Genomic DNA, 72,089 nt, shown 5'->3' on the forward strand with positions numbered 1-72,089 from the left:
CTATATAAAACATATTATTCATTTAATTTAAACTCCAGTTAGGCAGTTCATCTATTTACTATATTTTCAATTTACCTATTACTTTCCCTGTAAACCCATCTTTTGGGGAATTGTCAATATCCCAATTCAAAAGATCCCCAAAAATGATCTACAAAGACTCAAAAGCTTTAGGGAAATCTAAAGAAATTGCAGGATAGACCTGCAATTTCTGTTTACTATACCATATATGTTTCATTTAATCTTTGCTTCAGTTTTATAAAACCATACAATTTAATTGCAATCATATCAGAAATTAATCTGTGTGGTTACTGTATCTTTAGGTCAAATTCTATATTGAAATTGGTTAATATTATCTTAATTTTAGCCTGTAAATAATCAAGATTTTAAATGTTTTTCTTAATTTATTAATAATTATACACAGTTATATTTAAAATTAATCATATAATTTATCAGAATATATTTATTTTTAATTATAATTACCTCTTTGTTTTCTAGAATCATACTGAGCTTTTAACATAGCTAAAAAATATATTTAATAATATTAGTAAATATTTCAATTTAAAACATAAGAAAGTTAGTACAGTAAATATTTACCTATAGCTTCTTCTTTGGTTATAACATCTGTTCTATAATTAACAAGATTTATCATTAAAGCTTCTATTGAATCATTTAAAATTTACATTTTATAAAGCAAGAAATTTTTATCCAGATAATACTTTAAGTATTCAATTACTTTATAGACAAATATTAGTAATTTTGCATAAATTTAATGATTTTGAATATAATCATTAAGAGGATATTTCTTCCATCTTTATCATGGGTACTATCAAGCCCACAATGGGGTGGCCGGAGAATAATGATGAGGAATAGGGCCTGACAGACCAAAATCTTTTAAGTTTTCTGACATGGACTCAAATCTAGGTAAATTAATTAAATAATCTTCAAGTTGTTAAATAAAATTATACAGTGAATATATTGACAACAACAGAAGAACATCATTAAAACATTGTAAAATAATATTTAATAATTTAAATGCATTTAATGAGGTCTATTTGGAAGATAACATCTGCATGGCTGCATCACTTATTGCAGCAACCTGGCACACTCACAGAAATAAACTGTGATATGTTGACTCACGGTTGACCATGTGGTCAGCCGTTTTAAGTGCTTGCTGTACATGGGTTGGGTATGGGTTGTCGTCAAAGTTTCCACCAAATGTGAGGTGCATGGTATTATCTGTGTTTTACAAGCTGAAGAACATAATCAGGTTAGCTTCACTGAAGGATAAGTGTTGCTAACAGATTTTATGGAACCTTGGATTACCATTAATTCACAGGTGTACTGTGAAATACTAAAAAAACTGATGGGTAATTCAGAATAAGAGGTGAGGCATGTTGTCCTCAGGCATGCTTCTTGTCTGTAATAATGCACACGCACACAGGCATTGCTCAATAGTTTTAATGGGAGTTGTTTGATCACTGTATCTATAGCCCTGACCTTGCACCGAATGATTTTCATTTGTTCCCAAAAATATAGATGTTGTTGGGGACACAGCACTTTGAATCCAATGTGGAACTGATGCATGGCATTTGTGGATGGATGAACTCCCAGGTGGCAAATTTCTTTGATGAAGGAATACAGAAAATGCCGTATTACAATAAATGCCTAATTCTTGGAGAACTTATGTTGAGAATGTATGTATTGTAATTAGTATTGGGTGCCATAAAATTTATTCTCAATTTTATTGATATTCTTTTGAATAATTAGTTGGAAATTTCATATTGTTTTATGCCCATCATTATTAAGAAATAAAAAAAATCTTAACCTCTGACAATAGAGCTTTTGTTCCAGGCCCCCAGATTTCTTTTACAACTCAAATGACCCTTCTCAGAATAGTCTGGAGACTCCTGCAATAGGTATTCACAAGACATAAACAACACACAAAGACTATAAGTTGTCAGATAATGTTCACTGCAAAACTGAAGACATGCATGCCCACCATCACGGAGAGTGCAGCAAGTAGAACCAAATTTTTAGTATGATAAATTTTGTGACCACCAATGCAAAAAACATAAATCCACAAACATAGATCTTGTGAATTTGCAGATGTGGCTGTAATTTACGTAATATTTGTACGTATAAATGTTATAATAAACAAATAGTAACATATATACATATTCAATACTTTTATTTTGAAATAATTGATTATTGAAATGTCTTATGCATAAATTTAAAATTATATAATTAAATTAACCTCTACTAAACTTTAAAAAAAAACCTCTTACATGTATCTGAAATCAATTGTAGAGACAAGTTTTTCTGGTTCCTGTATTTTTAACATAAATCATAAGGAAAATGAAAAAAATTATCAAAATTTATGAGTTAGATTTTTACCATATCAACTAATAATTTCCATAATGGTTTCTCCTCTATTTTAGCCCATAAATCCCATATAGCATTCACTATAGCTGCAGTAGCTAGATGAATAACACCCTTTTCTGGTCCTATCTATGCAAAATATAACAGCATATACATATTTTAAAATTTATAATTTTAATATATTTTTAAAAGAATTATTTTATTTAATTAATAATGATATATAAATCTATTTATATAATATTTACCATTCTTCATTTTTGAAGTGATGAAATTAAAATGATTGTTTTCTAGGAAGCCAAATTATGAATCTATTTAACATTTTAGATAAAGGATTGTATTTCATAACCACTATATAAGAATGTGTTATATACTACATAAGTTCTGTTACCTATATCTCTTTTTGTAAGAGACTATATCTTATATACTGAAAAGCATTATTACTAGTGTTGCAATAAAAATGGTGGGGGCCTTATTATACACTATTTGCTATTGCATATCATCACCACTGGAGTGTTTTCCACAACAGTGCTAAAACTTAATATTAGGAAAATAGAGGCACTAGAGATGTGGCTATGGAGAAGAATAGTAGAAGTCAGATGGACAATAAGGTGAAGTCCTAAGAGTTGGCGAAAGAAAAACATTAGAAACAATAAAAAGGCAAAAAGCTAATTGGATAGGACACATAATATGAGAGGAAGATAGGAATGATAGAAGAAATGGTTGCAGGTGGAAAGAAATGAGGGAGGAGGAGAATTAAAATAGTGGATGACTTAAGAGGGTAGTTATAAGGAGCTAAAGACAAGATGGCAAGATAAAGTAGCATGGAAAGAGAGATGGTGCTCCCTAGACCTACTATAACTAGCAGAAAACTACAGAAGATTTCAGATCTAGCCTATCAGCAGCCTACCATATGCTTTGGACCAACTTATACAGAGGGAATAGGCCTGAACCAGAATTTTGAACTGAAAATATTGAAGTCAACTTGTACACTGGAATTTACAATATGTCATTATAATACAAATTAAGCAGAGTTTATGAAGCAATTAAGCTGTCTTGTATCTCAAACTAAAATATGTAATTATATTATTATTTTCTATAATTTAGATTTTCTTTTTCATTGTTTTGTTTCTTTTGATTTTGTTCATTTTAACTATACATAATATATGTAGAAGTGATTTTTCAAACATATTAAGTATTGAACTGATGATTTCTTATTTTAAATATTTAATTAAAGATATTTGTTATTTATTTATTTATTAAAGATATTACTACTTTATCTTTACCAATACATAATGTTAAATATGAATTGATGTAGCACATTTTATTAAAATAATATGTAAGTGCATTGTGTTTTGAACAGATTTTTTTTTTATCACAGAAAATCGTTGCATTCTGAAAAATTTTTACCATTTAGGAAGGTTTCCATTTTATTAAGGTTCTGTTTTGGACAGGTTTTACTGTTTATAAAATTGCATCCAAATTAAAAAATAAACTAGCAATGAGTTTCTCAACTTTCCTGGCATCATTTAAAATTTTGGTGTAGCCATCTGTTATCATATTTTATTAAAAATCTTTTTATATTTTTAACTATTATAAAATGGCAAAAAGCTTAATTTTAAGGGTAGGGATGAGTTTTATAAAAAAACTGTAATTGCTAATAACGAATAAAATTGTCATCAAATTTGACCTACTGGAGATACACACGATCCCCATTATCTTCCTATCCTCTCGACCTTTTAGATTAACATTTTAGATAAAGGATTGTATTTAACCACCAAAATTTAATAGAATCAATCTTCCTAATAAACAAATCGCCCTGCAAAATTTCAGAAAATTTCAACAAAAAGCATGCTTCAAACAGAATGAACAAAATCATGACGCACACACTAACATTCATACATACAGAAATTACCTGTAAATTTTTTTGCATTTCTTGACTTTTCAAGGCATTCTCAGCCCAAAAGTGTAAAAATCTTTTTACACTTTACACTTTTTACACAAGGGGGGGTCATTTTTCGCTGGATTTCCGATAAGAGTTGGGAAAATAATATTACTGAATACAGAATATATACAATAAAATGCTTAATAGTTTACACAAGCAGATGTCTAAAAATACTCTACACCATATCAATCGAAGAATCCCACATGCCCAAAGAACTAATCGAGAACAATAAAGAATCAACTGACCCAAAATGTGTTCCTGGAGTATACTGAATCCTATCATCAACCACTGCTTCAACAAAGAATTAGAATATGTCGAAGCCATGGTAGATGCCATTAGTACCAGGATAATAGAGTCTCAGTTAACAATAAGAAAAGGTGATTTGCAACAGTTCTATTAGTATACACAGTAAAATGATGTGGCAATTGACTTCCAAAGGAAACAAATGCGGAAGAAGGTACACAGCACAGACCTTCCAAGAAATAGATAGCAGCTTGAGATCTACAGATCTGCTCTAGAGAGCAAGGAAATGAATTATAAAGACACTTGTTCAATTTTGTGTACATGGAAAATGTGCTATGAATTAGTATAAACACTTGTAAATATGACTTCTCTGATTGACGTCATTATCAATTTTTAATATATGTTGACAGATAACACAAATTTATATTGTATTATAAACTGTATATGTCTTAATATAAACCACATTGAGACTTTTTACCCAATAGCATCATAGTTAAAAATATTTTGAATGGAATTCCAAATTGTTGTTTGAATTTGTTGGTTTGTAGAATGTACAGGTACCTGATGAAGGTCATTCAAAACTATCAAAAACATTAACAATTTTGTATTAATTTTAATATATTTCTAGAATTTATAAGGTTATGGTGATAGCAATTGATGTACCATGGTATACCAATTGAGAACCATTGTTCTGTGTGAAAAATAAAAGAATCTAAAGTTTTCTAATAAAAGTGAGGCAGAACAATTTACAATTACTGTTAAAATTATTCAATAATAGATAACATTTTATGAAGTTTCAATAAACAAATCAATTTATAATCCTTTAGGCTGCGTACACACTAGGCGTTTTTAAACGAGCGTTTTAAAGAACCAAGAGTTCTATATAGGCGTACACACTCAAATGCGTGCTTTTGGCCAAGTGCGCGTTAAACGCATGTCTATAGATTTTTGTTAAAACGCGCGTTTTGCAGGCGCTTTGAGATATATGTGCTGCCATGTTACTGTACATTCGATCGCGCATTTTGCGGGCGTCAGCCTAGCGCTTTGAGATATATGTGCTGCCATGTTACTGTACATTCGATCGCGCGTTTTGTGGGTGTCAGCCGAGTGTTTTGAGATATATGTGGTGAAATGGAGAACGATCATTTCGATACTGATCTATTTATTGATGAAATCTAAAAGAGACCAACCGTCGTCAAAGGGTTTTATAGATATTTTAAAAGAATTAAAAATTGGGGTTCATTTTGTCTTAGTTTTGGATACAACGTCGCAAACATTCCATGTGTCACTCTATCTCGTAATATTGGGTGCACCCAAAATTCTCTTTGCCTCTGCCATCGTCTTTTATAGCAACGATGGAGGAGGCACACACAAGCAATTACTTTCATGTCCATTTCCAAACTGAGCCAGTGCTAATGCCGAGCTAACGTGCATTTAAAAACACCTAGTGTGTACGCAGCCTTCATGTTACTTTCAGAAAAAATGATATAAATTTTAAAAAATTACACGATATGACGAACATAGTTTTCTTACCCATCTCATCTGACTTTCACTAGTAATTTCTCTCCAGAATCCAGCAAAATTTGAAAATATATGATTCAAATTTCTTCCAACAACAATTGGAGTTAAGGCATTAATACAGCATGCAACTATTTGACAAACATTTTTGAATATCTAAAATTTGCAACTAACAAATCTATGAAACATATATAAAATACACACCTACTTCTGTAGCTTTACCCAAAGTAAAAGTAAAGCCATGTCCTTCTAATTTTGTATCTGTACTCAATATCACATAGGCACAAGAATAGTCTGGATCTTTATGCTAAAATAACATAATGGTAGTGTCATTTAAAATTACAAATGGTGTGTTATTATTGTATTACATAAACTTACCATTGCATCACTTCCATCTGAGGAAAGAGATGTGGGAAATCTTACATCTTTGACTTTAAGACTTTCTATTACACTTGCCATTTTGGTTATTTTATTAAAACTCCTAGCTGGAATTTAAGACAGTTAACCAGATTAGATTACTGTTTAATTTTAAGTCAAACTATCAAGGTCAAATTTTCAATGATAATTAATTTGATAAGTTATCTTACTATATAAAATTGTAAGAAAAACGCTACAGAGATAATTATCAGCAAGATATGTTGCAATTTTCTAGAGTTTGTTCCATTTATATATACTAAATTAACTTTTAATTCGTCATTTTCGTTATGTTTTGGATGGCTGCAAGTAGATTTTTAAAGAACTTTCACGTTCTACACCATTGCATTATTAAATTTAATTGGCTACGCCAGTATTTAAGACATTTAAATACTCAATGAGAATCAAATACAGTATTCGAATTTACACGTGTTTACTTCTACTACAGCGTCCTCTTTCGGGTATAATTAGGAGCCAAAAGTTAATAGAAATTAATTCAGAATTAAAAAACGAAATAATCCCAACTTAAAAATTGTAAATAAAATTAAAAAATTAGTTTGATATAAAAAATAAATTATATATATTTTAACTTCCTGAACACACGAGTAAATTAATCGCACGTCAAGCGTCTTAACGTGGTCACATTGTTCGCCGACGTTGCAACACGTGTCCTTGTAATAAACCGTTAATTTTTGACTACTTTCGCGTGTTTACCGACAGTTTACGTTCTACTTCAGAGTATTTATTTCTTATTAAAAAGGCAAACAGTTCCTCCTTTTCTGGAATGAATAAAAGAGAAAAGACGATAATTTTGTTAGAGCTGGCGAGAATATACGAAGTTCATGCTGGGTTAAAACTTTGCGAAATAAACGGGCTAAACAATCATGCTTCCACTTTTCCTAGTAAAAAATAAAACATACAAACCTGTGTCAATCTTAATTTTGATACATACTAAAGTTTCTGTTTGATTAGTTAACAGCAAATTATTTCTTCAGCTATAGTTACACCCAATACAGGCAACTTAAACAGAAATGCTCCACAGTATCCACAATAAATTATAGAGCTGTTCTCCACAGTGGCAGTCACATCACTGTTTGAGATAGAATATAAAGCTGTGTAGTTAATCTAAAAGGTCAACTTATTGCCAATAGCATGCTCTAGCATTCTGCAATATTCTAGTCTCTAAACAAGGACAGCTTCAATCCTTTCTTCAAGACTGCATACATTCTCTATTCAAAATGTTATCCAGAAACATCTGATATAAAAAGATTTGCATAACTATTCCAAAAATGCATCTTAATGCATAATTAGATTAAGATTATTAAAACTACATTCTAATTTCGACTATATTGTGTTTATTATGAGAATTCCTTAAATTACAGAGACTATATGTTTAACCTACTGTTTGTTATATAAATTTCAGTACTGCCATTAAGAATTGTCAATATTTACTTCCTCAACAACTTTTGTTTTAAAATAACTTTCAATCTAATTTTACAAACAATATATTGAAGTATTATCATAAAATCTCACATCAATCAACAACAAAAATTATTTTATTTTCTTAAAAAAGAATAAAATATTTCCTTAAACAATGTTAAAAAGTAATTTTTTTAAACAAATATTTAATTTGAAAATAACTTAAATCTATTTCTTATTCTTAATTTTTCCCAAAATACGAAAAATTCTTTTTTTCAATTGTCTTTGATTTTGTTGTTGTTTTGCTTCTAATTTTCTTTTTTCTTTCTTGTGTGCCTTTACTCTTAACCACATATTAATTCTCTCTCTTTTTATCTTCTCATTATGAACAGCAGACATTGTTTTCATTAAATTAGCAACTTCCCTTTCATGTGGTTCCAATATAACTGCCACTCTCTTACTTTGTATGCTTGGAGTTTTCTTTGTGGGTTCCAGTTTAGGTTTATCTCTGTATGGTAATTCTTTCTGTAAGTCACGAGGAATAGTTAAAGGAGCAAAATATCTCTTTTTCCTTTCGACAGGAGTGTAGAGAGAATCTTGAGAAACTTTTGCATGAAGACCTCTTTCGTAACGTAACTGTCCAACTGTCCTCATTCCTTGCCATTTGGCTTTTTGTTCGGGTGGTAGTAATAACGATGTCACAACTGCATAAAATTTCGGAATTGTAACAGTATACCATGTACGTAAAAATACAATATCACTTAACAATATTTTATCTTCAAATGATGCACGAAAGCCACCTTCTGGTGAACGAATGGCTTTTTTAATTTGTCCACGTATCCCGCTGACTGTTCTAATTGCTGCACCTTCAAATTTTGCTACCTCCAAAGTACTATGAAACATGTCTTTGATAAATGCTGTTTTTCGATATATTTTAAACGGATATCCACAAAGTTTCAACTTTTTCACTATTTCTACTGATTTATCCAATCCTAACACAACACCAGTAGCAGCTATTCGGAAACCTGGTTTAATATCACAAACTGACTGGACGGCAATAAGACCAGTATTTTGGGGTGTTATTGGACCCCAGAATGAAGCAAAACAATGAAGATGCTGAGGAGTGTATTTCAATAACCTATACCTTGCATTATGATCCTGAATGGAGTAAAGTGGCATAACTTGAAATCTGCGCCAACCTAATGATATGATTAGAGGATCACGAGTCTTCAAAATTTTTGAATACCAACGATGCTTCTTTAAACGAACTTGTACATATCCCATAGAATCTTCTCCTTTTAATAATCCTCCTATAATTACTGGATAAGTTGGATCAAAATGAGTGACAAATTCACAGGGCATGTTATCTAATTCTATTCTGATGTACATTCCTGGTCGATAACCTTCATACTGTACTCTCAGATTGTCAGTCATGTTATCGAATTCAGTTTTGTTCAATTTTGCTTGCTGATCCAATTCTTCTTTGAGAGTATCATAATACGATTTTCCATCTTTGTTATCATATTCTGAGTCAAATAATTCTTTCAATTTGCGTTTCCTTTCCATTCGTTTTTCTTCTGGTGTTTTTGTTTCCTTTTTATCTTCATTCTCTTCTTCACCTTCACTATCATCACTTTCATCTTTTTTATTATTGTCGGTATCTTCCATTTCAAGATCTTCAAAATCACCAAACAATTCATCATCTTTCTCAGATGATGCAATCATATCATCCTCTGATCCCAGTTTACCAACACTAAAACAATCTTTAATGAAATCACTTACACTTTCATCTTGCCAATCTCGCATTACTGGAATTTGAAATTTCGAACAATCACTACCATTTAAAAATGATTTCATTTTATCATTTTTCACTTCTTTCAAAATATCATCATAATCATCATCATCATCATCATCTCCATCACCATCATCTTGGTAGAGATCATTTTCATAAACAAGTTTATGCAGATTTCTAGTATCTTTCTGGCGTTCATAAAATGTATCAGCTGCTTTCTGGACCAGATTTTCCTTCCATTTCAAGCATCCCTCCTCTTCATCATCATCATCGTCATCATCTTCAAAAGTTACTTTTTTCTGTTTTGATCTAACATCATTGTTTTGTATATCATCTTTATCCCATTGTAGATCATCATCACTGTCAGCAAAAGCATATTTTTCAGAAGTGTTCTTATTGATAACCACATCACCTATTGATTTCTCTTTCATAAATGATTCATTCTCAGATTCATCTTCGGAATCGTCACCATCATCATTTGTCTGAATTTCTGTATGTTCTTCATTTATTTTGTTATCTGTTTCTCTATTATTTTCAGTTGATTCTGTATTTTTGCAATTAGACTCTTCATTAAGAAAATCATCCATTTCTTCTTCTGTTAATGGTTTAGTATTGCTAAATAAACTGAATTCACTGGCAGCCATTTTACTGTCTATAGAATGTTCAGTGTCAACTAATATTTTTACTAAATCTTGAGATGGTTGTTGTGATTTTATTTGTGTATGGGAATGACTTCCACCTAGTTCAATATAAACAGCATCTTTATCATAAACTATTCCACCAATTCCTGATAACGGAGCATATATTAAACGTTCCTTCTCATTTAAAGATCGACGTTTTTCTTTATCGGGTAGAGGACAAGGATCAGGCAATAAACTTACTTCTTTAATTAAGTAATCACCACAACCTGGAATATGTACTTGACTCTTATTTCTTAAAGGTGCTCCTCTGGTATATCCATACAGGCAAACACGGCGGTCTACAACAGGATTTTTTCGAACAACATCCAAATTAGTCAAATCTTCCATTCTATCGACAAGAACGTACGGATGAGATGTCTGCCACTGCAGCGGTCTAAATTTCATAACAGAGATAAATCTTCCCAAATTATGAACTTCAGTTTTCAAGTATTCTTCTCGAATCATACCCGACAAATAAAACAGTTTTGCACCTTGATAGATTTCGGTCCAAAACCTGTGTTTCATTTGTTTCTTTGTTTTTCTTAATGCTTTTGCATTCTTGAAAACATCTAAATGCGTCAGTACACCCATAATTCTTGGAAAACCATGAACTTGGCATATGTTAAGGAATTCGAAAGTTTCCATTTCAAATCCAAAACTTGCATCCACAAGCAATAATGCCAAATCTGCAATTTTAGCAATGTCAATCATGTTATTGATATCATTATTACATTCAATCAATGTCAATCTTCTTTTCTTTCCTGATACTACCGTTACAGGGCCTCTGATGTTTGTTAAAGTTTGACGAGTGAAATTCTTTACTAAACATTTCATAAGTGTAGTTTTACCAACTTTTGGTGGACCAACGATAGCAACTATAATTGGAGGTGGTTCCAAAGGTGTTCGATCGACTAGTGGTATATGATGTTTTTTCTCCTGAATATCCATTTTTCTTCTAAATTTCCTTGCTGCTTTATCAACAGACTGAATGGCAAAAGCTTTGGGATTTCGTTGCTGTGCAGTCATGTCTTGAACGTGGGGATTCTTTGCTTTTTTCTTTTCAGCTTTCCTCCCACTATGTGCCACACGATGTGGCTTGTTTTCTTGCTTCGTCTCCGACATTCTTAAGATCTGTATCCTTCTTCTTTACGAATAACAACTAATATTAAGCTATACTCACGTTTTAGCACACGTGGTCGGCCATTACGGTCGTCGGTAAACACGCCCTCTAACGGATGTAAACGGCGATTTTAATATTAAAAAAAATTGTTTTATTTCACATAAATAAAACAAACAATTATTAAATAATAAACAAATTATTAATAAATACAAAATGTATTTTATCATTAATTTATTAAGAGTTAAAATTAAAGAGTAGTTTTTAAAGTACCGACCTACGGGCACATAAAAGGCTTATATTTTAGCAGGTTTGTTATGGGTTCGGCTAAGCCCACAATGCACCGGTCGGGTAGGGTGGTGGGAAACGGTGTTTGACATATTCTGACTGGCCACCCCCGAAAAATTTCTGCAGATTTTCCACCCGTCCGCATTCTATTCCCCTCAGAGCAGTTGGCTGCCATATTTACCAATGTTTTCCAATATTTCTATTTTATTAGTTTATTGCTTCATTGTTTCCCGAGAATAGTAAACGTGGAATTGCTTCTCATTTTTTGAACATATTGACGCTAATGCTCCGTGTAATAAAACGTATATGAATGGTGTTACGCGGCCTCCGAAAGGTTGAAAACCATTGGATTAAATAAACGATATATATATATCCATTAAAATTTGATATGAAAAACTATATAANATATATTTTAGATGATGGAAACTATACTAAAATTAAATAGGAAAAAAAGGATAACTGCATACATAAAAAATAAACTTTCATTACTGAATTATTTAGTCTTTAATTAATAATATTAAGTAAATATAAGATATGACATTATAGAAAAAGATTTGTTAAATATAATTTTAAGCTGAGATTATAAATTGACATAATACACCTAATTCAATTTCAGACATTTCAGATTCAATTTTTCAATAGTTTCTTGGAGAAAACACAAAATTTAAATGAATTAAAGATGTGTCTAGTAGATTTTCATGAAATTAATCTACCTAATAAAACATAAATCATGAATATGAGAAGAAAATAAAGATCAAATCAAAGCTTTTCATTTAACCAGAAGACAACTTGAGGGCACTTCATATTACTGTTATCAATAACATTAATCTAGAGTCATAATGCTTATTGATACTCAAAATAATTAAGAAACTCCAAAATACATAAAAAGAAAACAATAAATGCTTTAATGGAATAAAGTATTTTAATATTTTTTCCTTTATTGATATTCTCCAAATGCAGCAGCAAACTCCTGCTTTTATGACTTAACTGACTTCTAGAAAAGTGTATATTTAAATTTATGGAACAGAATGTAGAAGATATTGGTTCTAGTCCCATAAATACAACTCTAATTATACAATATCACATTGAGATGATCAGCAAAACAAAACAATATTGCATTTCATAAAGTATAATAGAAAATTTAATCAGTTGTAAAAGTGGAGAGTCATAAAATTAGTAGTAGTAGTAGTAGTATAGCTCGATCTAATCTGGCAATCATTTAGCTTTAATATAACTATCGGGCTTAGAAATGTCTATATTTTTATAAAGCAAATAATTGTAAAGTGGAGATTTACTGTTTATATTATTACCTAAACCATGTTTTCAATTTACTATTAAAAAAATTATTACACAAAGTTACATTCATTCATGCTAAATATTAATAATAATGAAATGCTATTAAATTCTTACCAAAGTATTATTTGGTCCAATCAAATTTCTCATAACAGTTAATCGTCTTTTGTCATCCTTTACATCCACACCTACTTTAACTTTGAATCTATTAATACAAGAAAAAGTCTTCATTTAAATATTTAGAAAATTTCAATGTAACATTTAAGCTTTGTTAAATACCCACTTTTTACTTTTACATTAATTATAATACTGTTTTTAATTTAAAAACAAATTCTTGCTTATGTGAGATCAAGTGGTGAGATCCTGCTCGTTTATCAGGATAGTTTTTACTAAAGTGAGTAGGTGGAGAGAACGGTAAGATCTCTACTTCTAAACCATCAGGGCTCTGAAATCAGTCCTAAATAGGGCACTAACAGACTCAAATTAGTCCAACCGATTAGTTTAATTTAATCCAAGTGGTAATGTACTTTGTGGGTAAGGTGATGGAATTAGACCAAAATATTATTTTTCTATTACCTCTATATCAGTAGATTTCTGTTATCATTGAAATGGGCTGATCAGACTTCAAAGGTTATATGGAGGACTTTTGAATTTGGGCATATCGAAGGACGAGAAAACTGAGAGAACCTTAAGAGGTAACTAGAAAGAACTGGCGAGAACACATGAGAACAAACAAATCATGAAAATTTAGTGTTCTCAACTTTCATAGTCCGAATCACCTCCAATGAAGAGTTACTAAGACCCCATGAGATGGGAACCAGGGTTAAGTCACACCACATGATGTGTCAACAAATTTTAAGATAATTAGTGTCATCGAAGGAAATTGATCTAATCTCAGCCAAATAGAAAAGAAAGTTCCTTTTCCTTCATTAACTAAATTCGAAAGTAAAACAGAATTTAATGACTATTCTGAACAAACAAATTCTCAACATCTTTAAATAATAAAAACAAAATTAAGTAAATCATGGAAAAACATTTTAGATGGCCTCCAGGTTCTCACACTTAGATTTCAAAACAAGAAAATGGTATACAGATAGTCTCTGACTTTTGGTTATAATGCACAATGCCTAANAATATATTTATCCCTAATTCCTTCCATAATCCTATATTTTGTCCACCGCAGTCACTAACAACAGCAACAACAGTATATCCTGCATCAAAAAGTTTTGAAATAACAGTAAATAAAAGTTGTTTTTTCATTTTAACATCAAAATCCATGTAAACTGGTTGTTTCCATGATGCAAATAGTCCTCTTGCCATCATCACTAAAACTTGATTATTGGGTCCAATAACTTTATCCCTCACTTTATCATATTCATATATATGCTTTACCTGAAATATCAGTAAAATGTTAAAACAGAAAATTAAAATAATTATTGAATTATGTGGTTTTATTAATATGAGTACAGTACAGTATATACAGTATTTACCTGCATCTCATCAAACTGAAGAACCTTTCAATAATGATATAACAAAATCTTTCTTTTTTTCATTTTTTCATGTTCTTTTTGAATGATGACAGTTTTACTTTTCCAAAATTTCAGATTTCTCTGGATTGCTTGCATTCTTATCTCAATATGTCTAATCTTCATATTTAAAATAGAATTTTCATGTTTTAATTTAAAATTAAGATCTTCTAAAGTTTTACAATTGTTACATTTGTTAAGAGATTCTTCTCCTTTATCCTGTTTATTTACATCTAAAAGTTTTTCTATCAGGTTTTTTCTATTTCTTTTTAATACACGATTCTTTCTTTCATTTGACTGCTTAGTATTTTTATTTTCTATTTTTCCTAAATTTACTGTTGGTAGTGAAGTTTTCTTTAGTTTAGGTCTTGCCAATAAACCTAATAATTCAGCTTTTAAATTTCTCTCAAAAGCATTTTCTGTGAAATGATCAGAGCAAACATGACAAGAATCAGGATTAATTTTGTCTTTTCTTTCACAGTTATGGATCCATTTTCTTCTTATTATTGGATCTTTAAGAAATCTAAAATAACTGACTTTCATGTCTAATGACTTTGTTTTACAATGGCTGTTATCAGAATTTGCAACAGCACACGTTGCTCCTGGCATCTAAAAATAATAAAATTTTGATATTTGCGTAAATATGCATATTTTAAAAAGTTATATTAATTAATAATAAACAATATTTTTTTACATCGTAGGTTATTTTAAAAGTGTTACCATCCTGTTACGGGCCAGCTTATTATTTGTAGTCGTCATTTCATCGAGCAGATACTATTTTTATACATGCAGAAAACTATTCTTAGTATTTTAAAGTATTTTATTAATGAATATATTTTATCCGTAACCATATTCTGTAATTTCTACAGAACGAAGAGTAAAGACTACAACAAAATATCAAACTGTTCTAGAAACACTTTTGTTAGTTCCGAACAATTTTTATCGATATAATTATCAACATAATTATGTTTAATAATAGTAATAACTATAGATATATTTACCTTCGAAGATTATCAGTGTAAAAACGCTCGACAAATTAAAAAAATAGTTAAATTCCAAAATTTCCTTACCTCGCTTACAGTAGCGAAGCAGTCGCTAGGCCACGGTTCGACTACGGATGACGTATATCCGGAATCTGGCAGGAAATGGCTAAATCGGCTGTATGAGGCAACCTTAGAAATCTAAGACCTTGGGCCGGCGAAGCCCACAACGGACCGGTCGAGTATGGTGGAGAGAAATGGTGTTTGACATATCCTGACGGCCAATCCTCGAAAAAATTCTGCGGATATTCCACTCGTCCGCATTCTATTCCCCTCAGAGCAGTTGGCTGCCATATTTACCAATGTTTTCCAATATTTCTATTTTATTAGTTTATTGCTTCATTGTTTCCCGAGAATAGTAAACACGGAATTGCTCCTCATTTTTTGAACATATTGATGCTATGATCCGTATAATAAAATGTATATGAATGGTGTTACGTAGCCCCCGAAAGGTTGAGAACCACTGGATTAAATAAACGATATATACATATCCATTAAAATTTGATATGAAAAACTATATAAATATCAAAGTAATGTATGCTGTATATTTTTATATTTATATATTTAAAAGTTAACAAAACCAGATCAAGCAAGTTTAGGCTAATGAATTTTATCTAATTGTATTTTGCGGATTCCGTCGTTGTTCGTAGGAGATCGCGCCCACCAGTGGCCAAGATTTATATATTTAAAAGTTAACAAAACCAGATCAAGCAAGTTTAGGTTAATGAATTTTATCTCATTGTATTTTGCGGATTCCGTCGTTGTTCGTAGGAGATCGCCCACCAGTGGCCAAGAGGTTTTCGTACCCTGAACACTGGGAGTTCGATCGTGGGTTCGCGCCTCGCTCGGACAGGTTGGCCAAGTGGTGTTTCCCGGGGTTTCTCCGCGTCCATAACGCCCAAAATAGCGGCCAGTTTCCCTTAAAAAACCTCCCGGATGGCATCCCCCCTAGGCAGATCGCCCAAGTGATGTGTTGTCATAACTAAACGAACAAATAAACAATCCTAGGGAATCGACGATTCGTTAACACTCAGAAGATATTTTCGGAAATATCACCACCTTTTGTAATTGATTTCCTCTCAGTTACTACGCTAAGCCGAAATTTTTGGAACGGAGAGGGTGAACATCAAAACAAAGTTTTTCTATTTGTAAAACCTTGTTTCGCAAAGTTTTTAAATCCAAGATTACTAGGACAAGCTATAAAAAATACTGTCTAATGACAAATTATGAATCAAATTACCTGCAAATTCAACACTTCAATTGTATACCAGCACAAACTCAATTAATCTCTTTCCAATTACTACCTGATACAAATTCTCACCGGGTTTAGAAACCTCAGATCCTACCGGTTTTATTTGTTCTTCTATTTCCCACATCATAACAGATATCATCGAATTGGAAGAAAATTGATCTCTGCTTCAGTAACTGCACTTCAGGAGTTTTTGTCTTACCTTTTGGATTTTCAGCTTCTCACTAACAGATTTTGCCTGGGATACATTAGATCTCATTTTTTACTAAAAATTTATCTAATGAAATGTGCTTTTGCCTACGTTTCACAATGTTATAGAAGTGAGACATAGCATTGTTATTTAAAAAGGTCAATGACACGGCTTGCTACTGCCTTATCAGGATGATACTCTTCAACAAAACTCTGCACTTTACATCATTTTGCACACATTTCTTTAATAAGAGCATTAAGCACATCCTCCTTTCCCTCAGAAGTTTAGGGAGTTGACTATATGTGCTTCTCTTATCTGCGCCAGCTGGCTCTTGCCGAGTAGCTTGTTCGGAAACCAAGTTATCGCATGTAAACGGAGAAAATATGGCGTTCATAATTTTGTTCGTAAACAGGGGCGTTCGTAACCCGAGGTTTGACTGTATATATATATTTATTACTTTATTTTTCATATTTTTACTCATATTTTATTCTTATTTCTTAAATTTTAAACAAGAATTATTGAGACTCCGAAGAGGTTTTCCGCGTAGCAGCGTTTTTATCCGCATCATTTAAATATGTTGTAACATTATCAATGGTCTGAATGAAGTAATCAGATAAATTATTTGGTATTGGTACGAAACAAAGCAACAGAAAAACCATCTGAAATAAAAATAAATAAAATTTAATAACTTTAAAACAAATCATTATGGATTACTTTGAGAATCCAATAATAATGAATGTATCTGGAGAAAAAAGAGATGCGCTCCAGAAAATAAAGCCATCCAAAAATTGTCCAAAACATCAACATTCTTTTCGATTCTTCTATATTTTCCTGTTCTATCGATTTTACTCTACAAAGTATAACAAGACGATAAGTGGATAAATATAAAGAAGACTTTTAACTGATACACGAAGACAACGACAATAAATTTAAATATCGGTTAAATGAATTAGAATCAGTAATATGAAGCATTGGAGGAGATAGACCATAATTAAAATATTTTTTGATTTTATATCCAATAAAGGAAATGGCGTTGATTTTACCTCTCTGAGAGATTCACGAGACTCTACCAATGGCCGAATGGATAAAACCACGGAACACTGGTAGATAACATTTGACCGATGGATTGGCCACGTAGAGTTTTTTTCACGTGTATAACACTTAAGTATAGGTCAGTTTCTCATAGAAAGTCTTCTCGGAATTCATTCCCTTTTGGCAGATCACCCAGGTATTGCGTTGAATTCCTTACCTTTACAATCCTGAAGGATTCAAATTCACGTTCGTGTCTACCCAAAAAATTCAAAGGATGGTTTAACCTATATGTGTCATGTTGTCCCTATTGTGGCACTATAAATCGAATTTATAATGAAAAAGTAATATAATTTTTTAGCGTTTGCAGAATTAAGAGTTAAGTATAATTTTCACATTACCCGAAGATATTAAGCCTAAGCCTTTTTGTCCGTCACGAGGCTTATAATAAAGATGATCTAATTTGGTCAAAAAAAAGGCCGACAACCAATTTTTGGAAATTTAGGAAACGATTTGGTTTTAGACCCCGGGCGGAAGGCTGGGCTCGACCATCTGGTCTTCTGCGCTTATAGTCATAATACGTTAAAACAATCAATTAAAAATTAAAAGAAAAAAAACAATTGTTATGTATAAATTATAGTATAGTATTTATGACTTATTATGAATACATAAAATGAATAAAAATCATATTTACGAAGAATAAATCGGATAGATGATTGCAGAAAAATTACAGACAAATTCTGCTCCGTCTCCAATGATCAAATAAACTCCAAGAAAGAGAACAAAAACTAAAAAAATATTTAAAAAATAAATATTAAATAACATACTTATTTAATTAATAATTAAATTTTTTCATATCATTTATTGTACGTCTAATTATAAGAAACACACAATGTATGAGATTTATTTTAAAAATATATTTTTTGAAGTTTTTCTATCTTATATGAAAAAAAAACCTATATTACATTCCAAACACTCTGCCAAATTCAATACAGAGTGGCTGAATAGTAAGAAATATAATATTTAGCAACTCAAACTCGAACACGAATCCTCCAGCTGCAAGTACTATAATCGCTTCGACCATTCAGCCATCAAGTGTATATTCAATTCAATACTGTACTTTGTTTTTATATCGTTTATAAATTAGTTTAGTTTGGAAATATTTATAAATTCATATCATTATAGATACACCTAAATTGATATTGATTATATATTATAAAAAAACTACCTAAGAAAACTTGTTCTCTTTTCAATCCAAATGTATGGCCTAATTTATCGAGAAGTCTTGCATTTGCATTATTTAATCGTAATTTTTTGTACACTACATTAAACACATTTCTAATTAATTGAAACATTGTTCATTCCATTAATTTTGAATATTCATTCGATTACAATTCAAATTATTCAGAATGTTTTTTTTTTCATGGTTAGTTTAGACAAATTAAAAACATTATCTAAATATTTATAAATTAGTCCTATTGCGAAGCATTTATTTTAAATATTGATTTATTAAAGATTTTGAAATTTATAAATTATAGAAATTTAAAAACATAATTTCACTCTTTAGACAAGAGGGAGTTATAAATATGCCCTCTTGTGGTGATGAGAGAAATCAAATTTTTAAATTGAATTTAAAAAAAAATGAAGAAATTACATTTAGTGAAGCTTAAAATAATATTTTTAATATTAAAATATTGTATCTTTGTTTTCTTTTTTATTTGTATTTTTAGGAAAATATTAAAAAAAGCGGGATAGGTAAACTTAAAAATACGGCAGTGTCACCAATGACGGCCGGATGGCCGAGTGGTCAAGGTGGCAGCCCACCGCTCTGGGGGACACGGGATCGAATTCGGACGAGTCAAGGAATTCCCAGGAATTTTTCGGGGGTTGGTCCGTTCGGATAGTTCAGGCACCGCTCTTCACCACCAGGTCGGCCTGGCCGAATCCATAATGGGCTTGCTATAAGAGACCCTTTTAGTGCCCACAGGGCTGAAAGGTATAAAAAAAAAGCCAAGTATATTCAGACCGGATGGCCGAGCGGTCAAGGTGGCCAGCTGTAGGCTGCCACCTTGACCGCTTTTTCGACCTGTCCGGTTTCGATCCCGTTTCCGGGGTTGAATCCGGACAGGTCGAAAAATCCTCAGGAATTTTTGGGAGGTGATTAGGTATGTCGGATATGTTGGCCCCCGAGCTTTACCACCGGCCGCCCCATTGTGAGCTTTGCCTAACCCATAATGGGCTTGCCAAAAGAGGCCTTGTTAGTGCCTACGGGATGAAAAGAGAATATTATTACATAATAATATGATAACATCTTTGTAAAGAGCAAACATCGTATAAAAATAGAAGCCGCATATAATTAAAAATGATATTACATTAAAGATGACAGATGCTATCAATTGGCCTAATTAAATTTTATTTTACTAAAGAGAATTCTATAAGTATAATAACCAAAACATAGCAAAATAAATAGGTATGCGGGTATTTAACTCAAAAATTTTTTGAAATTTCTCCTGCACCGCAGGAACTATGATGGCCATTTTCTTCATACCCGTATGAAATAACGCCTATAATTGATGTGGCCGAATGGTAATTTATGGGGCATACATATCGTTTAACTTATCCAAAAAAAAAATTTCGAAATCGACCAAGATTTGAATGAGAGTGTCCCAGACCAACAGTTTACTTTTTGATCTGATGATACGTTCCGGAAATATTAAGTTACAAATTTCTGAAATTTCTCTATAATTTTCTGTAGGGAGTTTATTAGAAACATTTTTGCATATTGAAATTCATTGTGAAATTTCTTGAAAATTTCTTGAAAATTTCAATTCATTGAAAATTTCACAATGAATTGAAATTCATTTCAATTCATTGTGAAATTTTCCGATGAAACATTCATGTTTATAGTTTACAATGAAATTTGTAACCCTGACAAAGAACTCCGTCCGACGTGAATTTTCTGCACTTTATAAATGCCCAAATAATTTGTGTAATAACTATTGTATCACCTACCATTGTATTATGACTCCAAAGTTGAACCTTATTTATTCCTTTCCTAATTAGAAAGACTTAGGTTCTATTAAATATTAAGTGAAGTGACAAGTGTTATACAGTTTTTGAAATCGGAAGTCAAGAGGGTTCTATCGGTGTGTAGGTTTTTGAAATTGGATACTTCGTTGAAAAGTTATGACGTCTGGAAAGATATTCGAACTTAGCGATAAATTTCTAATTATGTCGGCAGACAGACTGACGGGCTTCACGGTGTTTGAATTATATCTGTGCTGTAAGTACATTTGCCAATTTTTGGAATTGTAGGAGTAACAGTTTTGAAGATTTCAACAACTTTCGGTAAAAATTCGACAAGTCATTGTGGGCTTCCTGCTAGTTATTTCCGAAAAATATTCGGTTGTTTATGAGAGGACATTAACTATTAACTTTGTGCTAAATTTCATCTCGATACACCTTATAGTTTTTGAATTATGGCCGTTCCATCAAATTTTCCTAACCTTCAAAATGTGTTCTATGGCGTAGCCATAGAAACGGTCATTGACTTTACTCTTATGAAGTAGCTGGAAACTTGGGTGAGTAGCGATTTTATCACTTATAATCGAAATAACAAGGAAGAAGGCAATGGCAAACCACTTCCTCAACTCTTGCCAAGAAAACTACATGGACAAGGAATTTCATAATAGAGATATAGTGTTGGAGGATGAGACCTTCGGGTTCGAAAGCACTCTAACTTCTACTGGGGACGAACAAGGAACTTCACTGACTAAGATTGAACATAATGGCATGATTAAGTCAAAGCTGAAAGGGAGTTTAATCATTGATGCAGTCAAACACGAAAAGAAAGTTCCAAGTTTCTTCAAACAACACATATTTGCAACATGGAATGTGAGAAGCATGTATGCTGGAAAACTAGACATAATTAAAAGTGAAATGACAAGAATAGGGATAGAAGTGTTAGGAGTCAGTGAGCTTAAATGGATAGGAATGGGACACTTTGATTCAAATGACTTTAGGATCTTCTATTCTGGACATGATAACTTAAGAAAAAATGGAGTGGCTCTAATTGTAAAAAAGAATTTAGTAAATTTTATTTTGGGTTATAAACCAGTTAGTGACAGAATCATAGTCTTGAGGATGCAGGGAAAACCAGTCAATCTGTCAATCATTCAAGTTTATGCTCCTACTACAGAAGCGACAGAAGAAGAAATTGAAGGGTTTTATGAAAAGCTTCAAGAAACAGTTAATAATTTACCAAAAAAAGATGCACTCTTTATTCTTGGTGACTGGAATGCAAAAGTAGGAAAAGAAGAGACTCCAGGACATGTTGGAAGATATGGTCTTGGGAAAAGAAATGATGCTGGGATACGACTAGTGGAATTCTGCATTTCAAATAACCTCTTTATTGCAAATACATATTTCCAATTACATAAACGAAGACTATATACATGGACATCACCAGATGGAAATTATAAAAATCAGATTGATTATATAATAGGTAGCAAGAGATGGAGGAATGCAATCAAATCAGCATGTACCAGACCGGGTGCTGACTGTGGGACTGATCATGAACTCCTTATATCAAAAATATCATTCCATTTGAAAGCTAAGAAAAAAGGAAGGGAAATAATGGGATGTTATGCTACAGATATCACCCCATCTTACATCTCAGAAATAAAAGAAGGTCTCAAAACAATTAATACATCAGGAAAGGAACCTGATGAAGTATGGGAGTCTTTAAAAAACACTATTAAACATACTGCTGATAAATGCATAGGAAAGAAGAAGAAGGAAAATAAGAAATCGCCTTGGCTGTCACACAAATCTTTAGAAATTGCAAACACTCGGAGACAAATGAAAATTATAGGAGATCGTCAAACAATTAAAAAATTAACTGCAGAGTTCCAAAGACAGGCTAGGAAGGATAAAGAAGAATATTTTAATAATAAATGCAAAGAAATTGAATTAAATAATGCGAAAGGACGTACAAGGGATCTCTTCAAAACAATTAAAGAGGTCGTTGGAAAATTTACCCCTAGGCTTGGTATTTTAAAGAACACACATGGAAAAGATCTAATGGAAGAAAGTGAAATAAAGAGAAGATGGAAAGAATATACAGAACAGCTTTATAAAGCAGATAATAATATAGAAGAAATAATTGAAGGAAGACATTTTACTTTGGAACCATCAATTTTGAAGGAAGAAGTGGAATGGGCAATCAACCAAATTTCAATTGGGAAAGCAGCAGGAACTGACGGAATTCCAGTGGAACTGCTCAAAGCAGCTGGAGAGGAAGGAATTAGAATACTAACAAAGCTATGCCAACAAATATGGGAAAAGAAGGTTTGGCCAAAGGAGTGGAAGCAATCCATTTTTATACCAATCCCAAAAAATGGCAATGCAAGAGAATGTTCCAACTATAGAACAATCGCACTAATTCCCCATGCAAGTAAGATTCTGTTAAAAATAATACAGAAGAGAATTGAGCCATATTTAGAAAGAGAATTGCCACTGGAACAGGCTGGATTTAGAAAGGGAAGAGGAACTCGCGATCAAATTAGCAACATCAGATGGATTCTAGAAAAGGCAAAAGAGTACCAGAAGGACGCCTTCTTTTGTTTTATAGACTATAGTAAAGCCTTCGATTGTGTGGATCACTCCAAGTTATGGAAAGTACTCAGGAGCATGGGAATTCCTGAACACCTTATATCTTTATTGATGAGTCTTTACAATGAACAAGAAGCAAAAGTAAGAACTCTATACGGAGAAACTGAATGCTTTAAAATTGAGAAAGGGGTGCGACAAGGCTGCATTTTGTCTCCATATCTGTTTAACTTATATACTGAATATATCATGAGAATGGTTACTACAAATGAAGAGTCCATTGGTATCAAGATTGGAGGCGAAACTATTAATAATATAAGATATGCAGATGATACCACCCTTTTGACAGAAAGCAAAGCAGATTTAGAAAAAATTATCATAAGGGTAAAAGAAGAAAGTGCTAAATTTGGTTTGAAGCTAAATGTAAAGAAAACTAAAGTAATGTCAACTAAAGAGTTAAAAGATTTCATTGTGGATGGTGAAAGAATTGAAGTGGTAGAAAGTTACATACTTTTGGGCTCAAAGATAGAAAGGAATGGAAGTTGTGAAGGAGAAATCAGGAGGAGAATTAATCTTGGCAGAACAGCCATGGCAAATCTCACCAAGATAATGAAAGATAAAGACATTTCCATTCATACTAAGAAAAGAATTGTAGAAGCAATGGTTTTCCCTGTAACATTATATGGCTGTGAAAGCTGGACTCTAAGGAAAAAGGAAAGAAAAATGATAGATGCATTCGAATTATGGGTATGGAGAAGATTACTTAGAGTTCCATGGACAGAAAAGAAAACAAATATCTCAATTTTAGAAAAAATTAAGCCAAGCTTCTCCTTAGAGTCAAGAATCTTAAAACAAAAATTGACCTACTTTGGACATGTGATGCGTAAAGAAGTTTCCCTAGAGAAGACTATTATGCTGGGAAAAGTGGAAGGTAGAAGGAAGAGGGGAAGGCAACGGATAAGATGGATAGAAGAAATAGAAAAAGTCACAGAAATGAAGCTGGATGAGCTACGAGAGACAACAAGGGAAAGATCAAGATGGAGAAGACTTGTCCATGAAGTCACCAGGAGTCGATGACGACTCGATGGAACTTAACAACAACAGGTTCTATTGTATCCACTATTTTAAACGTGGTAAAAAACATAATTTTGTAATCCATTTTTGCAAAGTCCTACTTTTCCAGATTATATCAGATAAAGGTAAACATTTTATGCAATACTATGTTGAGTAGAATATATTTTAATATAAAATAAAGAAACGTTAATAATTGTATTGTTTGCAATTATTTTACAGGTTACTTCCACACCGAGTTTGGAGACAGTTCCGAGAACCGTTCCGTCGGATCAGTTTCAACTGTTCTAGTTCCAGAAGTGGAACTGAATTTCCCATCTTGATATCTTAATAAAGTCAATTTATAAAGACATCACCATTTCCCAGTAAGAAACAGTAAATAAAATTTTTATTTTATTATATAGTAGTATTTATGTATTTTATTTATTGCTTTCATGTTTAAATTATGTAAGGCATGTGTTATTGAATCCCAATAACACAATCAAATGCCTTATATAATATAATTACTTAAAAATCAGAAATTCCTATTCTAATAACGAAACTTGAAATTAAGTCTCAAATTTGAAGTGTATCTTGCACGAGATTAAAAAGTATAAGGATAAAACATAATTAATATTTTTTTATACTTTCATACACTGTATTGCTTATTCTCTCCTCTGTTTAATTACCAAATTCATTTGGTATTGTAGAGAAAGGGAAAATTTAACGCTTCTATCAGAATTTTTAGTATTTTTTTTATTGAACGAATTTTTGTTAGTATTCCTTTGCCCATTACTGTATGTGAATTACGAATAAGTTGCTGAAATTTCTTTCATAACTGCTGCATGATTATTGGGCTTCAATTTTCAATTTGAAGACTTAGGCCTACAAATTCTCACTGGCATCTGCCGGTATATTTTCTGTCCTTCTTTAACCTGCAGAACGCAGTTAGATTGATGAATATCGAGACCTGAAATGGAAAAGTAAGAAACAGCGGGCCTAATTAACTGTATACAAACTTCCGGACATTGTACCGAAAGTAACGCTATTTCAATTCAAAACTAAAGAAGTTAGATAAATGTCCGGCATAAGTCAATTGTTAACAGAAAAAGTATGATTTACAGGGGCATGACACTATTAAAATCGAAAACATATATTTCAAATTAAATAAATTAAAAATATGATTAAAAGTTGCAGGCATTGTGAAGATGTCACAATAAATAATTGCTAGTTACATTTAAGTTCACTCCACTTTAAACATAGATCTTTTCAACAATATTCTGAAAATATATTTAGAAAATTATTTTTAAAAAGTCACTGAAATATTTGTTAGATGATAGAAAGTTCTATTAAAACAAGCATCAAATAGTTTGGTTGTGTTCTTTATTAACCGTGTTATTACATAATATAATATAATTAAAAATATTGAGTACAAAAATAAAATTAGGTAGTTAAACTATAGTGATAATTAAAATACAGCATAACGTTATTTATTGCTGCAAAAAGATTATATGTTTATTAGCATAACATTTTAACGTACAGCCATGGTTTTATTTTATATATTATTCTAGAAAAAGTAATTAAAATAACTCTATAAATCCATAATTTGGCTACATGTGGATAAGAATGATCCACCTACTCACTTATCCTCCTCACTATTACCAGGTTTCATTTGAAAAATCACAAATGAAAAACAAACTGTCCTCAATGAAAGACACTATGGATACGTTTTAATACAAAAATAATCTTTAACTTCAAAATTCCTTTCAAATTGTGCCCAAAAGAAGCCAAATTCTCGTTTTTCTTGTTACCGTATTTATCCATAACACTCGCATAAAGTATCCCGTTACGTGAATCTTTCACATTACGTATATTAAATGTATTAGTAAACGGAAATATATTATATCTACATCATACATAAATTTATTTGTATAATTAATTAATACATCATACGTAAAAATAACTTTATATACACTAATTACAATAAAAATTACCGCATCATGAAGTTGTCCGTAGATGTGTGTGTAACAATGATATAAGTTAGTGATTTAAAATGAAAGCAAAATGATCATTTACTACAGAAAAAATTACAAATGAAAGGCGGTTCTAGTACTCTATTGGGCCACCTCTAACGTGAATAAACGATGTGATACTGGCGGGCGTGGAGGCATACAGGTGATGTATGTTGTCCTACGGCATTTCAGTTCACATTTGCTGCAAGTGGTCCTCTAGTTCGGACAAACTCATAGGCAGTCGAACTTGGTGTCCCAAGTAATCCCAGACAAGTTCGACCAGTGGCAAATCAGACCGAGTAGACAATGAAATGTTGCAATTTAGCGGAGGCAGCCATGTGACACCCTTGCCGCGTGTGGTCGAGCATTGTCCTGTTGGAAAATGGCTCTTGGGAGCCCTGCCATGAAAGGCAACACATGTGGCTGCAGGATGTCTTTAACATAAAGGTGTATATGATGGCACCCCAGATTATCATACCAGCTGTGGAGACGCTGTGCCACTAAAAAGCGTAGACAGATTGAAGCGTTCACTACGGAACCTTCAGACAAAATCGCCGCCGCTGTCAGTGACTAAACTGAGTCTGGATTTGTCGCTGTAGACGACCCGGCTCCATTCCATTGTGGTCCAATCCTGTCGGTCCAATTGCGGTCTAATCCCATTGCGGTCCAATCTCCAAACGGAGGCAACAGTAGGTAACCTCGATGGCAGCACACCTAATGGCTGCTGCAATACCAAATGTTCCTCAACCTGGTGCCTCTAAATGGTACGGACAGATGGCTATAACGCTATAACTCTAACCATTTCTATATCTGTTTGAGACTTATCTGCATGCCGGATTTTCAGCGTTGCGACAACTCCTTCTTGGTGCGCTGAATTTAATGGCAATGAGTGAATTGTTGTTAAAAATGATAACGATTTTATATGATTTTTGGATAGATTCCTAAAAGCATTCCAATTATATTTTTCTTTAGCTGAAATATTTCTGATTTTCTTCAAAATATTCTTGAAATTTAATTATATTTTCGTTACATTCGGTAAGATCGAGAGGAGGTAATTGTCCACCATATTCTACTGGAAGATGCTGGGGAGAGATGAATTTGTGCAGAGATTCTATTCCAGAACTGTGAAAATGCAACTGAAAATATTTGATTTACATTAGTATAGTGACATTTCAATTTTTTTCATTAGAATACTAGAAAGGAATGAAAGCTGCTTTGCGATTTATAACACTAATGTAGAAATCGTGTATTGTTTAAAACATTAAAAAGAAATTCAAATCAAGCACTGAGCAGTAGCACTGAATCTTATTATGTTTGAGATCCTTGCGTACTATTTCGAAAGTATTCAAATTTGAATTATTCAAGCCCTAGTAGCCCAATTTTGACTTCGTATATAGTTACTAGGGGCCTCCTGCCTCTACGCTTTTCATATCTAGTCTCAACTTTTGTGATATTCAACTATTATATGATAGTAAAAGATTGAATTTGACACAATCGGGGATTGCAGGCTAAATTATTAGTAATCTCGCGAGGAACCAACTAATGAAAATTTGTACAAAATTATTTAAGAAGTAAACTAGATTTGAGACTTTCAATTTTTTTAATTTAACTTTTTACTCGTCTGTTTAATCATTTAATACTAATTTACTTCTCATTTTTATAAGCATTTTTTGGTATTTTGTTTCAGAGGGCATTGTATTGTAAAATCTTAACAATAGATTTTATTATGAGATACAGAAGATGTATTCTAGCATTTGCAATTTTTTTCGTCCATGGATTTACTGACCACTTGCACTCATTATTTATAATGATGATCAAAAGTTCATTGAGGGCCAAATATCAATGTAATATAGGCTATATTTCGGCTGTAGTTTAGATTTTCTTCCTCAATATATTTAATTTCATTTTATTTAATTATCAGTTATAAATACCAATTCCCCGAAGTTTCACACAGGCTAATTTAGTAATTTTTTTGTATACTGCAGAAAGTATGTATTATTTGTAATAACTAAATAATAAATAAAATGCTAAATATTACTAATACATAAATATAAACTCACTCTTTTCTTCATTTTATAGGGAAGAAATAGCCGAAATGCTGTATAAAAGGCATATACAAAAGTTCCAATATTTATGACATGAATTGCTTTATAACTAATCGGAGTGGATTGCTGTGTTAAATTAAATACATACTTTAAATTATATTGAGTCATAAAATATATTAAATAATTAAAATTTACGCTGAAATTACTAATCTTAATATAACTTTAAAAATATTACTATTATTAGTGTAGTAATTTACTATATAATATATAATCTAAATAAAGCTTACAAAAACAATGGAAACTATGCAGTATAATGTAGTTGGTGTTAATTGCAAAACATGTCTCCAATATAATGTTTTGGCATCCAGAATTATCACAATTCCGTTGACTTGAATTATATGTCCCGTTATTGCCATATCTATAAACATCATGAAGCATTTTACGACTTCACTGACGTGTACTTTCGAAGGGTCCCAGCAAGCTAAATAAAGCAGAAATATAAATTAATTTTCCAATTATTCACCATTAAAATAGTATAATAAAAACAGAAAATATAAATAAGTTTAGGTTAGATCTCTCAACAGAAAGATCAATCTTAACATCTTTGCTTGAACAGAAACATGTAGACAAAATTTCCTTACATTCTCATCATAATTCGTAATTAAATTAATTTAAATATTTTTAGTTTTCATCATAAATGTTCTGTTTAAGTACTGAATGATTTGATCAAACAACGGTATTTTCATATATAAACTTTTAATTATAAATGTTTTTTTATATGGAGATAAGGATACATAAAGTATATTCATGTCGCTCTATACAGGATACGAATGAATTTTTTTAAGTTTTCAGCGTTAAATATATGATTATAAAACCGTATTAAATTTAGGACGTGGCTATTTATATATACCGATTGTATGTTCTTATATTCCAACCAGATACTGACTGTATGAGCTATTATTACAATTAATATTTTGATAATAACAACACAGTTATAAATATAGTTTTATTTATTAAAGTTCAGTTACAATGTTGTTTAATAAAGTAATCAATAAAATATGAAGTCTCATTAAATCATTGAAATATCAGTAATGAAATTTAAAGTAGATTAGTAGATATACCAATAAAGTAAAATAAATATAGTAGGACCTCGATTATCCGGACCTCCATTATCCGGATTTTCTATTATCCGGATTGTTCAAAATAAACAAAAATTTTACGAATTTGCTGATTTGCACTTGGCAAATTACGACACTGTTTATGTACGTGATGGAATGCATAAATTTTTTTGTTTCAACAGCGTCTCACCTAGCACAGTGGTCGTAAACTCTTAAATATATTTTGCGTCGTAATAAAAATATAACTTGACATACGTATTTATAAATAATTTATATTCAAATTACATCATTTCTATGACCAAGGGCGGCGTAAGGCATGGACGACGTGGGCCACCGCCTATGCCTCGCGGTCCGAAGGGCCTCGCGCCTCGAAGGTTTATGCATTACTTAAAAGCCGCGAACGCGACGAAAAAATTTTACTCGTCATAAAACGATAAATAGTTTGTCAAATTTTTATTCATAAAAATGCAGTTTCAACTGCTTTTTATTTTATAAAATCCGTCTTCTTGCGCCACCAGAGGGTCTTTTAAACAGTAGGTAGTCTGTTAGCGTTGGTCAGTAGTAGTCCAAATTCAATACAAACGTTTGTTTCTTCAAAATTTGATCATGATTTAAGTACAGTATTTATTTTTAATATTACCGATATGTCATCGAAAAGAAAACATGTTGTATTATCATTAAAAGACAAATTAAAGTATTTGTTTCGATTATCCGAACACTTCCTTATCCGGACTACCTTCATCCCCAATTCCTCCGGATAAACGAGGTTCTATTGCATATTACTTTTTATTCTGTATTTTAATTTTTTTTTATTTTTTTGTAAAAAGTGGTCTGCTTAGTCTTTCTCTTCGGACGTCCTTTGGATTTAATTTTAGTTTTGAATTTTAAGTTTTTATTTGATTGATTTGAACAAGGCTCGTTATTAGACTGAATTTCTTCTTCAGGTTCCTCTGGTTTAATTGTACTAAGCTCACTACTCTCGTGTTCAAAAAGAGGTATTCTATTTCTTGCATTGCTTTCTACTACTTTTAATTCCTCTACATATTTATTGAAAGTTTGCGTTCCATAATTAGACAAAATATCTGCAATATTTTTAGTTATCGCCAATGCTGTATTAAATTTTTCCCTATCTGATAATATTTTGTTGGAACAATTAAAATCCATGCTTCTGCCTATGTATTATAAAATTTTGATATTTTGCTATCAAGGTTTTCCTCAATGCCATTATTTTTAATTTACATTTCGATGATTGAATTCTCATTTCTCGATAATCGATATCATAATTAAAATATCAATAATCGAAATTTAGGATATCCTAAATTATAAATTACATTAAAACTGTCATCTTCACGTTAGGGCTTTAAAAGGGTTAAATAGCCAATTGCGTACACATACTATATGTATAGCCACTTTGTTAAATTTATGTGTAAAAATATTGGATACTATGTATAACGTCACAATACGGGCTGCAATTTTAAATCGTATTTTTAATTTATTTCATTTAAAATATACGCTTCCACCTCAAATGCCTTGCCCTGTACATAATACTTTCCATTTAACAATAGAGTCGTGCCGGTCATCTATTAACTAAGTTTAGGGGAAAAGTTTTAAATTGAATAATGCGACTTCCATTTTGAATCGGAAGTAAATGTATTGGGTAAAAGTAAATGAAGCCTATTGCTCCGAGGTTTTCTACTCATTGTCTTACATTTCATTTATTTAACACTGGTCTCAAAATTAAGAAATTACAGACAGACAGAAGACAATGGAAATTTATAAGCCAATAATTATCTCAAATTCCAACCCAAAATGTCTATGAATGAATCATTAACTCAGTCTAATGAGCTAAACGACATTAATATAACTCATTGAACGCGTGTCCTCCCGTCTGTCCGCGTAACGGTATGCAAAAACGGGCACTAGAGGCGCCCTAGCGATGATTTTAAATTAACAACAAATTATTTTTTTTTGTAATACGAATTTATTATTGATATGAATTTATTATTTATAACACGGAATGGTATAAATAATTATTATATGCCTTCATTAACCTTGCGCCACACGTTTACAACATCCCGGGACTCACAAGTTAGTGAACGTCGCGCATTGACTCACGGGAAATTTGTTGAAAAAATGGCGGATACATTTAAAATCGAGGTTTACAACCGAAGATTAATTTATTTAACTATTTTAAAGTTTTATAGAATGTTTAATAGATAGAAATATAGATCCGTATGACGCGATTGGGACTTTAACAGAGCTGTAGAGCATATTGGTAGGAACAAAAAAAGTCAAAGGAATCGTGCCTCATGGGAATTCGTAAAGAATGCCCACTAGAAGGCCTCCCGGACTACTAGTATTTTATAATTTAATGATATTTTATGATAATTATTTCACTTAAGCTAATCACTATATCTACATCGAACATTTTTTGATAAGGCATAAAGACTAAATACTAATAATATTGTCCAGTCAATTACTGTAGAGACGTACTTTGTTCTCTAGTGATAATGTTATAAGTTATAAATTGAGTAAACATTATACAAACACGTCAGAACTTTGTTTATATAATTTATTTTTGTAAATTTAAATGCAATGTAGATTCGTATCAATTCTACGTAAATAAGTTTGACATTTATTCAAACTTTAATTAATAAAATATTATCATTCTTCAAGCGAAAACATTTATATAATTAGAAACGACTTGTCTTCTATGGATTTAAAATTGATTCGACTAGTGTCTGTCCGAATATCGAGGCTGAACCGATTTCTTTTAAACTTTGTAGTATGTATATTCAGTATAATATTTATCATTTCCTCGGATACCTCAGCTAGTAATTTAATAATTAAGTACTTACGGCATCGACCGATTCCCAAAATGCTGCCATCTTGATCCGTGTGAGGGAGATAACCAACTATTTTCATGTCAAGATATTTTTTCACGGCAGCAGGATTAAATTTATCGAATATATTCGGATATTTTTTTCTCGTAGAGTAATAATTTTTTAATAATTTAATTGCTCTTTCTTTATCGAATTTTCTGGCTCTAAGGAAGCTCAAGAGAAACATATCGTCTAAACGACAATTTATATTCTGCTCTGTAATAATACGAAAAAACTAATTAATTGTTAGTTAATTAATATTTATATATGTTATACGATAAATTAGTATAGGATGTTTCAGTATACGTAATTAAAATTCTCCTTCAAGAACGGTCATTTTCAATGTACTGTACTGAACAAATATATTGCTTAAGTCAGTGGTTCTCAACCATTTTGTTGATGTAGCCCATTAGTTGTTTCTCAAGTACCCCATATATTTTTGTATGTAAATTTTATAATTACTGCGTTAAATGTATAACTGAGCGCTATAAAAGAACTCTAACTAACTAACTAACTGTAACTAAAAGTGAATTACTTATTTTAAGTAAATAATAATAAATTTAATCAGGTACATACATTGATTTATTATTATTTGACAAGTATATTATATAAAATCACAAAAGTCATTTCAATACATGCATAAATTACATTTCCTAAAAATAAATAATTATAATTAACGATAAAGAAAATTTAAATTATTCTACAATAATTTCTAACAAAATTTAATGGGATATTTGTTGCGATAAATCTTCAGCAATTTTTTCAAAATTTGGTTCCCACGTTGTTAAATAGAGATTATAATTGTGTACTGACCTTGAAAGTAATGGCTGCGAATTTATAACGTGCAGAACAATACATGAATCTTTCAATTTTTGTAACAAATGTAACGTCTAAATTTGCTAAATATCAAGTAATGCGCGCATGCAGTGACACGCATTGCATGGTGGGGGTACGATCCAAGCCTCGTTATTCTTAATACCAGTAATCCAGTAAAAACATGAAAAGCCCCCAATCTTATTGAGCAATAATTATAGAATAAAAAAAATTTTTTTTTTCTATTCTAAAATTAATGCTCGGTTAAACCGTAATTTTACTAGACTACAGGTTCACTCGGCACTAATGGCACAAATAGACAGGTAAATCAAGTGGATAAACAAGTTGTTTAGACTGTTAAAAGGGAAATCGATGTTCACACTGGGATATTTTAAAGCTTTTGTTTCTTGATTTTGTGTTAATAATTTACAGCAAATTGATTAACATACGCCATTTTATAATGAAAGTTAGATGTACTCCTTAGATTTACGATCGTACCCGTAGGGGTACATGTACAGTACCTCCCCCCGGTTGAGAACCACTAATCTAAGTCTTTATGTTAATTTTTTAAGGTATAATCAAATCTGATGCACTTCAAATCTATTTTCTAATAGAAATACTTTTTTCTTAATTTCTTATGTTACATAAAAAATTATAACTCTAGATTAACCTGGCTAATTAAATGTATAATTATTATATAATTTGGCGTTATCATTTATTCAATTACATAATACGGTCTAACCTGTAAACAAAGGCCACTGACAGCAACATAAAGAATAATCGTTTTCGGGAGGTTATTTTGTGTTCCTTGCAGAAAGAAACGTCCCTGAAAAAATGGCCGCCGTTTACAGGTGGTCGTTATTAGAGGTTTGATTGCATGTATATATTTAATTAGCCAAATTACAGCTCGATGAATCCGGTGTTATTATTTGTTTTTCTTTTAGTTTAGGTTTAGTTTACTCCATAATTAGACTATTCAAGATAAATATGAATTTTTCCTTACCGATTACCATTCTCTTGAAAATTTCAAATTCCCTTTTATTCCATGTTAAATAATCTTTACTTTCTTTATTGCTGCAATCTTTTACGAATAAATCTACATTCATCTCTATAAAATCATAACAAAATATATTTTTATAGCGTTTATTTGTTATTTATCCGCGTAAAGTAATAAAATAAAATCTATATTTCATCAAGTGAAACTAAATACTTAAATACATGTAATTGCATTTATTTAAGTATTTTTACAGTGATATATTTATTTTAAAATAAAAATCAATTTTAAAAAGTTAAACCTCGATATAGCGACATTCTAAATAGTGAAACCCACGTAAAGCGCCGAGAATTTCCATAGTATTGATAAATATAGAAAGAACCTTGTACCCTGCGTTAGTGCACTGACTTTTTTTGCCGTTAGTAAAGTTGTGTGTTTGACCACCCCAACTGTTATTTTTGTCAAATGAAGAATGTAAGTAAAAATTCATAAAGTTTTACTCATTTATTTGATAAAGGCATGTATTATACATATGATACATATGAGGGCGTGTTACTTTGCTATCGAATCTTAGGCAGCGTAAGAGGAAAGAAAGCGTTGTAATGACGTTGTCAATTTGAATACCTCTACAACTATGCCTTCGGCATTCCACAAATCATCAAGGTTCATCCTATTAATGTGATAAATGTCAGCTAAAAAGTAGTAATACAAGAAACGCCTTTATTTTCACACTATCAATATCCCTGGCTCTGCTTGTCACAGCAAAATTTAATCTGTTATCACTGATAAACTCGTTAATATTGTCAACCAATAAATCTACTATTTCCAGACAAATCTACTACTTGCCAGACAAAAATAGGAATTTCCGTATTCACTCAGTATGTTTATCGAAGTCAGCCATTTTGAATTTGTAAGGGAATAAAACTAATTAAAAAAAACTTATAATAATAAACAGAAATAAAAATTCGATTTATATTATAAATAATAAATGTACTGAAATTATATTTATTTTAAACATTTAAAAAAAAACTAAATAAATATTCACGAATCTTGAGAAAAATAACATGGTTAGTACTTTGGGGTATTTGCAAACTCCACGCTGAGAAATGTCATCTTTCTCTTACAGGAGTTGCCGCAACATCATAGCAATTTCTCAACATGCTCTATACATATAAGCTATCGAATATTAGATGTAAAATCTATGAATAATGCAACCTTTAAAACATTTATGATGTCAAAAATCCCCACTGCACTAATGCAGGGCTTAGTGTCTGTTAACAAATAATTATTACCGAATTCTGTGATTTTCAGACACATATTTGCATTCAGATATCAACAATTTTTATTGCATCTCTTCGGTTTAGCGCTACACACAATTTTTGCCAAATAAATGATAACGCTAAATCGAAGATTGAGCGAATCTAATTAAATCGCATAGAAAAACAAATGCCTTACCTTCTGTATCGACTACTGTTTATTGCGTTGGAAAGACTTGGAGTCTGTATGCAATAATTAATCAGTTTTTAGTTTTATTTTATAAATATTTAGTAAGGTTTAAAGTCTGAGATTAGATAATTTTATGTTCCACAAAATAAGATAAAATACAAAATAATATCTATGATAATAACCTGTATCATTAATCTCAAAATAACTCTATCGTAATAAACTATGAACTTTTCTATTGTTTTCAATGTCCATTTTATATCAAAAGCTTTCAAAAGTAGAACAGTTTAATGTTTCGCTTGCGGTTTAAATTCTTGAGAAATAAATAATTAAAAATTGCTTTCATGCCGCAGGATACAGCTTTATTTATTTATTGGCTCGTGGTCCAGAGAAGTAAGATGGCACCTCATAATGCTTTATGTAAATACAGTAATTACAGTATTTAAATACTTCTTCAATATCCTAATACTTAATTAAAACACAATAAAGATCTTGTGCACTAGTAACAAAGTTTCATGTTAGAATGTGAAATTCTGTTTTAACTTTTCTTCCTAAACGTTTAAAATGGCTATTATTAAACACTTAGGTTGTAGGCATTGACATATATAATCAGCTAGATATATCATAAATATTAATTTTACGGTAAATACTAGCAGTGACGGGGAAAGACCTAAAGTTGATGTGGGCAAGGTACATTTCGCGAGTCCCGCTGGTGGGGCAAAAAGACGAATTTTATAAAATAGAAAGCAGTTGAAACTTCCAAATTTTTATTTATAAAAATGCAAACTGTATTCTTTGACTAACATTCTAGATATATCATAAATATTAATTTTACGGTAAATACTAGCAGTGACGGGGAAAGACCTAAAGTTGATGTGGGCAAGGTACATTTCGTGAGTCCCGCTGGTGGGGCAAAAAGACGAATTTTATAAAATAGAAAGCAGTTGAAACTGCCAAATTTTTATTTATAAAAATGCAAACTGTATTCTTTGACTAACATTAAAGAAAAATTAAAAAAAAAAAAAAATTAAAAAACAGAAATTTCTTGCTTTTAGCCTTACTGAATTACTTAATAATTCTATCGTAATTCAGCTTAGATGCTATATATGCTTCAATAAATAAAACTGCCATAGCTGAAAGTCTTTCCTAACCCATTGAATTTCTTAAATAATTTTTTTATTAGTTTTAATTAATTTTGTAAAGCTTCATTCAGTGTAGGCAGTACTTGTATTGTTGTAGGTATTGTTAACAAAATTCGAACGATAATGTAAGTATTTGGGTAAATTTTTTAAAAGTTATTTTCTGTTATGTATTGAGCGGCTGTTTCACATCTTTAATGAAGTTGGGTAAATTTGGGATCATTTTTTGTAATTCTTCATATAATTCGTAAGGTTGGAAGTCACTGCTCTCACCCATTCGCAGGGCTAAGTGTAAACATTGACAGTTTTTTAATATTTGCTCTTTTGGAATATTTTTTAATTTGGTTTGATTATAGAGAAAACCAAAATTTTCAAAATGTTGATTTTAAAGACAAATCTCGAATCCATATTATTTATTACAGAATCAATCGTGGTGTTAAAAAAAAAATCTATTTAATACCGGCTTTTCGGAGACTGTATAGGTTGATCGCTGTTTTCATAATCGAACATCATTTTCTTTTTGGCTATATTTTTATTTTTAAAGTCTTTTGGCAGTTCATAACTGCTATTCTTAATAAATTGACGAGCGTCAAACAAGCATTTTTCGAATCCAGTTTGTCGACATTCTTTGATCCAGTCACAAAATGTATGCAAATGTTCAAGAGCAATGATTAAATTTACTTGTACAGATTGCCATAATTTGCTTATGATATTAACACGCGATAATATCTCATACCACACATGTAATGGTATGATAATTTCTGAACTGAGTATTTCGTTTAAAACCGAATCACAATCACTGAGTGTGTCTGATAGTCCGTTTGATGTTTTAAGCTTTCGAATCATTCAACAACATCATCAAATTGGAATAATACGGCTTTCACTGCCTCGATTCTGCTTTCCCACCTTGTGTCTGATATAGGCTTCATAGTAGGCTTTAATTTGCCTTTGATTACTTTCCAGCGTTTGCTGGATCTTGAAAATAGCAAATAAATTTTCTGAATAAAACCAAAAAGTGTTTTTGCTGCTACAGAAGAATTAGCTGTGTCCTCCGACAGCAGATTCCAGCTATGACAACCGCAGGGTGTAAAAAATGCTCTGGGAATAATATTTAATATTCGAGTTTTAACTCCACTATTTACGCCTATCATATTTTTTATTATAACCTCCACTATTTACGCATTTTTTTCTAGCTCTCTCAGTATTGCATTAGTTAAATATTCTCCAGTAGTCTCATTGACAGCAAGAAATCCGAAAAAGTTTTCGTCTATTGTGCCGGTTAATGTATTATAAAATATTAAGATAACTGACATTTGTTCAACTTTACTACAGTCTCCAGTGCAGTCGAGCAAAATAGAATAATATGTTTCCTCTTTTACCCTACGAATCACTTCATCGGTAACTGTTTTTGACATCTATGTGATCAATTCATTTTGAATATCATGGCTTAGATAATGTTGTTCAAGTTCTCAGTACAGGTACCGTTGTTTTTCTTCACATCACAAACAAAATTTCAAAAAGTTCTCAACATAAAACAGTTCTTTCTTCATTACTTAGATTTGACCTGCAACTACAAACTTTAAACAAAAATCATTTGTTGGTAGTTGAATGGTTCTTTATTAACTTTAGTTCTATGTACCGGACCGATCAATATACACTACCTATTTATTTAATAACTATTAATCGTTTTCAAAGAATGAACCATACTTATTCTCACATCAAATACCTTCAGAAAGACAAAATAATATCACGTATGTACTGCGCAAGAGTGCGTGCGATACTTTGATTAGATTTCTAGCCATTGAGAAGCATGAAAGTAACGTAAACAAACAGAATGGGAAATTCCCCAGCTCTGGCTGGCGGGGATTATCCACGATAGAAACTCAACCTCAGCAAATGTCGCTAGACTAAATAAAAACAGATTTGGTATGTCAATATATTTATCGTTTTATGATGAGTAAAAGTTTTTCGTAGCGTTCATGGCTTTTAAGTAAAGCATAAAGCTTCGAGGTGCGAAGCTCCTCGGACCGCGAGGCCGTAGGAGGTGGCCCAAGTCGCCCACGCCTTACGCCTCCTTTGAATACTACAAAACACAGCAGTAGAGATATTTTACAACCGCAGGCATAAATTTACATAAAAAAACAATAAACTGTTACTCAACGAGTGAAGTGAGATTTTTTAACCTTAAAAAATCTCTATATGCCATATAGTTAATCCATGGAACTCCCCTCGCTGTTATGGTTGAATTTCAACTTCATAAAACTAATTTGTTCATTAAGACACAGCTTTCAAATTATCCTCATCCAGACGAATCGCCATGTATTATCTGAAACAATATATAAAAAATTTAGCAATTTGTTATACTGAACGCATATAAATTTGTTGTATATCATTTATATTGTGCAAAAGTTAATAATCCAAAAACAGCTACCCTTTAAGGACTTATCCCGAGATATCTCAGGAAAGTTCTATAGCGTTACATAAAACGCGGGCGTTTGGACCCTCTGAAATTTTTTTTTTCAACTTTTGGATGTTTTTTAGGTCTCCAAATTTTTTCAAAAATTTTTACCCGCGCGAAAAAATTTAATCGCGATTTTAATTTACCTTTAATGACGCGCGATTAACGCTTAATTGTTTTTTAATGCGATTTTTTAAATCAAATTTAATTAATCGTTCTAAAGTTGTAGTGCACGGATTTTACTTCGATAAAGTTATTTAAAGCTACTTTCTGATATGAAAAACGACCTCCAATAGTTTTTTTAATTTTTTTAATTAATAGATTTTATTATATATAAGTTTAATTAAGTCGGGGGAGTCGGAAATTGCAATAAAAATTTTAATTTTTTAAAAATATTTAAAAATATACGGCCAGCTAGTATTCATCCTACTTTAAACCCTTGTCCTCCTGAGATGTCTATGAGAATGTCCCGGGAAATCCAACACCAGATGTTCTCAAGATCATCCAGCTGTGTAAACAATGACTCATCGATGTCAAATTTCGCAGAAAGGAGAGACAATGAAAAATGAAGCTTTTTCTTCAAAATTAACGCATTTCTTTCGTTTTTTCAGTTTTAAGTCTTTTTTATGTTTAATTACATTAATATAAAAAATTGGAATGTCTCAAAGGATTTAACCAACAGATTTCGGAAATTTTTAATTTTTTTTTTTAAGAAGCGAGTTTTGATATTAATATTGATGATTATATGAGAGACTTAAATGTTTTATGCATTTCTTTATTATTAATTTATAAGTCGAAAGGCTCAATGCAGGCATCGAGACATACTGTATTGCAAATAAAAATAACAATATACTGAATATTATACTATAAAAATATAAAATAATTTGTATTGTTAATTCAAATAATAGCTAGGGGCGCCCCTAGTGGCCATTTGTCATATATCGAGAGAAAGAAAGAAAAAAATCTGGTTTTTCAGCTTTATATAGTTAAATTATACAGTTATAAAAATTTATCACAAGATGGCGGCGTAATCGCCTACCTGTAGCCAAATTCTTTTGTATCCGATTATTAATTAGCCTAAATAAAGCCCGATAAAAAAATCCATAAGATTGTTTTAAGTCAGATGTCGTTTATCAAAACTGTAACGTAACGATGTTTAGAATGAAATTATTTATGTAGAAAATCTACGAACATATTAATAAAATCATCAAAGTATCATCAAAGTATCATCAAAGTTTTTAGTTACATATAGAGTTTTTCAAACGGGGTCCCAGTATCACGGCTGTTTTTTCAATCAAACCGAAAAATATCCTGCAAATTTCTTAAAGTTTACCTTTTAACGATATAAATTCGTCAGAAAGGTAAGCTGTATATCAATACTAATATTATAAAGAGGTAAAGTTTGTAAGTTTGGATGTATGGAATAATCTTCGAAAGTATTCATCTGATTTCAAAAATTTTTCCACCAGTATTTAGAATGGAACTTTTGGGTGGACATAGGCTGTATATTATTAAGTTAAACATTCATATAAATTAAAATATATTATCTAGGATTAAAGCTTTTATGTCCAACAGATGGTGCTAACTCCGCGAGTACGACGTCCTAAGTTTGCTTTTCTGTGAGGATGAACTAAAGCAGATCATCTTCTTTCTATCTATATAAATAAAAATGTAATGTTCGTTTGTTCCTACCGATTCCTTTGAAATTTTGACACAACGCTGCACAGTATACATGTCGATATTCCCCTTACTTTACGGGGGAGATGGACAGGATTAAGGCTTAATGAAGAACTCTGCTTCTATTTATACTATTTTAGATGCGGTTTTTGCGTTTTTGATTGCGTTTTAATACGGTACGTCAACAGAATGTACACTAAGAAGAGATTTTTCGAAAAAATTTCCTCCACGGGGAAGTGTTTTATATTTATAATAGATACTTTTTGAGCCACAACAACGCGTGGCGGGGTCTGCTAGTTAGTTCAATAAAATTTGATGAGTGTATTAAATTCATAGAAAACTTAATTTCAAGCATTATAAATTCATATTTCTCATCAGATTATCTTGCTGTCACTCGGAAAATTGAAATTATCTCTGTATAATGTTTACCTTAAATATTAATATTACTATAAGTAATAGATATGTATATATATATATCCATGGTGCGGTTTTCTTTACATTCCTTTTAAAATCAATTTTTCAAAAATATTTCCTCAAAAAATTGATGAAAGTTTCATGGGTTAATTATACAGAAATAACCACCGTTTTTTTTTGTCTGGACTGCATTTAATCAGAGACAATAGCTTATCTTCGTATTCTTTATGAAGTTTTTATCAATTTTTTGAGGAAATATTTTTGAAAAATTGATTTTAAAAGGAATTAATATTACTGTTTAAATACAGCATTGAGAATTAAGATTTAACTATATACATGTATTTATAGGTTCTTAGAGTTAGCCGGATTTATTATTATTTTTTATAATTTTAATTAGTAAAATTTCGAATTTAAATTTTAAAATAAATATTTTAAATTTAAATGTACGATGAACAGAACAAAATATTGATTTCTTCCCATTCTACGTTATTCAATACGAATTTATTTTCCCGCATCGATCGCTAGATTCATAAATGGTTATGTAAGCCAACAAGGAATTCGAATTAAATTTAATCGTATTGCAGTTTAATATTTAACGATTTTTCAAAATCTTAAACGAAACGTGTCACATAACAATTATTATTTTATAATCTTAATTAACTAGAAATATATTCAAATTGTAAATAATTATAATATTTTAGTTCATACGCATATTAACTTTATGTGTATTAAATACATAAAAGTAACATAAATTTCAAAAGAGAAGAATAAGTAAACAAATATAAATCGAATCTAGATTAAAAGCAACATTCATGCTATAACAATATCGAGTATATTAAATCTTTTTATATCTGTACGTCAATAATTTCTGATTATTACACATTTTAATAATTTTCTGCTTTTAATAAATCTAGATACACTTAAAATAATGTTGTTTGATCTCATTGCAGTCCTAAACGAACAATCTTATAAAAGATAATTGTCTGTAAAAAATAAACATAATCATAATTGAGACAATCCGTTTCGTAGCAATGAGATACCCCATGTTGATAAATCGATTATTCACAAAGTATGGCCGTAATAACTACATTAAAACTGATTCTTGTCGTCGTTGTCTTCGTCTAATAAGCAGAGGTCACAACATTAAAGAAAGACGTTCCAGGAAACAAAGGATTTCGTGTATATTTTCATTTTGAAATATACCTCCCCTACGAGTCTAAACTCCATACGGTTCCTAATACTCCATGCAGTTACCTATAACTGTACACGATCGGATTCGAATTCTTGCAAACAACTCTAGGAATATTTCGGTGTGTCGTCTGTATCGCTCTTTGTCGGGTCCAATTCCTAATCTACCAATTTACCTTTATTGTGTGCATGGCTAAACTGACGGTCGGTACAATTAAAACGGCTATATAAAGCTGATAGAATAGAAAAGATAAAAGCCGTTATAATATTTATATTTAATATTAATATATCTGGTTTCCACATAAAAAATAATAATAAATATATTATTAGATATATTTATATATACTCATTCCGTCTTTCCGTTCCGTGAACTAAAAAGCTCTTTTTCAGTACCGAAGGGTGAGGGATTGGGTAAAACCAATGAACACTGTTAGTAGGGTCGAAGGTTAACCTTCGACCAAAGGCTGGCCTTCGGCCGAAGGCTGAGCAAAGGTTGACCAAAGGCTGGCCTTGTGCAGTTTTCCAGTGTTATTTTATCAGTCTAACATTTAAACAGGGTTTGTTCTCCATTGAAATTCTCTCTGAAAACGGTTTTTTTTTTGTCTGATCGCCCTTACATTGCATTGCCTTATTCCAACAATCCAATTTTTCATACCGATCAAGTAAGTTCGAGCAGGTATATAAGAGAAGCAACCGAATAGTGGGAGACAGAACCTTATCTATCTGAAACACACCACACATTAAAACTTTCCGAGTAATTACTTGTCCGGATTCCACTCTGAGTCCCTAAAATGAAAGGTTGAACACCGTCTCGATGTTAATAGAAGATATTTAAAACATTAAAGTAACAAATTGATTAATGAGCAATGACTATATAACTTATCAATTACGAAATTAAAATTTCATCATCATTTAGCGTCAGTTGTAGTGGTTAAACGTAATTAGCTTTTGTTTACTATCCTAGAATTCTTAATGCTCAGATTCCGTGCGAAAACATAATATGCTATATATACATATATCTATTTAGTATATTGGTACTACAATATATAGTATATTGGTGCTATTGTATGTATATGGTATATTACGTTTTCACACGGAATCAGACCATTATATTCATTGATTGTCCTTGGATTCTATAAAAAGAATCTACGACGACTGACAAATTAAAAATCACGTTTAGAATTCACATTCGCTCAAACGATCGTAATACGACAATGACGTAATATTGCATTTTAAACGTTTCAGTCGTTTTATTTTACAGACACACGTAACACCTTGACGTTAGACTTTAACAATCCAAGGAACGTAGAATTTAAATTTCTACTTATTTTTCTATAAAATTACGAAATAATGGAAAATTTTTTGGCAAAGATTGAAGCCGAAGATGATGAGTATAGCAGAAAAAGAAAAAATATGAGCACAGAAGCAGAGATATGTTTGAAATGCCTTTTATCTTCGTTTACATCTATAGGAAGAGTTTACGGTTATACATTTTTCATTCCTTGTTCCTGCCACAACCGAAACGATGTTAATGTTCACCCAATTATAACAAAATTTTATTCATTCTTCATCGAATGTTTCTACTGGACATTTTTCTGTCTCATGTTTTCCATGACAATACCGGTTTTGTCAGATATGATTCCTTGTCAACCGTGGAACTTACTAATCGAGAGTGACGTCATCTTTACGAAAATGCTTATTGTTAATTTAGTTTTAACTTACGCACTCACTTTCAGTATTATAAAGAGAGTAAAATTAACCACAAATATTAAATTGATGAAGGCAGAATATTTCTGTCGAAAAGAATTGTACGACGTAATTAATTATACTAGAATTATCGTTTCTGCTCTACTTGTAAGTTCAACGATTTGTAGCCTACCATTGAACATTTTTTATCTTTATCCTGCTGTAGAAGAAGGAAAGACTTACGAACACGAAGCACTCTTTTGCAGTGTAGAATTTGGCATTTACTTTAATTTAATTGCGGGTGGAATGCTGCATCTAAATCACTTATTTTTTTTGCTTATAATCATATTAACGGACATTTTCCAGAAGCTATCGGAAGATCTGCAACTACTCAATATGAATCATCCTAATTTGGAGATGGAATTAGAAGTAATTATGACACAACACAATGAACTTTGGAACTATGCGAAACAATTGAATGGCCCATTTAATTACGTATTGACAATTTTGTACGGTTTTATAATAATACAAACCAGTCTACTTTATTATATTTTGATTTTTTCGAAAATGGAATTTGCGTTGAGACTTTACATGTGCATAAGTTCTGCTGCAATATCACTTGGTTGTGTTTTAGTAGGAGTTTTACTATCCGCTTTTACATCTACTGTAATTTTTTATTGTATTATATACGCTACTTCGTGATTTATTTATTTGTAACATGTTTTTCTTTTTTCTTTCAGATGCAAACTTCGTTTCAAGACATTCGAAGATTCGCTCAATGCGATTTGAAATTGGAACAGAAATTAAAAGTAAAGCTTCTGTTATAAAATAGGTTAGCGTTAGTTTTTAATTTGCATAAAATAACATTATGAATTTTGTACAGATTGTGAATTTTATGAAAAGATTTGGGAAGGCATCTTTATATTTATCTGTCAACGGTTTCTTCATGTTACCAAGAAGTTTCCTGTCAAGGTATGCAAGGTGTATAGTCATTTAATATATTATTGTATTATATATATAAATTTGAATTTGCAGATGTCCAGCGCTCTCTATTCTGTTTTTTCGAATCTGTTAAATTTGAGGACCGTTTCCACAAAGAAATACTGCTCTTACTGAGATATGAACCTAAGAATTTATCCTTTGAATATAATTTCATCTCATAACGTTTCAATTAATAAATATAAATTAATTCATTTATATATGATTATTTAGATACACTGTTATCGTTTCTTGACACATTATTGTGGAATTGTAATAGATTGCATTGTTAAAATTAAAATGAATTTTTCGAATAATATTTTTTTTATATTTTGATACAAATTGCTTAAATAAATGTAAATGTAGTATCGATTTTAATATTTTAAATAAAATTTCAATTATTAAATGTTGGACTTCGTAGTCAATTTTATATTAAATTATAAAAAATAGTAGTAATTTATAAAAGTAAAGATATTCACTTATTGTGATAATTCTGTGATTGATAATAATAACCGAAAGATAATATTAAGCGGACGAAACAAACGATCGAGACGTCGGCCTAAGTTACGTAACGCTGTTTTTATAGTTTGAAAGTACTAATAAATTATGTAACGTTTCAGACGCTATCGCATATATGTTACATGTCACAAATATACGTAACGTATTTCCAGACTCTATCGGAAATTACTGCCCGATGTCGTTACAATACCGGGCTGCAATTTTTCGTCAATTCTTATAGTAGTGTTTTGCCCCTGTACGTCATACTTTTCCTGTCAGCAAGTGAGTGATGTCGGTTATATACCTAGCACATTTGAGGGGAAAATTTTGGAGTGAAATATACAGTTAACCTGGACTTATGCACAGTTTGGTTTTATGCTCATAAAGTTTATGAGTATAAGGCCAAACTGAATATTACAGCTTAATAATGTTTATATAAACGCGATATTTATGAGAACATACAATCTGTTGCATAAAATATAAATTTTTTATTATCACATAAATCAATTATTCTTGCATTAATACAAGAGTTTTTTTTATTTAAACAAGTCATAGGAAGTTTTTCGTACGTTAAAGTTAGCAACTTCGATCACTTGCGGGGCCATCACAATCTGACTAATACGGATTACTTTTCAAATATTAATAGTAGACCCGTATTAATTAGTAGACGTTGAGAATCCAGGAGGAGGTCAACGACTGCTTTTGATCGAATTAGTACAACTCCCTTTCTGCCAGACGCCCATTTTCTATCGAACCAGCAGTATGATCGCATTCGAATAGGAAAATTACATATTACCAGGTTACCAGCCTGCACAAAATATGTTTGAAGTGGTTATCGTGGCTACCGAATTTAAATGTGTTTGTCCGGTTGTTGCTAGATTTGATTGGTTGGCACATTATCGGTTGATATTCGGCTATAAATGATACAGTTTCTTAGAATTAACATAAGGAAAATATATGATATCTGAAAACATGTAAGATATATTTTTAAATGGTTTCTACCAATGAAATTGTTTTATTCCGTACCCTCCGAATGTCGCGATAAACATGAAAAAGAGAGGCAAAAATAACCAAACTTTTTATATGGTTTTCATTTTAATATTCATGATTATGAATTGCAATTGCTGGATCCCTTATCCAGCAATTTAGCTGGATACAGCGCATTCTTCGGCCTGCTAGATCCAGCACCAGATGCTGAATTTAGCGCTGCAGATCTGCAAATACTCAATTAACTTTCTAAATAAAGCCGGATGCACACATGCGGCGCGGCAAGGAAAAGCGGTGACGCAAGCGCATCTTCGCCGCGCGGCAGCGCAACCACACAAGCGGCAATCCGCTTACATTTCGGCGCATGCGTTCAGTATTCAAGATGGCGAACGATATCCACGTGTTTATACACTGTCCCTATCCACGTGTTTACAAATTTTGTTTTGTACGGCTCGCTTTATTTAGCTAAAAGATTTTGTCGAAGATTTGAATTAGAGATACTTTTTTGGATCGAGAAAGAACTGGTGTACAAAATAGACTTATTCGTGGATCAAGATCTCTCGATAAAGAATACTATTTCGAGTAAGATTCGGTTGTTTTTTTCTTTGAATTAAATTATATATGATTATTTTTGTTAGAATTTGTTTTAAATTTGTTATCCTTTCCTCTTTATTCTGATTTTAGTTATCTCGGTTAACCGCCTCGAACTTTCCGCCATTAAAACACCACGTGATTGTATTTTCTCACGTGACTACGAGACAAACTGTTATTGGCTGATAGAAACGCGTCTTGGCGGCGTTGCCGCAAAAGATAGAATTCAACCAACTTTTGCGGCACGAGAAAAGCGGCACAAAATCGACTTCTGCGGCGAGAAAAAGTGACGTCATTCTGCCGCTTTTCCTTGCCGCGCCGCATGTGTGCATCCGGCTTAATGGCGCGAAAGTCTACGTTGACGGCATTGCCGCTTTGCGCTATCGCTCGGTGGCGAGAGCGACGTTGCCGTTCAGTGCGTCACGTGCTACACCCCCTCTCTACACAGCACCGCCCGCTCTTTTACCTCTGCTGATCTAACTGCCAGTTGACTTTCCGCTCTCTCTAAATAAAGTGTTTTCGCGCTAAATAAATTAAGTAACTTCTCGCCAAATCCTGGTGCATAATTCTAATATACATTCGGTTTTGACGCCAATGAATCACGTAACAGAACGATCGCAATTTAAACCTATGGGGAGCTGCAGCCTCGCGGCTTGTCCACGAAACTTAACTTATCCTTCCAGCAGATGACCGTCACTAGATAATAGAAAACCTTTTATTTCAGCTCAATCGATATTTTACCGGAGACGAAAATTAAGAAAGTTTTCATACTTTTTCCCGATCGAGCGATGATCGGGAGTCGCGTCGCTCTCTCCGCTAAGCCTATCGCGTGTTTAACAGGCAGTCCGGCAGATATTGATGCCAACACACTTGCTATCGCTCGCGGTCGGCTAGTACTATGTCTTTAAGGAATGGGAAGCCCATCGAAATATAAAACTGGCCGTAGAAACTCTCTGTAGAAGAAAGTCAAGTTTGATAACTGCTTGACACAACCCTTGTCAAACAAAGGACACAATCTTGAGTGCCGACCTTTCCGAGGCACTTTGCAAAGGAATCAGAGAACGGCGTCTTACCGAACTCAAAGGGATGCTGATTTACATACAGAACCAAAAGAAGTATGACCAAAAAGTTAGAAAGCCCGATTATTCTTTCACGATGCAGAAAAAAATTTAATGCACCAGGAGATGAAAAATATGCTGAATCGTGTAAATACATACGTAGTGGAACCAGCAGCAATGATAGAGAATATTATGGAGGTGGAAAACGATGACCCAGATAACCCGGATTTTTTGAATTTCACATTGGAACAATTGGAGATTCAACTAAAGCGTGAGAAAGAAAACTTATTGAAACGGAAAGAAACTAATACTGAGAAAGAATATGATAAGTTATTAATAAACGAAATGGCTGTTTATGAAAGTTAGGAGAGTCAGAAGTGAAAACTTATCTTTGATTTATGATTATTTGATGACCCTAAAACCAACTAGAAAAGAGGCAGAAAGGCCCCTCTCTGCAGCAAGATATATATGCAGTTTATTAAGAAGTAGGTTGGGAGACATCCATACCATTTGTTTCTTGAAATCCTACTTCCAAAAAAGTAAAAAAGTATAACAGAAGTGATTAGTTTAATTTTATTTAATCTTTTAAAATACTTTATTCAAGAAAAGACTAATATTTTATAACTTCTACTCTACTTCTATTAAGTAAGAATTTTTAACTTTTATTCTATAAGTGGTTAGTGGGTTAAGCAATTTTATTGTTAAAATTAGTGAGAAACTGAGACTACCTAGTTAGTTAAATAATTAATTAAATTAATGAGTATCAGTATCTTATATATATGATGATATAAATGTATGTGATTTATGATTGTGATAATAATAACTAACTACTAGACTACTACTAATTACTTACTCACTACTTTACTAGTACTAATAATAAAATTACTTATAAATAACTACAGACTGATATGTAGAGCCTATATAAGAAAATTGGTAAGAATGATAGCCACTTAGCCAGTGATTATCCGTCCTTACATTATTTTAATATAATATATTAANACTTTCCTTTAGATTATTTTATTATATCTAGAGATTATTCAGAGTATAACTCCAAAAAAAGTTTATTATTTACCTCTTCAGCTAAGATTACATCCTCATGTGATAAGCACATTTCGTCATCCAAAAACGTATGAGAATTGATAGTGGTTAAGGGTGGTGTTTCAGATTCTTTTTCTGGTTCTGCTTTTTCTGGCCGGAACTTAGATTTCAGGGCTTGTCTTAAGGACATTCTGAAAAACTGCTTCCGATTTATCCTAACATCGGACTTGTTGAATGCCCTAGAAAGAAAATTAAAATAAATTTTCTTTAATTATATTTGCAAAATGATTCCTATTTAATAACATTCTGATGTAATTATCTGTTTATTGCTGTGAGAAAAAGAATTGTTAAAAAATAATTGATTTGAAAAAGAAATGTTAAAATTTAAAAAAAATGTTTTATTTCTTTAAAAAACACCATAAATTGCTGGATAGATAGCTAGATAGATAACACTTCATTGTACCAAAAATACATATGCGCTGGATCCAGCTAAAATGATGTTGGTCCAGCAAAAATCCAGCTGGATTGAAAACTGTTGGATTGCAATCCCTACTCATGATAGTAGAGCATTTGATTTTTATTTTCATTTATATTATGGTAGCAATAAATCCGTTAAATTTGAAATTTAGCTGGTAATTAAGTGCGTGGAATCAATTAGACTATTCAAAAGCTGGAGTATATTTGGTTTTAAAAATTTTGATTTATTTTCAAAAATTTATCTTTTCGTATGGAAAATGATTCTTCTTCTCAGACTCCAAAATGCACTTTCTTATGACAACCATCCGGATCTTCGGGTGGGTCCACCTTTTATACCAATTGCGTAAGATTGTGGTCACATGTTTATTAATTGTTTAATATACTAAGGTTACTTTTGGAATTTAATAATATTAAAATTTAATTATTCGTGAGTATTATTTCATTTTATATATATATATATATATATACATAAATGACGGAAACAACTATACAATAGATTTCCGGTTCCNTCAAGATGACATTGTATGTCCTACTCTAATTAGTAACCCTATATATCTTATAGAAGGTCACTAGGTGAAACAGCAGTTTATTAAACAATTAATACTTATTACTACTAATTATTATATGAATTACTAATTTATACGAAATATTACAAGTTTCTAAGAATAAATTTAAGCTAGAAATCTCGAATATAAAGGTGTAACCGAGGGTATTAATACTTGAAATTTTCGTGGAGAAAGTCTTTCACAATCGAATTTTAAAACAAAGAATAAGGGAAAAAACTGAATTTATTTTTATAAAAATTCAAATTTTATTGGATTAATATCATTGGAGCTTCGATAAGTGTCGTCATTCAGGTACGAGTGCAATCAGCGTGCTTGAATGAAACTCAAACCACGTGACTGGAAGAATGGAACCTACACATTCATAATGCTCTATATAATAGCTGCTGAAGGATAGCCTGACATACACCGAAAATGCTGGCCATTTATTTTAAGGAGGTAAAGATATTTTTAATTTTATATATATATATATATTATATATAAAACTATACTATTACATACAAATAAAAACCCAGCGGAGCGGGATCTTGCAGCTAGTATATTATAAAAATTCCAACTTGAGATTTGGTTCTATCAGTCCTTACAGGATTATAATGCGTTATATATGTTACTATCTAATGTGGAAAACTACTGCATAAAAGGAATTATACTGCAATTATGTAGTATTGCTAGCTGTAAGTATCCACTTCGCTGGGTTTTTATTTGTTTGTACATTTATTTGTAATATAGTTTTTTTTACATAAAAGACCGTTTATCTTCCTATACATAATCTTTCTCTGATTCTATGTGTTTCCCTATAATTTTCAAGTTGATCTTCTGATTGATCATTTCTGTTTCGATATGATTCGAGATCGTATAAAAATTCTTTCTTACACTTTGGCATTGATTTTTATATTTTTACTTTTCACACTTCACTATTCACTTTTCACTTTCTACGTTTTTCTGTTATTCATACACTTTTACTGATGAAAAATCATCTGAAGCATGTGCGTCACACGTCTCCAAAAGCCATCCTCACTACTCACACATAATGGTCCTCGACTATTCGAAAACATTTAAGATTAAGATTATATTATAGCCAATCTTACCCGTTTTCACATAATGCAAGAATTGGGACCCCCGTTTCCAGACTAATTAGAGAATTTTTACATGAGTTTAAAAATATGTTCGATTTCTTGAAAAAACGCAAAAAACCGCATCTGTGCCTGTAAATCTTGCACGCCGCTTTTTCTTAACACTTTCATTCTTAATTAACACTTCCATTGTTACACATTTTCGAAGTCAATTACTTCCAACCCCCATATCTTACACACCCTTATAGCTATCGAGACGCAACCACCATAGTGTACGATGGGAGACTTGGGGCTACTACTAAACACAAATACCATTCACGTGCGATGTGTAGTTTTGGCTGCAGAGTGAAATATAGGGACAAACACGTCCATTTATATATAAATAAATAAATATATACAGTAGACCCCTATAACACGGGTTCCTATAATTACGATTCCTATAAGACGGCGAAAAAATTGCGACAGTATCCGTACAAACCTGGTAAATAACTCCTATAATTCGGTAAAATGTCATCGGGCAGCCGAACTACTTTCCGCCGTCCAGCGCCACGCTACTGAGAATTTAGGCGGGTAAATTCAGTTTAATATCGTCTGTACAGTATTATGTATAAATTGTATATAAATTAGGTACTGTACATATAATTATATATTAATTATATATAAATTAGGCACTGTATATATAATTATATATTAACTTAATTTATTGTAACTTTATTATAATTATATATATACTATCTGCCGTCCAGCGCCACGCTACGGAGAGTTTAGGCGAGTAAGTTGTTTACTATCATCTGTACAGTATGTAAATTCGGTACCGTAAGTCTAATACAGCACTGTAATTTTATACATTTCTTGTGAAAGAAACATTTCTTATTCAACGGCCATAAAAATTATTTATATTAATGATGTCTCCAAAGTTCAACGAAGTTTTTGCAGAAAAATAACTTATCAGAAATCGCCCGCCGTTTGGTGCGCTGCTCCGCGACGAAAACAAGCTTGAGCATTGGCGACGTCGAACGGTGCACACTCGGTAAGTAATCGTACAATTTTTTGTTTATAGCATAGTTTATACGGATTATTCCTCCAAAAAATATACGTATTTTGGAAATGTTGAGTCGAATTTGTCTAGAATCGATTAATTTTATAAAAGAAAACCTTTCAAACAGCCGTAGTCCGTAAACTTCACACGTGTCGGGCTGTGATTGGCAAGGACTCGTAAAAAATCGATTCATAAAGAACGGAACGTATCTACCGTGTTATAGGGGGGTCGACTGTATATAGATATAGATGTTGTAATTTGCCTACATTGTATAAAACTACCAAAATTTATGTTTATATAAGTTTCTAGGTTTTATGTTAGGCTTTCCTCGAGGCTTTAACTATTTTCGAACTACTTTGAGTGACCAGACATACTGATTTTAAGTATGTACTGAATTTTAAAGCTGCTCTGATTAAAAAAAAAAATGCGAAATAGTTGTCTCTAATAAACATTACGTTCCCTCTACATATAATTGGCTGTCAGTGAAAAGTCTTTTTTCTAAGAATCTTTTTCAAAATATTATCATCAAGACAATGTGATGGTCGCGTTTGTCATGTGGGTAATGAATTTATAATTATTGCAAACAGTAACTTTTTTAGGCTATATACTTATGCATATTACAGAACGTTCAATTAATATTAATAACAGCAAATTTGATATTTTCCCAGTGGGAAAATATCAAATTTTAAGATTCCCCATGTTTTATTTTATTGATAATTCCATCTCATAATATCACAGCTAGACTCTTTCTAGCGTAGTAAACACTAGTACTGTGTTTTATTTCAAAGACATATAGCAAGTTTTCCATCAAATTCCTTTATTAGTTGAGTTGATACAGTACATTGTTTTGTACTCGTTTCGGGCTTTGCCCCTCTTCAGTCAACTAGAGTACAATAAATATTATTACAGTAGAGAACTTACATTAAAAACAATGAGTACACAAACGATATATAGACCTACTGTACCTTCGGTTATACTTTATATAATTTAAAATCTTCTAAAATCTGCTTTAATCCTTTTATGGATAAACCGGTATACATTACAATTTAAAAACTTCCATAAACCTTCCTTTTCGGATAGACTTTGACACAATACAACGATAAAAAATTTTTGAGTTGTTTCCGCCCCCTTTTTTCCCTTCCTTTTTTGGCGTTTGCGCTGGTATCTTTAGTGTTACTACGTATGACGTTCGCCACTTTGTGGTCTTGCAGAAATTATTTTTTGAAAAGATTGTTTTTCACAGAAAAAATTTTTTACTTATAGTATATTGAGCCAGATTTCGTTTATTTTAAGACTTAGGTTTTTATTTATATTGTTTTTACTTTATATAATTTTTATGGTTTCTTTAAACTTCCTGTTGTACGTTAATTTATTTGTATGCAGTATTTCTACATTATCTTTGTCCATATTACAGTTTTTTAGAATACAGTGTTCGTAAAATGCAGAATTTATTCTATTGTATTTTAGGTCTGCTATGTGTTCTTTCAATCTAGTTTTTACTTTTCTTTTTGTTTGTCCTATGTAATGTGTTTTGTTTGCGCAGGTACACGGAATTTTATATACTACACCTTGGTTTTCGGTCGGTATTTGCTGGTTTTTCTTCAGGTTCGAGGATAACAGTCTGTTCTCCATTTTTTGATATGATGGTGCTAATTTGTAGTTTATTCTTCCTATTTCTGTGCTGATTTGTTCATATAGGCCTTTAATATACGGGAACTTAATATATTTTGTTTTAGTTGCTTGCTTATTTTTATTTTTACAAAGGTTTCTTGGGTCAGTAAGTCTGATTTCCCATTGTTTCAGCAATCTCTGCGCTAATCCTGCTACAAGAAACTTCTTCCTTAATTCTATTAGATCTTCGTTTATACGTGCTTCTTGGCTTGTCCGGTTTATGATTTTTTCGAGATGATGTTTTAATCTTGTTATTGTAATATCTAGGTAGTTAATGGTTTGTCTTGTCATATCTTCGGTCTCTATTTTAAATTTCATTGCTTTGTGTCTGCTTGTTAATTTTTTCTATATTAATTTCTGTTTTGTCATATATTATTAAGTTGTCGTCAACGTATCTTTTGTAAAATTTTATTCTGGTACGTTACATATTATATTATCGATGTCTATCATAATTAATTCAGCAAGTTTTGGGCCGATCACTGATCCCATACTAATCCCATCTGTCTGAGTATAGTATTATCCATTGGTTTCGAAATAGTTACTTCTGTATGTAACTTCTATTAAGTCTATTATTTCTTTGTTGACGTCTAGGTTATTAAGTTTTTCTTCTATTACATCCCAAGTTATTGATCGGGTACATATCAACTATGTAGAGGCTGGCTATTCTATACTTTTCGTGCACGAATTTCGACCCACTTCCGGAGCTTCACAGGGCTCTCCGCCATTTTTAAAATGTCGCTGTAAAGTAGCGACATTTTAGCTGAGAGCGTTGTACGCTGTTCTTAACATTTGTTCTTAATATAACATTTCATCCGCATTGTATTTCGCGTGACCTCTTGTTCGTTTTGTAAGATCTTTTATACAACGAATTCATAAAATCGATACATAGTTATTGTTTCCCACCTTTTTTTTTGTTTTGTTATTCGCGTTCGCGCTTACAATAATGTGAGTCATTTTACACATTTCCTTTTTTCCCTTTTTTATTTTTACAAATTTCTTTATTTAAATAACGATATTTATATATATATTTTTTTGTTTTAAATATATATATACTGTATATATATAGGCTATATTATTTTACTATTTTTGACAATCATTTATAATTATACGTAGATATACATAAAATCTTACAAAAAAGGCATCTATAGGTTTAACATATATATATAAATTTGTTCTTAGTTTTTTTTGTTTTTTTTTTTGTTTTTTTTTAGTTTACCCGACAAAATAGCGAAATAATAGAGGTGTGCAACTATACTTATCGACGATAATCTGTTCAAAAGGTGGAGAATTCCTCATTTCACATAAGGACGTCGACCCAATGACACAAATATTTACAATATTCTGGCTATATAAGATTTTCTGATGTGAAAAATATATAAATAATGTATATATAAAAGGTGGACAACGTCATATCCGGGGTAAAACGGAACGGCCACAAATAAAGACGTGACGGTTGAGTGGAAACGACAAGAAACATTTTATCTTACACAATTCGCTCTTTGGAGAAGTTAAGTGTACTTTTGAAATCAAAAAATAAAGTTTGAAGCAGTTAGGAGGAGGTGAAAATCGTTTTTAATTAACTTGAGCAACGTATTGGAATTGTAGTCTTCAATCAGTGAACCAATTCCCTTTTGGTCATTGATAGTTTNATAAATCAGTTCGGCCTAGGACAAACTAGTTTAGCCTAAAGTATTTAGGCCAAACTAGATTGTCCTAGGCTAAACTAGTTTATCCTGACACGCGTAGGACAAACTAGTTTGGCCTAGGATAAACTAGTTTGGCCTAAAATCGGGTTTGGCCGGTAACATATATATATATTAACGGTTTGTAAAGAACGATATAGGGAAAACAATGAATAAATCAGGCAAAAATACTGTGCAAGAGACAGGGTGAAAAATAATACAAAGAAAAAAAAAAAAAAAAAGAAAAAATACATGGAGGTAGGAAGAAGTAAGAGGAAATGCGAAAAAATGTTTCGTGGATGGAGAGTGAAAACTTTGCAGGATATTTAATTGTATTATGTGTTGGCTGAGAAAAGAACACGAGCTTTAAAACTATAAGAAATTAACGGTTTGTGAAGAACGATACACGGAAAAATCAGGCAAAAATACTGTGCAAGAGACAGGGTGAAAAATAATACAAAGATACAAAAAAAAAAAAAAAGAAAAAATACATGGAGGTAGGAAGAAGTAAGAGGAAATGCGAAAAAATGTTTCGTGGATGGAGAGTGAAAACTTTGCAGGATATTTAATTGTATTATGTGTTGGCTGAGAAAAACAGAAAAGACTAAAATCAAATAAATGAGAAATACTAAAGTCTCGGATTTCTGTTCGGTCTCTCGATTCAACGGAACGGGAAAAGTGAAATCGTGAAGTACTGTACAGAGAAAATCTCGTTGAGTGTAACATTTTGGGATTATCCAAGCACAGTGTATGTTATTTTATTATATTTAATTACATAAAATACCCCATGTTAGGTGCAGGACAGTACTAGTTCGGTATTTTAAAAGTTAATTAAATCGAAACCTTTAGTACTTCGAAAGCTAACAATAAACAAATGTGTGACTGTTTTTATATTTTCAATATGTTTATCTTCACAACTTATTTTTTGAAAATCTTCAAAGAAGTTATAAAATTCATATTTAAATATGTTTTAAATCCGCACGAAGTTAACAGGTATGGAAATTTAATTATGTAACATATGGTAAGATACAGGGGCGCCGCTAGCAGTTTGAACGCCCGTGTGCAATACCGATTATGCCACCCCCTGTTTAACTACGATTACCTACGCTGAGCTTGCCAGAAAGGCTCTTTAGTGTTGTCTCATAAGGTTGTGAAAAAAGAAAAGAAATACTTTACAAAGAAAAACTATTTATTATTACTAAGTTATTTTTGTTTATTTAACTGTAAAACCATATAAATATTTATCTATAGAAGTTGAACTTCTCTTGCCTTTAGGTTTGCGAAATCTGCTATCAATTTTCATTTATCCAAGCAGTCTAAGATTTCATATTCAATTGAAAATATAGCTAAATTACTTAATCTTTGCTGGTGCGTTGTTGATCTTAAATAGTTTTTTTTTATAATTTTAACTTTAAAAAGGACCCTTCACCAAATGCAACTGAAACCGGCAATGTAAGTAATATTCTTAGTTCTATTGCTGTGTTCGGAAATGTTGAAATTAAGTCATTAGTAAACAGATATTGTAATAAGGTTTGTGGATCATTAGACTTGTTTTCTGGAAAATGCAACTTTAAAGTATTGATTTCATTAAACAAATCAATACCGTCAATGTCTGTTTCACTACATGAATCGCCTTTAAGCTTTAGATTTAAATCCTAACCAAGTTAAAATATCATTAATTATACTTCGACCCATGTCAGAAGAATTATTAACAAAATAATTGCAATTTGATATGCGATAGAACTGTTCGAATGCGTACAAGTACAAATTGAGAAGGATGCTCTGTGGGAATTCCCTAATTTCTCCAGTTTTGTCAACTTCTGTAATAGAGCATGACTATGAGTACTTGGCTTTCGGGCGCGCCGCCAGATGTTTCAACCTGCCTACACACGTTTCGCATTGCATCTTAATTCTGATAAATGCCAACAGAGGCGCTGTTAACGCTATAATATAGGCTAAATAAGAATACTGTATTGTAATTGCGCTCCGGTCGGATTTTTTTCTCTTTGCGAAGACATTTCTTATGCTATAAGTAGGGTGGGTATTGGGACAATGACTTTGAATATTACGTAACCGATCGCTCGATTTGCCGCCCCCTGGACGTGCCGCCCGCGTGAGGTGCACGCCTTGCACGCCCGATTACGGCGGGCCTGGTAAGATAATGCGCTAAGTTACGTGACCCGCGTAACCAAACACTATATGCGCCTCACCAGTTTAAATACAGTAAATTCTTACTTATTCTAATTATTACAAATCTTGTAAAATATGTAAAATTCTTCATTTGTTTAAAAGTGTCCACATAAAAAGAAAATAAAGAATTGAAAAACTCGTTAATTAAGGAAATTTTCGTCGCTACGAACATTTTAAAATTATTCTTTGAAATTCTTTAAATACGAAATTAATTTGTGTAAATTGTAAAATTAACGGAAGTACGCATTACTCTCGTTTTTGCAGTGTCAAGTTACTTTATTCTTGGAAACAAGAATATACATTTATTTTAATTCCATTTCTTGAAATTTATAGCAAAATATAACCTCGTGTGTCGATACTAGTAATTCCAAATAAATGTCGTAGAGTCCCTGAAAATTCCAAGAAAACTACATAAAAATATATTCGGAACATTAGAAATACTCGTTGGAAGTTAATTGTATTCGTGACTTACCGGTGGAAGAAGTTTGGGTATAGTGAGGCAGCCGTCTATTGGTCCCGCTTCAACATAAGGAGGCTTGTTTGAATTTGTCATAAACTTACCAAAATCAGATGGATCTTTGATGCAAAAGTATTTGGTATTTTTATCACCCATACATTTCTTCATCATTTCGAAAGCCTGCGACATAGATATTGTCCTGAAAAGTCATTTTTAATCTTCTATAGAGAAAATATACATGAAGTAATTTTTATAAAAACTTTCTAGTCGTTATAACTTAGTAATTTGATATAATTTTATTATCTTTATATTTATATTTTATTATTATTATTTTTTCGTTGAAGGTCTCACAGCACTTTCGGTTACAAAATAAAGACTTTATTGCATAAATTGAACGTAGGCTACAAATGCATTTCGGATTGTTGTAAATATACAACCCCTCTTCAGTGCCGACTATCAAGCACTTATATGTTTCAAAGAGAAACGACATATAAAGTTTCCATTTTCACAATTTGTCTTTTTATGAATATACATTAAAAAATCCATTATATCGTATAAAATATAATGTACATTTATGGAAAATACAAACTGTGAAAATGAAATCTTTTTATGTCGTTTTTCTTTAAAATATATAAGTGCTTGTTGTAAACGTTTTTTTTCACAATATATAAGTAATGTCGGGATCTTAATTATAATGTTGTTCTTTTTTAGCGGCACTGAAGAGGGGTTCCATATTTACAACAATCCGAAATGCATTTGTAGCCTACGTTCAATTTATGCAATGAAGTCTTTATTTTGTAACCGGAAGTGCTGTGAGACCTTTAACGAATAAAAATTTTTGGATTAAAGTGACTATATATATATATACAGTCGACCCCCTATAACACGGTACATATATTTCCGTTTTTTATGAAATTGATGTTTTAGGAGACCTTGCCAATAACAGCCCGACACGTGTGCAGTTTACGGACTACAGCTGTTTGAAAGGTTTTCTTCCATAAAATTAATCGATTCCACACTAATTCGACTCAACATTTCCAAAACACGTATATTTTTTCGAAAATAATCCGTATAAATTACGCTATAAACAAAAAATTGTAGGATTACTTACCGAGTGTGCACCGTTCGACATCGCCATTGCTTAAGCTTGTTTTCGTAGCGGAGCGGCGCACCAAACGGCGGGCGCGATTTCTGGTAAGTTATTTTTCTGCAAAAACTACGTTGAACTTTGGAGACATCATTAATATAAGTAATTTTAATGGCCGTTGAATAAGAAATGTTTCTTTCACAAGAAATGTATAAAATTACAGTGCTGTATTAGACTTACGGTACCGAATTTTCATACTGTACAGACGATACTAAACTCAACTTACTCGCTTAAACTCTGCGTAGCGTGGCGCTGGACGGCAGAAAGTATATATATAATTATAATAAAGTTACAATAAATTAAGTTAATATATAATTATATATACAATACGTAATTAACATATAATTTATATATAATACTGTACAGACGATAGTAACTCAATTTACCCGCCTATACTCTCTGTAGCGTGGCGCTGGACGGCGAAAAGTAGTTCGGCTGTCCGATGACGTTTTACCGAATTATAGGAGTTTTTTTTACCATGTTTGTACGGCTACTATTGCAATTTTTCGCCGTCATATAGGAATCCGAACTATAGGAACCCGTGTTATAAGGGAGTCGACTGTATATATATATATATATAATCATATATATATATTTGAATATACAGCATTCATATTACATAAAGAACATAAGAATGCGATAAGAAAATTACTCTTAATTTAAAATATCTTAAATTGAATTCGGTATACATACAGGTTCTTATCGCATTTGCTCTTGTCTTCGCCGGATTTTACCGCAGTTAAAAGAAATAAAGCACTGCACGGCACCTCTTTTAGAAAATTCACAGTTCCCCAAATAGTAAATGGCTCTTTACTATTGATTGGATATGGTTCAATCCTTTCGATAGAATATTCTAATTGTCGTTTGTTTTCATCGTCTACGAAAGATCCAAAAAGTTACCAACGAGTCGCGGTAAATTAAAAATCACCAAACACTTTAAAATTCGATTCGTATTTCATAGTTAAAAGATAATTCAGATCATTAAAAACATTCATTTTAAATATTTTATCAATTTTTTTATTTTTTAATGGTTAATCAAATAATATATTTTACCAATAAGTACGGGTGCCAAATGTTTTCCTAGATTAATGAAATATTACGAAACAGTGAAAAACTGCACGAATATTATGATAGAACGAAGACAAAGAGTTTTTCGTATTCCAATAAAGCCAAAATTCTATTGTCTTGGAAAAAGGTTAAAATAATTTAATTAATAATAGGAANAAAGGTAATTCAGATCATAAAAACATTAATTTAAAATATTTTATCGATTTTCCATTTTTTAATGGTTAATCAAATAATATATTTTACCAATAAGTACGGGTGCCAAATGTTTTCCTAGATTAATGAAATATTACGAAACAGTGAAAAACTGCACGAATATTATGATAGAACCAAGACAAAGAGTTTTTCGTATTCCAATAAAGCCAAAATTCTATTGTCTTGGAAAAAGGTTAAAATAATTTAATTAATAATAGGAAATTCAAAAACGCACTCACCGCAATACGATAATTCGTAACACTTTACCCACGATAATTGGGTTAGCATAAGAAAGACGTTCAAGGCGTACGACATATTTGCTACCTTATAATAATTCTGTCGGGAATAAGATACATTTATACCTATAACTCAGTTTCTATTGGCCGATTATTTATAGGGAGACTGTTTGCCGAACAACAGCTGCTTGTCGACGAAATATGCAAGTAAAGTTACACTTTTTCATTGTCGTGTTAATAATAATGAATTTTAATTTAATTTTCATACTCTGTGAAAAATACAAAGACGAATATTTTAGCTTAATTAATTAATTAAAATTAATTAAGTATATTTTAATTAAAATAAATGAACGAAAAAATAAAAAAATAACGTCAACATTTTACTTTCTTACGTTAATGCTTGTCACGTATAATTCAAATTCAGGAAGTCGACATCAGCACTCGAATTTATTCAGCTGTAAAAATTTCTGCCGGAAGATTCAATTCAAAGAAATTTCTAATCTCTATGGATATTATTTAAATATTATTAAATACTATACAAAATTTTTAGTCGTTTTGTCTCCGAGATTTGTGTAGTTCGTTACTGGCGTCATAAGTGTTCATCAATATTTGTAATCAAGCAAAGCGATGTTCTTTCTTCTCGTACGGAGTTTTGAATTCTATAAACTGCAAACTATTTAAATTAATTTTAACCGACTGACCAGGTTAGACTTTTTAGTGTAGCAGTTAATAAATAAATTGTGTTGACTCTTTGAAAGCGAGAAACAAACACATGAAGTGTACCATTGGTTATTCTGTGTAGCCAAACTCAAAACGGGTTCGACTATGTAAATATTTAGTAACAATCGAATCGAAAATTCACGGGTTGGAAACTTTGAAACAAATAATTTACTCAGTTTTAACGATTTAATTTGTTTCTTGCGCACACAACTGCTAGAAAGCAGAAAATAACACTGGTCTGCAAAACAATTTTTTTCAGCTGCATGCAATATTTTTGCTGAATTATATGTTTTAAAGATCGTAGAATCTAAAAATAACTTCCGTTACATCTCGTCACGTAAAGGTTTTTTGCAAAATAAACACAAAATTTTTATAAAAATTCTTATTTATTACAATGAACTAAATATGTTATATTTTCTTACAACAAACAAACAAATTGTTTTTCATATTTATACACAATTTTAGGTCTACTCTTTTTTAATGAAATTTTTACTTATTCTTTTTGATGCTTCTCCAAACTCGTTTCCGCTTTCTTTCTCTGGTTTCTCAATTGAGCATTCAACAGTAGTCAGATAACATATTGACATCCCATTTTCCTTGGTAACGTCTCTGGATATCACGGACATCCTGGTGAAATCTTTCACAATGTTCTTCATTGTAGGCTCAAAGTTTTCGGGAAAATAGTGAATATCGGAGTGTAAGAGATGAACTTTTAAGCTCATTTTGCATCCTTGAGTTTCATACGCTGCTGCCAGCATGTGTTGTACAATGGTTTTGTAATCAGGGTCCTTAGTATTTTCCAAAAATTTATGCACTACATTGTTGAAAGAGTCCAATGCTTCTTTTTCCTTTTCTCCCGTTGTTTCCAAAAATCTGCTTTGTCTCGATCTCCAAGTTTCAATTTGAAATACGCAAATTAATCTTTCTTCACAAACTTACTTATGTTTCTTTGTTGACTTTTCACTGCGTATTCACCACAAACTTAACAAAAGTTGTCGGTAGAAATTACACCCTCTGCGAGCCATATTCCAAAAATAAAAACACAAACACAGTAGCGTTCGAATGCTGGATATAAACTGAGTGTGGCATTAGATGGCCAGCAAGATACTGAACTTATTTAGCTTGTTGAAACATGATCTAATCTAACAGCAGGTTGTTTATATTTATTCCTAGTATTTCGGATAACATGTCAAAACATGCTCAACTTCACCAATAATATTACTCACTATCAACTTTTAACCTGGGCCGTGTTCAGTAACGCAGAATTCTTGCTAAGTCTAGTTATGCTGCAATGTTGAACTGGTTTCTAACTACTGCTTGACTCCTCCCACCGATAGAATTCTTGGTAGTTCGGTCAGGGCCGTCTTACTAAGTCCAATTGTGCTGAGTTAAACCCGTTTCTAATTACTGCTTGACTCCTCCCACCGCTAGAATTCTTGCTAGTTCAGTCAGCTTCTTTTATCTACGCTAACTTCTGCTAGCGACGTTATTGCTTTTGTCTCATACGATTTACAAGATGGCTGCTCGTGTTGGTCAAAACATATTTTATTATAACAATCATAAAATTGTTATAATAATGAGTGAACAAGAGGCTAACAGTTTTAATGGTAAGATATTAACTTTTCTTTGTTTTTTTATAACTTCCACAATAATTTATTTCAAACATTTAATGGATGTAATTACTGTTAATTTAAGTAAATTAATTCTCTGTTAATAAGAACGACTTTCACAGATTCTAGTTTATTTTTATTATAAAATAGTTAATTTGAAGACAACTAGTACCTTTTATAATTAATTAAGTCTCACTATTTACTTTATTCTAGATTATAGTGTAATAGAANTATTAAATTAGAATTACTGTTTAATAACAAAATCATTTTAAAAGTTCCTGTGAACCGCCTGGGATATCATAGGTCTCCCGTTCTGGCAACAGGTCGTTAAACCTGCTCACTTGTCAAGATGGCTAAATTTCCTATTACTGGTCCCGAGGGTTGAGACTCAAATGTCAGGCGAGTGGAGGGAGAGTATTTGGGGTCGACGATAAGGTGAAGGCCGTAAAGGAGTAAAGGAGTCTACCATTTAACAAGTAAAAATAAGAATTTATTAGAATAATCAAAATGGACAAAACTACTACACAAATCTCGACGTTAAACCGCCTAACAGCTCGAGAGAGAGTTTACACGCTTTTTCATACCTTTTTGTATGGTTTCTAGACGAGTAAGTCCATGTAGGCACATAAATGTCCAAGGAAAGATGGTTTTAATCCAAATGAGAACAAATATAAAAAGTTCGCAACTCTGGCGATGATCGGATATTGATGTTCGTAGATCAGAATTTCGGCGGATTCGGAGAATCGACTCGATGTCGTTGGTCCGGCTTTCATTAAGAGACTCCCCCGAGACAGGGTAAGAACTGTCTTTTATAGCCTTTTGTGGGGAATTTCCATCACGTGATCGGATGTTAATGAGTAAAAGGTTATAGGTGTTCCAGGGACCTAAAACAAGTGATGAAATTTGGATGCTAACTGTAAACTTTTGTGCAAGACGAGCTGCAAGTTATGCGAGAACAATGGAATGTTAATAGTTAGGACAGGAAGGTTTATACATTCCCTGCTAATATCGTTTTTTTTTTTTTTTTCTTTCAATTCGTTACATAAATGAAAGTGAACTAATTAAAATTTTAGTTAATTAAATTCCAGATCTCACATTCTTAAAAATATAATAATTGAATTCGGAAACGAATTAAAATATAAATAATGTATCTTAACAAAACTTACAATTTTGTTTCTTTATAGACAATACTTAACTGCTAATTGATTGAGAAAATTTTTCATTTTCACCATTAGAAGAAAATAATATTCATCATTTAAGAAATTATATTGACTGGGATATCATCAGTCGACGAAACGATTTATCTCTCACGTTCATTTCTGAATTCGCTGATAAGTTAAATTGGGAAATCGTATTGAAAAACTATATATTCGCTACTTCATTTATTGAAAAACATATTAAATATGCAAAATGGGATTTAATTTGCGAATATCAGGTGTTACACGAATCATTCTTAACCAACTTTTCACAATATCTCGATTGGAATAAAGTCGCCGAATTTCAAATCCTTTTAGATAATTTTATTAGGGTTATTAGGGAACTTATTAAACATACATAAGTTCGATATTAAAAAAATTCTAAAATACCAACGATTAAAAACTATGACTTTACGCACATTAAGTTTTTTTTAGTTTTCTCATTTACTTTATCTATAACATGGCACATTTCCGCTAATAAGTGGAGTAATAAATTCTGGTGATTGTTTACAATATATTCCCGATCTATTTTCTGATATTTTAAAATGTAACACCATGAAAGTTCATTTTAGAAGTCATCAATAAATTGCTGGTCAAGTATTTGGTAATGAAAAACATAATTCCAGTTTAGATAATTTTTTAAATATAATAAACTAATTTAATCTATTAATGTAAAAATAAAAAAAAAAATTCAAAAATAATTTTGTTTTGGTGTTATATTATTTCATACAATTGTGTTTCAATTTTCTCGGATATAAAAACATGTAATAATTTATACAGGAACTTTGCCTTATTGTTAAAATTAAATTAATTTAATTAAAATTTTTGTCCGAAAAATTAATTTTGTGATCTGAAATAATTACATTCAACAAACTTTTATTTGCAATCTTAATTAAATTATAAAATTATTATGTAATTTTAATTTAATCGACATCTGAAATTAATTTTGTGGTCAGTATGGCCCAAACCACTACTACTACTTCTGTGTTGTGTGGTGGCGAAAGGAGAGATTAATTTAAAGTGCGAATAGTATTGCAGTAAATGAGAATGAACGTATCAAACTCATTAGTAACAGGTCAAATAGCTGTCACTCGTCTGCAATGACGCCTGTGCGCGTATACCTGAACAAACACACGTTTGCAGAGCTGATTCCATTGTTACGTCAGAGATTTCAAATGCAATATTTAAGAGTTGGCCTATATTTATTGCAATTTATATATTCTGCTTTAAGACTGTACATCAAGCTGTTCCCTAAGCGAAAACTACTTATATATACTTATATATATATATATATACATACAGCTCGTAATTTAGTAACAGAGAAGGCGTTAGACACCCGTTTTGCTTCTTCTCATTAATATAGCGTGAAGCCGAGTTCGTGTGAATTTCTTCCATCCAATATTGATGGGCAAAATGAACTTTTTTTGTAATTCAAATCATTCGATTTAACTCGTTTAGAAAATTTTATCAACCAATAGAATAAATCTGTGTGGTTAGTCGATTAGTGGAAATGCATACGGATTTATTTAAGCTTTTTATAGATTTGGGTGAAGATGTATAACAGGATCTCTAATAAGAAATCAATCAAGGATATTCCTAGAATTAACGATGTAAACGAGAATTCATTTCATTCAAAACCAGTATTAAACTATTAACTAGGTGTTACAAAAACTTAAAAACACGATTTCTAAACGTTATTAATAAATAAATGGGAAATTATGTGACGTATGATTACTGTTTGGTTACGCAGGTCACGTAACTTAGCGCATTATCTTACCATATGTTACATAATTAAATTTCCATACCTGTTCACTTCGTGCGGATTTAAAACATATTTAAATATGAATTTTGTAACTTCTTTGACTATTTTCAACAAATAAATTGTGAAGATAAACTTATTGAAAATATAAAAACAGTCACACATATGTTAATTGTGTATGATCCAAATAGCCCCTGGGTCTAATTAACAATTTAAATATAAAGTTAAAATTTTGAAGTAAAATATTCTTTCATTTTGATGTGAAAATATCGTTTTTCTAACGTGGGAAAACTGATAAAAAAGCAATTTCCTTTAACGAAGTAGACACATCCTTTGTTTACACTTATCTATCACAAATCTCACCACCCTGGAAATTGTCGACCCCTCAATAATTCCACTTTTCCTCCGTTCACGTGAGAGAATCCAAGTATGCTGATTGGTCACAAATCATGAGATATAGTCAAAGTTTTGCAGAATTCGAAAAGTACGTCAGATCTCATAGAGGAGAGACGTCTCCCTATTGTCTGCTTAAGGCCAACGCTTTTAGTCGANCAAGCTGTTCCCTAAGCGAAAACTACTTATATATACTTATATATATATATATATACATACAGCTCGTAATTTAGTAACAGAGAAGGCGTTAGACACCCGTTTTGCTTCTTCTCATTAATATAGCGTGAAGCCGAGTTCGTGTGAATTTCTTCCATCCAATATTGATGGGCAAAATGAACTTTTTTTGTAATTCAAATCATTCGATTTAACTCGTTTAGAAAATTTTATCAACCAATAGAATAAATCTGTGTGGTTAGTCGATTAGTGGAAATGCATACGGATTTATTTAAGCTTTTTATAGATTTGGGTGAAGATGTATAACAGGATCTCTAATAAGAAATCAATCAAGGATATTCCTAGAATTAACGATGTAAACGAGAATTCATTTCATTCAAAACCAGTATTAAACTATTAACTAGGTGTTACAAAAACTTAAAAACACGATTTCTAAACGTTATTAATAAATAAATGGGAAATTATGTGACGTATGATTACTGTTTGGTTACGCAGGTCACGTAACTTAGCGCATTATCTTACCATATGTTACATAATTAAATTTCCATACCTGTTCACTTCGTGCGGATTTAAAACATATTTAAATATGAATTTTGTAACTTCTTTGACTATTTTCAACAAATAAATTGTGAAGATAAACTTATTGAAAATATAAAAACAGTCACACATATGTTAATTGTGTGAGATCCGAATAGCCCCTGGGTCTAATTAACAATTTAAATATAAAGTTAAAATTTTGAAGTAAAATATTCTTTCATTTTGATGTGAAAATATCGTTTTTCTAACGTGGGAAAACTGATAAAAAAGCAATTTCCTTTAACGAAGTAGACACATTCTTTGTTTACACTTATCTATCACAAATCTCACCACCCTGGGAATTGTCGACCCCTCAATAATTCCACTTTTCCTCCGTTCACGTGAGAGAATCCAAGTATGCTGATTGGTCACAAATCATGAGATATAGTCAAAGTTTTGCAGAATTCGAAAAGTACGTCAGATCTCATAGAGGAGAGACGTCTCCCTATTGTCTGCTTAAGGCCAACGCTTTTAGTCGTATCCAGTCAAGTATAATAATGAGTTAATTTAGGAGAAAAGAAGAAAATTTATAATCTTGTGCCTAATCGAGACTTCTCCATGAAACGAAGTATGATCATAGAATACAGATGAATACAAAGACAAAGTAAACTTTGAGGTAGTATGATTATAAATGAATTTGTGAGCTCTCTCTCTCGAAGCGTATATTTTAATTAATCCATTCTCTCTCATTCGCTTAATTTTATTTTTGAATAATTTCATTTGTGTAATTTTATTTACTTTTGTTTTATTAAAATCTTTTATTATTTGTTAAAAGATGTCTCTCAATTATCTGAATCCAATCCATATTATCTCAGCAAGCAGGTGATGATGACACCAGTTAATCAATTTACAGTTACGCGAATTAACACAATCCGTGTAACTGTAAATTGATTAACTGGTGTCATCATCCTGACGTGGATCCGAATCGCGGGATTCGAATTTTTTTCCCCCCTCCCGATCAATTCTTGACGTAAGATCTGATCTCTTGATCCGAAACTCCGAGAACAGATTACATTCAAATCTGCGCCGATTAAGTGGTACTAACAATCCTAGTGGAAAGGTATCCCCGGCTAATGTCACAATTGTTAGCTTTCGAAGTACTAAAGGTTTCCATTTAATTAACTTTCAAAATACCAAACTAGTACTGTCCGGCATCTAACATGGTGTATTTTATGTAATTAAATATAATAAAATAAAATACACTGCGTTTGGATAATCCCAAAATCTTACACTTATCGACATTTTCACTGTACAGTACTTCACGATTTCACTTTCCCCGTTCTGTTGACTCGAGAGACAGAATATAAATCCGAGACTTTAGTATTTCTCATTTCTTTGATTTTAGTCTTTTCTGTTTTTCTAAGCCAACACATAATACAATTAAATATCCTGCAAGGTTTTCAATCTCCATCCACGAAACACTTTTTCGCATTTCCTCTTACTTTTTCCTACCTCGATGTGTTTTATTTTATTTTTTTTTTTTTGTATTTTTGTATTATTTTTCACTCTGTCTCTTGCGCTGTATTTTTGTCTGATTTTTTCATTGTTTTCCCTATATCGTTCTTCACAAACCGTTAATCTATATATATATATATAATGGAAACGAGTTAATAATAATAATAATACAAGCGCAGAGCCCAAACGGTTAGGAGTTGAAAGTTGAAATTTGGTACACAGTCAGGGTACGTCACGAGAACGCACACTAATAAGGGATTTTTCGAAATTCCTCCCCACGGGGGAGAGGAACAGGATTAATGATTAACACTTCCATCAACAATGGAAGTGTTACGTAACAATGGAATTGTTAAGACAAAGCGACGTGCAAGACGCAGATGCAGTTTTTTTTTCGTTTAGCGGGAAATCTAACATTCTTTTAGACCCATCTAAAAATTCTCTAATTAGTCCGGAAACAAGAGGACCGAATTCTTGCAATCTGTGAAAACGGGTAAGGTTGACTATAACGTAATAATCTTAATCTTCGCTATCGTTACTTTTGCCCGAGGAATGCCGGGCCTACCTGCTACTTTCTTATAGTTTTAAAGCTCGTGTTCTTTTTTCTCTTTTTAAATTAATCGAACAATGTGAATACGAAACATAAGAATTTTACTAATTTCTAAACACGACTTGGTACTGTCTTTAATTTTCTTTACGAGTCGATAGATTTAATTTTATTTGATCGACAGACGTCCCACGTATTTACTTCTAACAGACGTTATAATCGAAGTTTGATGTTTCTAAATCAAATATATTCGTACAGACAGAAAGCGCTAATTAATCACGGAAAATTGCGAGGATTTAACTGTTCGAAACTGTTAATAGTGCAATTAGAAATCAAACGATTATTTAAATTTATTTTAATTTTAACTAAACAATAGAAAATGCCTAAATATTTCGTAATAATTTGCAAACTACAAAATCGTCATGCAAGTTATCTGCCATTTCAAGAGTGAGTTACGCCACCCTAAACAACACACTAAACAACTTTTAATGCAATCTTAGCATTTAGTTCGTATTCGATTATTAAAAGTAATCTAGAAACGATTTAAAGTATGCGAGAGGATGCGAATAGGTTATAAGGTTGACAAAATGCGTTATGCGACCTTTTAGCCGGGAAGAGTAGAAAAGGTGGCCAGAACGGTATCAAACTTATCATACGTCTTGATTTTGAATATCATACATTTTTATTTTTTTTTAAATAGCAAGAAAACACATAATTTCTGTACAGATAAGTTAAACTCGCATTGAAACTTGTTTAAACAGCTCTATTGTTTGATTTCAAGTTTTTAGCGCATCATTTCCTCTTAACGGTTTAAATTTCGCAATCGTGTGGCTTTCTCTTCGACCTCGTTGCTTTTCACTCGAAACAATGAAATATTTCTTCTTCGTATGCTCTGGAATACTAATTCTATTATACCTCACTACTTTTACGGATTGTTTATGTAAATCTGGCTCCAGCACAAGTGAAGTAAATATAGCTTTCGTACAGACCTAAAGCGGAATACATACTCTTATTTGCGAAAAATAAAGGCCAATCGTTCTGAAATATCGCTTTCAAATCCCGTACGTAACGCTGCAATCTGCTCTGCAAACGAATGTTTGTTCAGGTGGATCAGCACAGACGCCATTGCAGACGGAGTAACAACTGTTCGGCCTGTTACTAATGAGTTTGATGCGTTAATTTTCATTTACTGCATTACTATTTACATTTTTAATTCATCTCCTCTTTCGACACCACACGATACGAAGACTGCAAAAAATAATAATAAATATAAAGCGATAACATTGAAAAAGAAAGTTATAATCAGCTTTTATCACGAGTATTCTTAAAAATGTTCGCCAAACATAATTGTTAAGCGAGTTTAATCGCTAAATTATTATAACTAAATACGTAGATTTATGGTTGTGAATTAATAAGGGGAATAAATTTCTTTAAGCTAATAAAATATTTTAATTTTAATAATTCGTCAATTAATTAAATAAAAAAACATTTCATTATAAAAAATAACGAATTAAAGTGTTTTTGAATATTTATACGCGTGCAAACCAAGTTCATTTTAAGCTTAATTTTAAGACTGCTTTCAATAAGCAAACATTGTTTCCACATACACTATTGTTTTTATTGTTTCGAAGGACAGAAATAATAATTTCTGCATAAATTGAGTGTTTAAGATTTTACTGTGACCAAATTCATGGTTGAGAAGAGAAACTCGTTGGCATCATTACGTGTAGGATAAATTATTTTCCGCTTTCTGGCGGTGACATGCGTAACAAGCGAATTAATTCGTTAAATCTGAGGACAATTTTTGTTTCAGAGTTTCCAACTCGTGAATTTTCGATTCGAATGTTACGAAATTCTCATTATTATTATTTACATGTTTCGTGTCTTACATAATTTTTGTAAATAATGTTTAATTGTATATGTTTTTTCCTATTAAAATAAGAATTTAAGGTAGACCAACAAAATTGCCTATTAATAGCCCGGATCCTCTTTATTTACCTGCGGATATGTAGTTGTAGATGATTTCCATCTTAAATTTATAAATTTAATTTCTAACCTATAACAAGAAG

General features: G+C 31.6%; 5 protein-coding genes across 7 annotated transcripts in view; all 5 read right to left on the reverse strand.

Moving 5' to 3' along the window:
* LOC111638707 (mitochondrial enolase superfamily member 1-like) overlaps positions 1-6,950 on the reverse strand; it is a 26,447-nt gene extending 19,497 nt beyond the window's left edge. The window contains exons 1-8 of the mRNA XM_023384460.1: positions 6,670-6,950; positions 6,461-6,567; positions 6,287-6,389; positions 6,098-6,213; positions 2,395-2,508; positions 2,286-2,326; positions 595-626; positions 481-519 (exon numbers count right to left, since the gene is read on the reverse strand). Of these exons, the coding sequence (XP_023240228.1) occupies positions 481-519; positions 595-626; positions 2,286-2,326; positions 2,395-2,508; positions 6,098-6,213; positions 6,287-6,389; positions 6,461-6,541 (526 nt within the window). The 5' untranslated portion in view covers positions 6,542-6,567; positions 6,670-6,950. The remainder of the gene's footprint in view (positions 1-480; positions 520-594; positions 627-2,285; positions 2,327-2,394; positions 2,509-6,097; positions 6,214-6,286; positions 6,390-6,460; positions 6,568-6,669) is intronic.
* Positions 6,951-8,143: 1,193 nt separating this feature from the next.
* LOC111638700 (ribosome biogenesis protein BMS1 homolog) lies at positions 8,144-11,618 on the reverse strand. The gene has a single exon (XM_023384454.1). It carries the CDS (start codon positions 11,507-11,509, stop codon positions 8,144-8,146), a length of 3,366 nt encoding a protein of 1,121 aa, XP_023240222.1. The 5' UTR covers positions 11,510-11,618.
* Positions 11,619-17,558: 5,940 nt separating this feature from the next.
* LOC111638719 (receptor expression-enhancing protein 5-like) lies at positions 17,559-19,529 on the reverse strand. 2 transcript variants are annotated; one of them, XR_002758925.1, is made up of 6 exons: positions 19,348-19,529; positions 18,814-18,907; positions 18,521-18,679; positions 18,340-18,437; positions 17,805-17,940; positions 17,559-17,749 (listed from the first exon to the last, which is right to left on the reverse strand). XR_002758925.1 is itself a non-coding variant. In XM_023384477.1 (4 exons), the coding sequence occupies exons 1-4, from the start codon at positions 19,472-19,474 to the stop codon at positions 17,606-17,608; spliced, it is 501 nt and encodes a 166-aa protein (XP_023240245.1). In that variant the 5' UTR covers positions 19,475-19,529; the 3' UTR covers positions 17,559-17,605. The 2 variants fall into 2 exon arrangements, 1 of the variants encoding a protein (XP_023240245.1); XM_023384477.1 differs by lacking the exons at positions 18,340-18,437; positions 18,521-18,679.
* Positions 19,530-26,153: 6,624 nt separating this feature from the next.
* Positions 26,154-39,522, reverse strand: LOC111638716 (alpha-tocopherol transfer protein-like). Of its 2 annotated transcripts, XM_023384473.1 has the most exons (7): positions 39,387-39,522; positions 36,099-36,142; positions 34,653-34,757; positions 32,813-33,052; positions 29,124-29,317; positions 28,852-28,962; positions 26,154-27,927 (listed from the first exon to the last, which is right to left on the reverse strand). In XM_023384473.1, the coding sequence occupies exons 3-7, from the start codon at positions 34,753-34,755 to the stop codon at positions 27,760-27,762; spliced, it is 816 nt and encodes a 271-aa protein (XP_023240241.1). In that variant the 5' UTR covers positions 34,756-34,757; positions 36,099-36,142; positions 39,387-39,522; the 3' UTR covers positions 26,154-27,759. The 2 variants fall into 2 exon arrangements, with proteins under 2 accessions (XP_023240241.1, XP_023240242.1); XM_023384474.1 differs by lacking the exons at positions 34,653-34,757; positions 39,387-39,522 and having other exon boundaries at positions 36,099-36,144.
* A 19,230-nt stretch (positions 39,523-58,752) lies between these two features.
* LOC111638699 lies at positions 58,753-61,671 on the reverse strand. The gene is made up of 4 exons (XM_023384452.1): positions 61,597-61,671; positions 60,791-60,974; positions 58,966-59,149; positions 58,753-58,882 (listed from the first exon to the last, which is right to left on the reverse strand). Exons 1-4 carry the CDS (start codon positions 61,643-61,645, stop codon positions 58,796-58,798), a joined length of 504 nt encoding a protein of 167 aa, XP_023240220.1. The 5' UTR covers positions 61,646-61,671; the 3' UTR covers positions 58,753-58,795.
* Between the last annotated feature and the right edge of the window lie 10,418 nt (positions 61,672-72,089).

Source organism: Centruroides sculpturatus, unplaced genomic scaffold (genome assembly GCF_000671375.1).
Source record: "Centruroides sculpturatus isolate CEXI.00-Female unplaced genomic scaffold, Cexi_2.0 scaffold1118, whole genome shotgun sequence".
NCBI classification, from domain to species: domain Eukaryota; kingdom Metazoa; phylum Arthropoda; class Arachnida; order Scorpiones; family Buthidae; genus Centruroides; species Centruroides sculpturatus.

Excerpts from the sequence above, each read along its gene's own strand:
- LOC111638700 (XM_023384454.1), bottom strand. The coding sequence starts at position 11,509 with ATGTCGGAGACGAAGCAAGAAAACAAGCCACATCGTGTGGCACATAGT.
- LOC111638719 (XM_023384477.1), bottom strand. The coding sequence starts at position 19,474 with ATGTTTCAATTAATTAGAAATGTGTTTAATGTAGTGTACAAAAAATTA. Across the intron at positions 18,908-19,347 it reads AAGAGAACAAGTTTTCTTAG|TTTTTGTTCTCTTTCTTGGA; the intron begins GTAGTTTTTTTA and ends ATATTTTTTTAG. Across the intron at positions 17,941-18,813 it reads ATCTATCCGATTTATTCTTC|AGTAAAATCGATAGAACAGG; the intron begins GTAAATATGATT and ends TATACTTTGTAG.
- LOC111638716 (XM_023384473.1), bottom strand. The coding sequence starts at position 34,755 with ATGAATGTAGATTTATTCGTAAAAGATTGCAGCAATAAAGAAAGTAAA. Across the intron at positions 28,963-29,123 it reads GCATAGTTTCCATTGTTTTT|CAATCCACTCCGATTAGTTA; the intron begins GTAAGCTTTATT and ends AATTTAACACAG. Across the intron at positions 27,928-28,851 it reads CCTATAAAATGAAGAAAAGA|TTGCATTTTCACAGTTCTGG; the intron begins GTGAGTTTATAT and ends AAATATTTTCAG.
- LOC111638699 (XM_023384452.1), bottom strand. The coding sequence starts at position 61,645 with ATGCTAACCCAATTATCGTGGGTAAAGTGTTACGAATTATCGTATTGC. Across the intron at positions 59,150-60,790 it reads AGCAAATGCGATAAGAACCT|GACAATATCTATGTCGCAGG; the intron begins GTATGTATACCG and ends ATGACTTTTCAG. Across the intron at positions 58,883-58,965 it reads TACCCAAACTTCTTCCACCG|GGACTCTACGACATTTATTT; the intron begins GTAAGTCACGAA and ends TGGAATTTTCAG.